The sequence below is a fragment of the Gossypium arboreum genome, chromosome 12, assembly GCF_025698485.1.
Source record: "Gossypium arboreum isolate Shixiya-1 chromosome 12, ASM2569848v2, whole genome shotgun sequence".
NCBI classification, from domain to species: Eukaryota; Viridiplantae; Streptophyta; class Magnoliopsida; order Malvales; family Malvaceae; genus Gossypium; species Gossypium arboreum.
The window spans coordinates 96,328,848-96,390,645 of NC_069081.1; the positions used below are offsets into that span (position 1 = coordinate 96,328,848).

Below are 61,798 nucleotides of genomic sequence, written 5' to 3' on the forward strand. Positions count from 1 at the left end.
CCATTAATGTCTTTGTAATTTAAGTACTATCACATATATGTGTGTATATATATTCTTCCAGACTTTTGAGTCTTTGAAGCAAACTGTCTTGGTGATTTAAGTGATTAATGCATAGAAGGTGGGAATGGAGTTGGGATTAGAGAGCCGAGAATCTCTAGGTCGTCATCTAATATATGTTCTTTGAATGGGTGTATTATCATTTTTTTCCTGTTTCTTAAATATAACAAATGAGGTTCTTTTATTTGTTTTTTTTTAATGTTCATGGTTTCTGAAGTGCTTTTGTTGTTATGGCTTTTCAATATGTTTATATGCAAGCGTACTCTGAGCAATATTAATATGAGTTCTATTTTGCAGCCTCTCCCTTTGAAGCGTCTTACTGAGGGTCTTAAAGCAACCAAGAGATCTACTGATGATGAAATATATAAGCTCTTTACTAATGTTTTGTGTATTCATCCTCCTAAGGTAACTCCTAGGGAAAATAGGAGGTTTAAGACTAGTCTTAATTGTCCAAATGTTTCTGTCTCTCTCTTTTAATCTTTTTCTACTCTTCCCAGGAGGAAGATCTCCTTAGAATATTTAATAAACAACTTGATGAGGATCGGAGAATCGTGATATCAAGAAGCAATCTAAATGAATTACATAAGGTATGCAGTAAATTTCGATTTGATTATTTCACAGCTTTTGTGTTCAATTTTTATGTTTAAAGGGATAGAATGTGGTTTAAGTAGTGGAGTGCAAATGCAACTGAGGCCTACTGTTAATATCATTGTAACATTTGTTTGTTATGGAAATATTATTGCTGAAACAATTGCCTTGCAGGTTCTTGAGGAGAATGAGCTGTCATGTTTGGACCTATTACAAACAAATACTGATGGTGTGATACTGACTAAACGGAGTAAGGATTCATATACGTGTAATTTCAACAATTTTTACTTGAATAAAATAGTCTTCCTGTATGTCAAAGTTACTTGTCAAGAAGTGACATAATCTTGGTGAAATAGGAATGAGTTAATTTGACCACTAAAGCAAAATCAATTTCATTTTAACTCTTTTTAGAGGTGAATCACGTGATGTCATTGGTATTGCCAATCTTTTGCTTGTGATTACAATAAGAAGTGCTATCAACCATACTAGTTATGACCATGTTAAGTTTAGTAGCTGAAAACTTCACAATATGCTGGTTCTGTTAACTTGGATCTCTGGGAATACCACTTTTGCTGTCTACAGGGAATGAGATTGATTAATTGTTCTTGTATCGTAAAATAATTTGGTACTAAGCTACCTCTTAATTGTGTTGGCAGAAGCTGAAAAGGTTGTTGGTTGGGCTAAAAACCATTACTTATCATCTTGCACGCTTCCTTCCATAAAAGGCGAAAGATTATGTCTGCCTCGTGAAAGGTATGCCTCCCTAAGTTGATAAGTATTTGCAGGCATGTTAATGACCATATGTATGCCCTATATATGCATAACAATATCAAGGATTCCACCACTTGTTTTTTACTTTTTCTTCATTTCATGTGAAGCCTTGAAATTGCAGTTATGAGATTGAAGGAGGAAGAAACATTATCTCGGAAACCTGCACAAAACCTGAAGGCATGAATTGCGTTCCCATTATTATAAAAGAATCAAAACTTGAATGTGACATCAATACTGATTTACTTGATGTAAATCTTGCAGAACCTTGCAAAGGATGAGTATGAAAGCAACTTTGTTTCAGCTGTGGTAGCACCTGGTGAAATTGGTGTCAAATTTGATGATATTGGTGCTCTTGAAGATGTGAAGAAAGCATTGAATGAACTTGTCATTCTTCCAATGCGAAGACCTGAACTTTTCTCTCATGGAAATCTATTGCGGGTATTTGACCTTATATTTCTGTGGATGCTAATGGAAATTGGGTAAGATTTCTGTATGTAACTGTGTGAACCTCTTTTCAGCCTTGCAAAGGAATATTACTTTTTGGTCCTCCTGGAACCGGGAAAACCCTTCTTGCTAAGGCACTGGCAACAGAAGCGGGAGCCAACTTTATCAGCATAACTGGTTCTGCTCTTACATCGAAGGTATGCAAAAATTAATGTCGATCCAATGAGATTATAGTACTTGTTTCATTTCACAGACCCTGTATTTGTTGCGTAGCACTCACCTCTTTTTATGGTAATTCCATTTCTCTGTCGATAACAGTTTTATGATCGAGGAAAATCCGACCTCGGCCTGAATTAACTAACTGATGTAATTACTAGAGTATTTATCTACTTACTATCTCGGCAGATTTCTTGTTTTCCATCATGGGTGGTGCAATTTTGTTTGCAAAGGCATTAGTGCTGCCTTGTCTAGGTGTCTCTGTTTTGTTTGTACTGTATTTCTTATTAGGTATCATTTTCTTTCTTTCATTTTTGATGTCGAAATAAGTTTATGTTAGATTGAAAGTTTAGCAGCAACTGAAGATGGGCTGGTGTTTAGAATAATGATACTACCTATGGTGGCATGCGAATTGACAAACTATATTATGCATAATGGCCAAAAAGAATAAAAGGGAAGGAAAATTGAGGACTGTAAAGATAGAAAAAGAAGAAAATTCTTGCTGATGTACTGTTGAGTTCTTGTTTCCGTTTCACCCTGAAAACACTTGCAATTCTGATATTACTTTTATCTGCTTCACAGTGGTTTGGAGACGCTGAAAAGCTCACCAAGGCCCTTTTCTCTTTTGCTAGCAAGCTGGCACCAGTCATTATTTTTGTTGACGAGGTGAGTTCTTATTTGGGTGGGGGGAAAACTGTTTTCTATTAAGCTGCTGGACAATTTTTTATCATTACACCATATCCAGAAAGACTTGAGGATTGAATGAGCCAAATCTTAGGTGAAGATTATCTTTCTATAATATGCAAGTTCTCTTTTCTAAAGAGAGGAAAGTGTTCTATCTTTTCAGAAATGCAACAATTCCTATGAGGTCCTCTATCCTATAAGGTAAACCTCAGAAAAAAAGAAAATAAATGAAGAAAATACACACGACATAAGTGAAAGAGGCTTGCTTCATGAGCCCCGTCTAAAATTTTAGGTGAAAACTGGTTTCATTTGATTTCTTGCAATATGTAATACTATGCAAGTTCACATGAACAAATTACCTCTTTCTGGATGTATACACTCATGAATATTAGTTAGTGCTCCCAAGGGGGTTGTTTTCAATTATATTATATATATTGGATTTTGAGTAATTTTTCTTGATGCTTGGGATTAAATTTTGGGAATTGAATTTTGTATCATAGGTTGATAGTTTGCTGGGTGCTCGTGGTGGTGGTTTTGAGCATGAGGCAACTAGGAGAATGAGAAACGAGTTCATGGCAGCTTGGGATGGATTAAGGTCAAAAGATAGCCAAAGAATCCTCATCCTTGGTGCCACAAATAGGCCCTTTGATCTTGATGATGCTGTTATTCGTCGCTTACCAAGAAGGTAAATCTGACACTCATGAGGTTCTGCAAGCAAGTTCCTTGTGCATATTTGGTAACAGTTATGGTAGTAATCAGTATTGCTTATGAATTATGCTGGGTGGCCATTTAGGATATATGTTGACTTACCAGATGCTGGAAACCGCATGAAGATACTGAAAATATTTCTTGCACAAGAGAATATAGGATGTAATTTTTCATTTGAAGAACTTGCAAATGCAACTGAGGGGTATTCTGGCAGTGATTTGAAGGTAAAGTACTGATTTTAGTACACGCTAGTTGAAGTGTTGAATTGTCCACAGCTTATATTTCTCCATAATTTTCTGTGCAGAACCTCTGTATAGCTGCAGCGTACAGGCCTGTGCAAGAACTTCTAGAAGAAGAAAACAAGGTACTTTCTTGTGCACTTAAATGATGTATCGATATGATTGCATTTCTAGCTAATAGTATGATCTTTCACTTCAATTCTTATGCACCTTCTGCATATTCTTCCTGCATCCTTTATACCATTTTGCAAGGAAGTATTCTGCACTATGTTTAAGGAGAGATCCTAAGTAATCTGTTGGTACATTTAGATTCTGACATTCCACACATTCGAAAAACGAACAGCGTAAAAAGACAAGTATACAGTTTAAATATGGTGTTAACGTTTTCCACTTGACTGTCTAGGGTGGCAAAAATGATGCAGCTGGTGTACTAAGGCCTCTTAATTTGGATGACTTTATTCAATCAAAAGCCAAGGTAAGACTACCCTTGTTTTAAGAGTATGAAACCAATCAGAGTAACATTGAATATCCTCATGCTGCTAACATATCTGTATTTAACACACACAATCAGAGTAACATTGAATATGATTCTCAGTTGAGTTAATGTGATGATATTGTGTTTATGTAAAAAAAAAAAAAAAAACAGGTGGGTCCATCCGTTGCTTATGATGCTGCAAGCATGAATGAGCTGAGGAAATGGAACGAGCAGTATGGAGAAGGTGGTAGCAGAAGGAAGTCACCTTTTGGTTTCTAATACAAAAAATTTTGCTCCATTCTTTTAAAAAATTTTATTTTTCATCCAGTTTGTACGGATGAGAGAAGGCAACGCGTAGCGTGGTGTAACTTGTTAGGTGTTTGAATGATCTTCATTGTCCTATGCTAGGTGGGTGGGGAATAGGAAAGAAAGGATCCTCCCAAGTATAAAATGCAGTATGTAGTCTGACTTTCTTTTTGAAGTATTTAAGTTTATATTTGTATTTGTTAGTCATTAGATACATAAATAGATATGACCATCCGAATATGCAGAAAAAAGTTTAAAAGAAATTTAATATATCTTTTTAACTGATGTTCATTCTGTTAGAATAATACAGGTAATATTCCAATGTTATAGATATGGTTATTGCTATTCTATTAAGGTTGAGAAATCGGATTGATGATCAAATGGGTGAGAATTTTTCCATTGTTTGGATCGGTTAATTTCCTTAAATGAGATCTTAAATGTCTCGAATTTTATTTCATGTTGAAATTTAATCTTTGTAGGCTTGTTTTCATAAATTTAATCTCTATCCTTTAGATTTTAAAATCATTAATATTTTTTCGTTAAATTTTATGGGATAGCTTTTGTTTTGTTTTGTTTTGGTAATCATGTAATTAAAAACAATAATGATATAATAAATTTAAATTTAATAAAATAATAATGTTAAAAATTAAACTTGAATTTTAATAAAAGTATTAAGGATTAAATTTTAAATTAATAGAGGTTACAAGGATTTATAGCAATTATTAAATTTTATTTTGTTGGTGAATTTAGATAAAATCTATCGAAATTAAAATATTTTAGTTAATACATAGATTTTCATGCAAAATCATGAAATTAAATGTTCAAATTTTATTAATTATAAGCATAATATATCAATTTGATTTTTATTAAGGTTTTTTATCGATTAAATTGAGTTTTTGCTTAATGATATATTTTATGTCGAATCTTAGATCAAATTATTTATTAAATTTCAATTGAGTCCATCAATCTAGTTGAATTTTTTTCCCATAACCATTCGATGGATGAATCTAGTTCAGGTTTTAATAACAATTCAATCTAGTTTTCTATTAACAATGACATTATAGAGCTATAAGACTACAGTTTCATTAGTTCTTGCAATTATTGTTTTCCTTTTATTCAGTTTTTCTATTCTTTACTTGGGTAACTATCATTTCCTTTTTCCTGGTATTTATTTCCCACTATCTTCTTAGAAAACTAAATTTACTAATAATTTAATTTCATTTTGTTAGCTCAAAATTCTGAAATAATCAAATTTGAGCTAACAATTTACACATGTTGGACCTCATTTGTCAATATATTATATATCACCAAGTTTGAGTTAACAAAATTGAATAAATTACATTCAAACTATCAATTTTCTTATATGAAAAATTATTAGATTTTAATTTCATAATATTAAAATTATAAAATTTAAAATGAATATATACAATAAATTCATGCATTGTGCACATCGCGTGGATAAAAGAACTAGTATTACTTATATTATGGTTACCAAAATTATTATCAAAGAGGTGAAGTCTCTAAAAGTCAATGCCTTAGTCCTAAAAGTTTTGAAATTTTTTCTAATATATTTATATGTATTCATATATTAAATGAAAACAGTTCAGTTCATTAAAATAAATTTTATCCTTTTTATTTTAAATTTTTTTATCCTTCATGTTCGTTTAATGGTTCATAATTAAATTTTTCATAAATCTATTTTACAGCTCATAATTATTTAAGTCTTGAGGATATAACGCGTTTAAGCGCATTTGAATCCACGTCCTCCTATATTGATAACAATATCGATACCAATCAAGTTAAAGCATAATAAACCTCATAGTTATTTTTTTAATATAATAAAAATATTTTAAATATATATTTTTTTATCCACAAAAAGTGGCGTGATTAATTACATTGGTAAGTGGTGACGCTTATTACAATAAAAGGTTGTTGGAACTACAATAATGAGCTAATTAAAAGACCAATTTGATCATTTAGTTTAGTTAATTCAATCAATTCAATCCTACAGTATGATTGTTAATTTTTTCTTTTTTTTTTTTAGGGTAAATTACACCAACAGCTACTCAACTTTGGGGTAGCTGACAAAACAGTTACATAGGTTTCATTTCAGTCACTCAAATTTAGAAAAATAATAAAACAATCACTAACGTTATCAAAAAGTGACAAATCAGTCACTTATTAACATTTTTCGTTACTGTCTTAATGGGACCATTAATGTGGCAAGTTAACTAACTGATGTAGTCAGTTAACTTGCCACGTTGGAAACTCAATTAACCTAAATAGCTGACATGGCAGATTGACATGGAATTAACCCAAAATTTACCTAAAACTAGTGCTCAGAATGGAAAAAAAAATTTTGGCAGACGAAACATGGAAAAGCTCTTGGCAACCATGAAGCTTGATTTTTTTCCACGGTAGTGAAAATTGAAAATCGGCGACGAAAAGTTGAGGTTGGCATCAAAACGATTGCTTAGGCTAACGTCAAGGGAGATCCCATCACAGCCCATTCATTAGCATCGGTTTGGTCAAAACTCTTGCTTGTGGCGATGTTATGAAGCTTCAAATCAAAATTGACGACAAAATAACAAAAATCAGCAAAAACAAAAATACCAAATAGCAATCATCCAAATCAAATCAGCAAAAAAAGAACAAGATCCCAAATTGGCCTGCATCAAAAGAGAGAAGTTAAAAAAAAACTAAAAAAGAAGAGAATCAAAAGAGAAGAAACTCACACCCATTTCGGGTTTTGTGGGTTGGAGAACTCAAGCCACCAGTTTGATGATCCGAGTGGTCAAGAGTCATGGTTGATCGAAGAAAAGCTGTGGCCAGAATATGGTGGTGATTAGATAGTGGATGGAGAAGATTTGTTGAATCCTTGTTCGAAGCTTTAAGGTTTTAATCTTGAGATTTTGAAGGCCTATTGGGAAATCTGAAATGAAATATGAGAAGAGGCAAAGAGGAGCCATTTGGTGATGACAGTTGGCCAGAGAATGCCATGAACGATGGTGACTAGAATTAAGAAAAAAGAAAAAGAGAAGAGAAGAAGAGAAGAAAAAAATGGACAGAGATTCAACAGATAGCAACGAACGAAGTAGTGGCTCCACATTGGAGGAACAAAATCGTCGTAGCTAGGGTATGTCAATTCCTTCTTCTTCTTCTTCTCCTCTCCTTTTTTTTGTCTTTTCTTATTTTCTGCTGCCCAACTAGGGCTATGGGACTGTTTAAATGACAGCTAACCCTCCGTTAAATGATATGTCACTTTTCCATTATATCTATAACAGAAAATGGTTAAAATGATTGTTTTGTTATTTTTCTAAAGTTGAGTGATTAAAATAAAACTTAGGTGACTGTTTTGTCAGCTACTCCAAAGTGGAGTGACTGTTGGTGTAATTTACCTTTTTTTTATTGTAAAGACTTTATTATTTGTATTTGTAAATTTTCTCTAGTCGTGTCTAGAGGTGTTTATGGGTAGGGTTGGGTCAAGTTCAGGCTAGGTTTAAGCATGATATTAATATATTTTATGCTTGCCCAAGCCCGACCCGAAATATAGGACTTAAAATTTTTCTAAGCTCAGCTATATTTGCAAAAGACTAACCCAAGCTCATTTTGAGCCCGCCCATATTATTTTTTAATTTTTTAAAATTATTTATATTATATTAATATAACATTTAATGTTTTAATAATTTTATATATTAAATTTTTATATAATCATCTTAACATTATTTTAATGTTTATATTAGAGTAGTATTATATATTTACTATAGATTTATTTTTTCATATGTTTAAATTACATTAATATATAAAATAACATAATATAAAATATCATAAATTTAAAATGGGTTAGGCCCGGATTTTGAATATTTGAGCCCAACCTATACTGTAATGAACTCTAATATTTTTATCCAAACCCTCCCAATTTTGGACAAGCCTAGACAAGTTACCTAGCCTATTAACAAATCTAGTCATGCTGCTAGATATTCACTTTGTTCAAGTTTTTTATAATAGTATATCCAATCCTCAAGGCATTTTCTCTTGCCCAAAAACAAGTAACTTTGAGCCAGTTTTATCGTTGAGGTTAAAAACTATATTTAAAAAGTATTTTTGAAAAGTTTGACAATGTTTATCATTATTGTAAAAAAATTACTTTTTGAAAAAAATAAAATATTTATTTTAATCATGATGTTGTAATGTAAAAGGTACATTGAACTCCTTTAATAATGATAATAAACTAATTTCAACTAAAAGCACTTTTACAAAAGCCAAAAGTTATAAATGATTTGGTTTGAAAAACATCTTGTTTATCATTGCTTTTGGCATAAAATCATGATTTGAGGTGAAAAATAATTTCCAATCTCAATGGTAAATGGAGAACTAGTAGCTTTATTTATCCTCTATCCTTCAATACTAACAAGTTGTTGTTTTTGTTCCACTGAAAACAATTTTCGAAAATATTTTTCGTTACTTGACAAATTGTCTTGAAATAATTTTTGAAATTAATTTTAGTAAAACAAACACAACATAAATATATTTGTTACAACATATTATAAAACCATTTTCCTTTAACAATTACATTTTATTTTATTTTATAATAAATAATATCTTATATAGACTTAATAATAATCAATATCTAATTAAAACTTAATTTGAAGTTACTTATAGTATATATAATAGCAGTTTAGATATAAATTGGAGCTAAAAGAGATAAATAAAATTAAATAGGATTTAAATAAATAGTCATATTTGTATTATTAAAATATTTATATTTTATAGTATAAAATATTTATAAATTGTAATATATATTTATAATAAAAATATTACTATAATTTTTTCAATAAAATATTAAGATTAAAATTTAAAATTATTTTTAGTGTTAAAATTTATCATTAAAATAAAATTATAATATTAAACAATCTTGTTAAAATAATAAATTGTATTAATAATTCATTATATGATTTGATAGAGAGTAGAAAATGGATTGATATCAAATTGGTCGAAATGTTTAGAATCAATTTAAAAATTAAACAAACAAATTATTAAAAAGAATGAAAATAAAACAGATTTGAAAAGAAGGACATTGAAAGAAAAGGAGATAGATTTAACCAATGTTTAATTAATTTTTTAGGAAGAAAAGTCAAAATCTTGTTTTTCAAAAAGATGAGGTCAAATCTAAAATTAAAAGATAAGAACAAATAAAGAGAGATGGAGATGGAAGGGTGATAAAAATGATGATTGCGAGATGAGAAAAAAAAATCCAATGAAATCATATGAAGAACAAGCTTTAATAAACTCCAGTAATGGTTTCAATCGACCTTCCAAGTTAGATAACTTGGCAAACTAAAGGGTAAATAACTCCCACCAACAATCTCGAAGAAGATTGAGTTGAAAACTCTTCTAAAAGAAACAATAAAGATTTCTTGTAAATGAGAATAACTCAAAGAGTATTTTTATTCAAATCAAAGTTGGATGCCCTTTATAGGGGTGACTACCCCTTTTGATACAAGAAGAAGCTGAAAAAAAAAAAATTCCTATAAACTAGCCTAAAAAATATTAATGGCTAAAATAAAAAAAAAACAAATCCCTAAAATGTAGCCTAAAAATGTGGACAACTATAAAAGGTAACTCTTACTTTTTAATAAACTTAGGGTGTGTTTGGATGGGCGATTGGGTGAGGTACGATGCGTTTAGCTTACTTTTTGTCTCATGCCACAGTATCGCTACAGTATCTAATCTCACCACCATTGCTATTTTATACTAACCACCCATCCAAACCCATCGAAAATACAAGACTAATGAATTTGACCATCTTTATGGTTGTTGTGCATTGACCAAGTTTACAAGAAAACAAATTAACTTGGTTTTAAAAATAATCTTCTTAATTAGACTATTGAAAAATTAGACCAAAAAAATAAAATAGAATAAAGCAACTAAGTTTTCAAGTGATCCAAATAAGCTTCAAATAGTGTGGTATTCAAAGGAGTGTATATTTGGGCTACTCACTTTAATACTTTAACATTTCCAAGCTTAAAAACATCTTTCAATCAAATTCAATTTTGAGTTTGCATCAATGGGCCAAATCTGCCTCAAAATGGAGTTTTGAATGTTTAAGCTCTCAAAATCACTTTCTTGAAATCCTCTTGTTATGAACATTTGGACCAATACATTCAATTGGGCTCTAAATTATTTGCACTTAGAGGAAGTAATTGGGTGTTGAGGAAAGCCTAACTCATCACGTTCATGTGTCTGAAATTGGAGGTTGATGCTCGCATCATGATTGAATATAAATATATATGTTTAGTAATATTGAAAATTATAGAATTTCGATTAATATTTTAAAATTTTAAATATTCTTAAAAATAAACATAAAATATTATTATTATTTTTTGGTACATAAGGACTAAATTATAAGACATAAGGATTAAAACCTTAATTCACCCTTCCCACAAACATCAATTGGCAGTAAGGGAATTAAACTATGGGGGGTCATTGAAAAGAAAGAACTCAATCTCGAGATGTTGTTCAAGAGTATCTAAGTGATTGGCACATTTATTGCCTTCTCGAAAAATATGGCACACTTTTGACACTAAACCTTCATTAATCCAATTCTAGTAGTTAATTAAATGTGTGTATAAAGGATGAGAAAAAATATAAAAATGCTGAAGAAATTTCACCACTATCATTACGTCCAATTCAATAATTAGACATTGAATGTCTAACCCTCTTGCAATTCACATTCCCTCATGAACATCCCAAAGTTTTGCTTGTAAGCTATCTGTCACGCCAATATTCATTGTAAAGCCTCACACCCAGTCCCTATTTTCATCCTTGATTACCTCTTGCCGAAGCAAATCTTAATCTTATCGCCTTGTTCATATTTAGAGTGAAAGAACCTATAGGGGTTTAGACCAATGCACCCATCTTGGTCCTTTAACAATTCTAGCAGCTTCACTAAAATTAACCTTGTCGATATTGTTTGCAAATCTCTTGGCATAATACAAAACATCTGTAATACCCTATTACCCGACCTGATCGTCGGATCTAAATAACAGGATATCACATTTGTCGTCGGAGCAACTATCGTCAATTAATTCGTACTTATATTCAAAACATACAATTATAAATACACATTCATTCCAAATCCAGTAAATTGAACATACAAGGGCCTAATTGTGAAGTCCGAGCATGAAATAAGACTGAATTGTAAAATCTCAAATTTTTAGAGTTGGTATCATACTTAATTACTTAGTACCAATACTGTATCGATACATTATTTGGTATCGATACCAAAATGTGAACCTATTTGTTTTACAAAACAAAGGTATCGATATTTAATTTCTTGGTATCTATACTTTTTGTAAATTATTGATACATAATTAAATTTCGATACCGTTTTAACATTCTGTTTGTTTTAGAAAACTGTTCATATGGTCAAGTATCAATACCTAGTGCCAATGTATCAATACTTTTGTGCAGAAATTGTCAATATCACCTTTTAAAGTTTCCATTTCATGCTTATATACAAAACATTTTCCAATGATAATATTAAACACCTCAAACCTACCATATAAATCTATATTCAAGCATATAACATAACATCACAATTCACAATTACAAATCCATCAACTCACAACCAAACTAAAAGATTAACTTGATCAAAATCTTAATATGTCTCCAAATTTACCTCAAACATCATGGCATATTAGGTATAATTCTCTTCCCTTTTTCCATCAACTATACATATGCTAGTAACTAGACTCTGATTACCAATTCCACACATTTTCATTTGTAACATTCTTGTAACACCCCTAACCTATATCTGTTGCCAGAATAGGGTTACAGAGCATTACCGAAATTTACAAATCAAATACAAATATTTCATAATATTTAACATTCATGTAAAAAATTATTCATGAGCCCTCAAAGCCCAGAACATACATTAGAATCAAGTAGGGACTAAACCAAGTACTTAGAAAACTTTTCACAAAATCTCAAAATTTTATCAAGGTGCAGGGGAGACAGGCTCGTGTCTCTATCCGTGTGGACAAAATAAGACCATTTCCAAGCCTTATTTCTCACCCAATTTGTATTCCATCTACATAAACACTTCAACACTTTCACAAACCAATATATAAAACAACCATACATACATATGGGCATATTTTACCAAATTTATACTATCACAAACCAATCATCAACATGCCTATACAATTTCCATCATTTATCCATTTCAAACACACATCAACATATTAAGACCACTTTTTACATATCAAAACATACCAATTACAAGCCATACCAAATGACTAATTTCAACCAAACACATACATACCATCCATGACCACTTTTAGCCTATACATGCCATTATAACCAAAATGTAATTACTATATATACCGAAATGAGCTGATGGATAGTGTAATGATATCTTTGCCAAGCCTCTAACCTAACGAGCTTCTGAATTACTATAAAATAGAGGAAATAAAATAGAGTAAGCATTTAATGCTTAGTAAGTTCGTATAACATGAAATTTTACTTACTATTATTTCACACATAAGGTAAGCATACAAATATTTATCCAAAGAAATTTGACAATTTGTCTAAACACATATAATCTCAAGAAACATGTTAGTCATGTACTTCATATGGATATCAAGAAACAAGGATGAGCTCATCACTTAACAATTTCATATACATATGTTTTCCACATCATATGTTCATATAACATATACATTCCATCTCAAGTTCAGATTATTCCATGTCAGAACTTTGCTCATGGAATTTATTTGAAATATCGATGAATACACAGGTAGTACACTTGAAGTGTACAAAACTGTAATCCGTCAATTCATATTCGGGAATGCTCATACGAGTAGTTAAACGGGAAGCTCTCTCTTAAGCCATATAACGGGAAGCTCATGTGAGCCATGTAACGGGAAGCTTATCCGAGCTATGTAATAAGAAGCTCATGTGAGCCAATAACGAGTAGCTTCGAAGAGCCATTAATCAAGAAACTCCAGATAGTTATATATCGGGAAGTTCAAGTGAGCTATATTGGGAAGCTCCAAGAGCCATTAATTAGGAAGCCTATAAAGAGCCTTTAATAAATCATAATTTCATCAAAATTCCCTTTATAAAAGTTATTTATCCATCAACAACCTTTCATTTTCTACCACAAAACTTCATAATTCAACTATATTCATCAATGGCAAAACCCTAAATGTAACACCCCTCACCTGCATCCAACGTCGGGACATGATTCGAGACGTTACCAGACTTAAACATTCACAACATGCAAAACTGGGCCACAAAATTTCACCAAAAATTAAAACATCTCGAACACATGCATATCGTCCCTTATATAGGTCTTCGAAACCTATAACATACATTGGGGTGGTTCGGGACTAAACCAAGAACTTTGAAAATCTTTGGGCAACTTAACTAATTTTCTTGCTTCGGAGAGTTACACACCCGTGTGGATTGGGCCGTGTGGTCAATTTCAAGGCTATTTTCCAAGCCAATTGTCACCTTTAATTACCTACATACACTTATACATTTTCATAGCAATTGACATGGCATATTTGAGTAATTATATACTCACAATCAAGACACAAGCATGGCATTCTTACAACAACACATAACATATTACCAACCATGCATGGCAAACAAGCATATGCACATCACCAATATCAGACATAACAGAATCATTAGCTCACTAAAGACTAATATATTTGACCAAATTATAATAACACATGTTATAAAACTAGGTCCCTTTACATGCCACTCACTTGATAATTCTAGCATATGTGTTTATACTGTCAAGGTGTTGGCTTTATAGTGTGATGCTGCCTCCGACGATCTCCAACCCCGAGTTAACCTGACAACACTAAAAGAAATAGAAAGGAGGGGGTAAGCTTTACGCTTAGTAAGCTCGCATGAAAATAATAAGCAATTTACTAACATCCTTTCCATAGTAAAACTATCCCAATTGTACATTTACACATGTTCTGGTTAAGCTATTTTCTTGAGTCACAGTCACTAAATCATTTATATCTGGAGCTACAAAACTCCAAATTAATATCCGTAAATTTTATGAAAAACTAGACTCATATATATTTCTACCATAAAATTTTTCAGAATTTTTGGTCCAGCCAATAAGTACAATTTATTATTTAAATTCTCCCCTGTTTTGCTGTTTGACAGCTTCGACCACTCTTCACTAAAATTTAATTATCTTTAGCTACCAAATTTAAATGAGGTTCTCGTTTCTTTCTTCTGAAAATAAATTTAATAATAAATCCAACCATATAAATTATGTTCCTTAAATAGTTTTTTAAAATTTTTAATGTTTTTTACAATTCAGAATATGGGATCACGAAATCAGTCTGAACCAGTCTTACAAAAATATAAATATCTCAAAATACAGAATTCCTTTGTTTGCTCTGTTTCTTTTATATGAAAATAGATTCAATAAGATTTAATTCTATATCTCATTCCCCTTCTAGTTCAACTTTTACTATTTTTGGTGATTTTTCAAAGTCACTCCCCTGCTGCTATTTTAGACTGTTTATCCCAAATTTCATTCCTTCACTAAAATTTCTTATTATCAACTTTCAAGATAATACTTATCCATATTCATCTTATCAAAAATTCAATCACATATCTAACTCATAATTTAAAACTCATATATTCATATTTCGGTATTATCCCACATTTTTTTTTTTCACGTTAAATTTCATTTAGCAAACTTGTTTCTCCCGGTGAACACTTCGGAAAGTAATAATATCCGGTGGTTTTAGCACATAGATCCACACTATTGGGCTAACATGTAATTGTGGCATACGCACTTAGCACCACTTTTCAAATTAACATGTATAACCATGGCATATCCACTTAGCACCACGTTACATGTTTAACCGTGGTATATCCACTTAGCACCACATTAATGAATCAATATATGTAACCGTGGCATATCCACTTAGCACCACGTTAATGAATCAATATATGTAACCGTGGCATATTCACTTAGCATCACGTTACATGTTTAACCATGGTATATCCTCTTAGCACCACGTTAATGACTCAATATATGTAACCGTGGCATATCCACTTAGCACCACATTACATGTATCAATATGTGTAATCGTGGTATATCCACTTAGCACCACGTTTTTTCATTCCGAAGTTTCAACCGAGAGTTCCTCATTTAATCTCAATTCATCAACCACAAATCACCGTTTGTGTCCATTAATTGAACAATACTAAAACTTATTTCATTTGCACTCTCTTCACAAGTCCATTTCATTTCACATGTTAAACATGTACTCATGAGTTTCAAGTACGTACCTGTGCTATCTCTTAGCACAACCACTCATGCAAACAGGACAATCATATGCAAGATCTCATATTCTCGGTAATCACCTATTTCTTTTAAATATCATATTCCATCAAATTTCTATTAACATCAAATTCAATACAATTATAACAAATTATATTTCATGTATATCAATAATAACATGAATAATAGGCTTATTAAATCACGCGAACTTACCTTGGATTCAGAAATGGCAATTTACCACTCTAGTCCATAACCTTGTATTTTCCTGATTTAAACCCAAATCTTGATTTCCTTGATCTATAATATCAAATTTAGCCTAATAATTAGTCACTCTATTCATATGGGTCTAAAAATCATATTTTTACAAATTTTCATTTTGACCCCTAAACTTTTGCGTATTTGCACTTTTGCCCTAAGGTTCGGAAATTAAACTTCTTCTTATTTTCTTATGTTTTATGACATTCTGATCATTTTTCCCTTCTATATCAACATCAAATTCTCACTCTAACATGTACTTATGAACATTAGGTATTTTTACCGATTATGTCGTTTTACTCGTTTTCACTTAAAATCGCTTAGCAAAAGTTGTTTAACACAATTTCAAGCTTCATATTCTACCATTAAACATCAAAATACATGCATATCATTCATGGGTAAATTTTTAAACATAAATCCTAGCTCAAAATAATGGTAGAAATGAGCAGATCATGTTACCGGGATTTCAAAAATACATAGAACATTAAAAACGGAGCTTGGAATCACTTACTATTAAGCTAGCTTGAAAGCCTGGCCAAACGCTAAACATGGCTGCTCTTGGTACATTCTGCTGTAGCAAGAAGAAAGGGACACATTTGGGATTTAAAATTTGTCTTTTAATTCATTTTACCCCTAAATGACCAAAATGCTATTTTTACTATTATTTCAAAATTTACCCAACCAAGGCCATTTTTGTCCAACAAGTTATACAATGGTTTAATTATCACTTAAGGACCTCCCATTTAAAATTTCATGACAATTAGACACCTCTAATATGTAAAACTCAACTTTTTCACTTTTTACAATTTAGTCCTTTTTACTAAATTGAGTGACCAAACGTCGAAATTTTCAAACGAAATTTTCACGAAATCATTCCGTGAAATCGTAGACCATAAAAATATAATAAAAATGAAAATTTCCTTATTGGATTTGTGGTCCCGAAACCACTGTTTCGACTAAGCCCAAAATCGGGATGTTACGCTAGTACTTTGATAACTTTGCAAATTAATCCCCAAGATAGCTAAATTAAGCTATTACGATCTCAGAAACATAAAAATTACTAAAACGGGACTTGAATACTCACCTAATTGAGCCAAAGTAAGCTTTTCTGTCTTCAAGCTCTAAACTAGGGTTTCCATGTCTTTTGATTTTAGGAAATATGATAAATGATGATATTTTATTTTATTTTTAATTATTTTTCATCTTTTCAATTTTATCCTTTTCTTTATTTAATTTTCCATAGATGGATCATCATACTTATCTTACTAACTCCTCTTAATGGTCTATTTACCATAAAAGGACCTCTAATTTTGAATTCCATAGCTATTTGATACTTAGAGCTACTAGAACTAAACATTTACATTTCATGCAATTTGGTCCTTTTATCAATGAAACATGTAATCGGTAAAATTTTCTTAACGAAATATTCATACAACATTCCTATTATAATGCAGACCATGCAATATTATTAAAATAATTTTCCTTCTGAACTCGGATTAGTGGTCTCGAAACCACTGTTCCGATTTTACTGAAAACGGGCTATCACAATTCTATACAAATTTGGGTCAAATTTACCACCTACATCCCATTTCAACATTCAAGCTCAATCAAACTATTTCATTCTACTACATCTTAAGCTTAACTCAAATACAAAGCATATAACAATTTAAAGTTTTGGTAATCCTCAATTCTTCCAACTATCAAGATAAATTCGTGCCTTAATACTTCAATAGATTTACCTAAAATAGGTCATTCCACATTTCTAAACTATCCATTAAAACTTAAAAGCATACCACTTACCAAATCCACATACCAAGAACATCATTAAGCATGCACATAATTCAATCCATCACCAAGATTTTTACCAACATTAACATATATACAATCCACATCAAAATACCAAATCATTTTTAAATCTTAGCAAAACATGAATAATAGACTCCTTTAGGTACATGCCATTAAACTAATAAGAACATCACCACTTGTTGAGTTTGGGATTTACTGTTGGATGCTGATAGCAATAAGCGTACTCAATCAAAACCTAACCTGCGCACGAAAAACAAAATTGCACGTTAAGTATGAACTCAGTGGTATTTCTATAATCTGAATATTAAATCATAATTAAAACATACAAAACAATGATATGAAGAACATAAGGTGCATATATCCTTTAAATATCATTATATTAATACATTTTATTTTGTAATCGATATTTCAATAATATAATGCCATATTTCTCAATTCATTTCTGAGCTTTCAATATCAAATAACACAATTGATTTTCATACAAATTCTTTTCATAATTCATTATCTCGATCCACATTTTTAACTCCCTATTAACTTGACTCAGACTCGGACAGTTATGCAAATCCAACCATCATACCAGTTTGGCACCCAGTGCCTATCGAATAAATCCGTAGTAAGATGTGCCCAGCGTTGGTCGATATAACCAAGAAATAGTTGTGCCTCGCATTGGTTGATATAATCGAAAAATGGACATGTCAAACACTCCTCGACATGTAGTCGTATAACCCTGAACACTTTTTATCCTCTGGCATGCCAATTATACCCGACCTTGCTTGAACCATTTCTCAATTTCATTTTGTAAGCCAAATTCTCAATTTCTTATCGTAGTCTCATTAACCGATCATTGTTCACGCAACAACATAATTAACCAAAATATAGACTTCATCTCACATTTCTAACAATATTTGATATTTCAAAACTATTCAATTTAGTCCCAATCATAAACAATTAATCAATATCAAGTCAATCCAATTCATTTTTATCATTTTCAGCTCACCTTATGATCTTACCATACAATGCAGTTTATGAATGCAACAATTGAGATGGTTTCGATTATAGAAATACAAATCGTAAACTCCGAGTTATTCATCAATGACTTTATCTTTTCTTTTCTTTTTCAATGAATACAGGTCAACGTTGTCTACGAATTAACATAAACACATCAAATCATCAATTTACAAACAAACTCATACTCAATTGCAAATTTAAGTAACATTTACAATTTATTCAATTTACTCCTTAAAACTAGGACTAACATAACTTTCAATCTAGAACTCATATTTTCAATTCATTTCCACTATAATCCTTTTAGGACCTCTCATTTCTCATTTCTACCACAAATTTCAAAATTTGTGCATTTTAGTCCCTATTGAACAAAACTATCAATTAACTTCTCAATTTAATCATTTTTCTCTTTTACACTTAAAATCTGTTTGTAATAGGCCAATTTTGGCCTGGGCCCGAAAAAATAATAACCAAAGCCAAATGATGCAATCAGTCGAAAACAAGCCAAAAAGGGCCAAATTGAAAGACAATCATTAAATTGTGGCCAAATAAAAAAGATGGAGAAAGCCAAGGGGTTATCAAATTTTGTTGACTTGGTAAAAGGCTAAAAATAGGAAGATATTATTTTTATTTTTATTTGTTTTTATTTATTTATTTTATTTTTTATTAAATTAGTTAGGCTATTTTTAGTAAACCCCATATATATAAATAGGGGTCTTTTGTTCTTTGAGAGGGGATCGATTACTTTTGGTATTCCTACTTCAGTTTGGAATTGGATTATTCTCTCTTTTCGTATTTCCATTGGAATTGAATTATTTTCTTTTCGCTTTCAATTAAGTGAGAATTTTGTCCATTTCATTTCAATTTCTTTGTTTTTTCTAAATTCGTCCAATTGCTTTTAGCCCTTTCGTTTTTTATTGTTTTGCAATTAAGTTTTCATTATTCTTAATTTTGGCCCTAAAATTTGTTTTGACTACATTTTGGTCTTCCTTGAAGCTGTGTGTTTTGGAGGGTGGGGATTATTTCCCTTTTGGTCCTTCCTTATTATTCGCACGTTCGGTCCATTTCCTTTTATTTATTTTTGATTTGTCCCAAAATTTTGCTTTAAGGTTCGATTTAATCCTTTTTTTATTTTCGCTATTTTATTATCAAATTAACTAATTTAATATATTATTGCTATTATTATTATGTTTCTATTTATATTTATTTTGTTATTCTAATACTATTATTATTTATCTAATTTTTATTTATCTATTTATATTTCTACTATTATTATATTTCTATTTATTATATTTTTATTTCTATTTATATACTAATATTATTTTCATTATTATTTTTCTTATATACGTTTTACTCTTGTTATTAACATTCTATTTATTTATTTATTTTACATTTTTTGTTATTATCTATTTTAACTTTTTATATAGCGCTCATTTCAAATTTTTATACATTATTTACTTTAATATTTTCATATATTATGTATTCCAAACTTTTTTTACACATTATATATTTTGAGTTGTTTATATATTATTTTTAAAGAGTTTTATATATTATTTTATCTTGAATGGATACTCATTTAAAAAAACTATTTTATATACTTTAGATCGCTTTTATAACATCCATTTTAAATCTTTTTATGTATTATTTGCTTAGAATTGTTTTATATTTTATTTTAGATTTTCTTACTTTGTATTTATTTGTTATTTGCGATTCATTATTATAACATTTTGTTTATGAATTATTACTTTGTGTTGTACATTATTATTCCATCACATTTTATTTGCTTAAAAGGTCGTCTTTTAATATTGTTTAAGTTTTAAAATCATTTTATTCAAAAGTTTTCAAAATAAGGCAATACTCGGTATTTGACATCTTCGAGAAGATTGTGCCCTAACTTACTAGGTTCCAATTTTCCTCGTTGAATCTAAGTAACCGGGTACCCTTTTTCAATCAAAACGTATAAGTTTCAAATAAAAGCTTATTCTCAGGAATTCGAGGTGTTGTGTCCTAACTCACTGGATATGACATTTTGTATTTCGAGATAAGGATTTTTAAAAAATAAAGGCAATGTTCTATGTTTGGGAATCTGATAAATCGTTCCCTAACGTGTTGGGTTCCGATTTTTCGTTGGACCAAATAATCGAATATCCTTTTCTAATTTTCAAATGTATGAGCTTTTGAAAATCAAGAATTGATCGTGGTTTTGAAAGTTTAAAGAATCATGTCCTAACGTGCTGGATGTGATATTATATTCCTTCGAAACAAGAGAATTTTAATGTTCAATTTGAGTTATTCAAGTGTTTTAAAAAAATTGTATTTCAAAATATATTTTTTTTAATTTTAGGCATAAGGACATTGTTTAATCAATTTGGTACCAATTCTGGGCATAACGAGGGTGCTAACCATTCCTCATATGTAACCGACTCCCGAACCCGTTTTCCCAAATTTCGTAGGCCAAAATCGATATTTTGATCAAATAAAATGTTTTATTAGGTGACTCGATCACACCTAAACAAAAAGGATTGGTGGTGACTCCATATCTCGTTTTAAAGTCAATCCCCGTTTTTCAAAATAAAAATGGTTTCGACACTATCATTTTAGTACCTAAAACTTCAAGAATCCATCACTGACATTTTTCCAAATCTTTAACAATTTTAAAAATTAACACATGGGTCAGTTAGATTAAGCTCCCTAGATTTCAAAAACATAAAAATTATAAGAAAATGACTAAAATAAACTAACCAAATTTGAAATTAAAATTGAAAACCCTAAGAGTTGAACATTCTTGGTGCTTTTTCTCCACATTTGATTATGGTTTTAGAAGAAAGAAAGAAAGAAATCTCTTTTTTTTTCCATTTAATATTTTTGTTTTATTTACTATTAATTTAATTATAAAATTTTTATAATATAATCATTGTGTTTCTTTGTTCTTACCACCCACTATACATTTAATAAGGTATAATTACTTTCTTAATCCCCACTCCTTGCTTCTAATTAAAATTTTCCAACAATTGAACTTTTATCAATTTTACAATTTAGCCGTCGTACCTTAATTAAACACTGATTCAATAAAATTACTTATTCCAAATTTAATTCACTTCTAATATAACTCCAATGACTTTCGGATAAGTAAGTCACTTCTAATATAACTCCACTTCCAAAATTAGATAAAATGGTGACCAAAAGGTAAAATTGGACCAATTAGGAATTTGAATAATTTAGATCCCTAATTTAAGAATTAACTAGCAACATGGAAGTCAACTTACCACTTTAGTCCATTGAATTGATATTTGTGCACTTTTCTCTATTTTGCAATTTAGTCCTCCTAGGTGTAAGTTAGTGTAATTAATCTATGATAATGGTTTTCCATACTATATTACTTAATGAGTAGTTAGCTAGACTTCGTAATTGCATATATTTTCATTGTTAGTCATTTTATCACCCGATCTCTTTTAGGTTCGATCTTTGAAATAGTTTGTATTTAGTTGTAACACAAAAATATTGAGTTCAATTCTTGAAATAGTTTGTATTCAGTTGTAACACTTGCAGTTAAGCCGCTTTAATTTTTGACAATTTTGTGTTAATTTTTTGTTCGGCGTTCGTATCTTGTAGCGCGATCAATACCGCTTCCTTTAATGGCTTCATGTATTTTCCTATCCACCACGTCCTTCAATTCCATCATGCTTAACACATAAATTAATAGAAGCACAGAAATCAAAATCACAAACTTTGATAGGAATTTCAATAGTTCAACGGTCAATCCCAACGGTGAAGAGGCAAAGGAGGAAGAGAGGGACAACATAAAAGAAATCCAAATCGATACAATCATATAGATAAAGGATTAGATGAGAGAAAAATTAGGTTTCAAGATTCAATTTGAGCATTTGGACTTAATTTTCGAGGAATCCAAACATACAAAGGTAAAGAGAAGGCTTTGTGTTGTCATTTGAAGGTGCCCAATGTCAGAAACGATGCTAGAATAACAAAGACGCGAAGGCCAGGGTTCCATTAAAGGATTGATTGAGAGAAAAAAAGAAATTTATCAATTTTTAGAATGAGTAATTAAATGAAAAGAATAATAAATTAAATGGGTTTGGTTTATTTAAATCAAAGTACATGAAAAATAAAATAAAATTCATTGCAGCTGGCTCATAACGCTCAGTCTCTTAATTGGGTTATTAAATGACTTGCTTTGCTGGGTAATTAAATGAAAACAAATGTTAAATTAAGAAAGGTATAATTGTTTGAAGGTTTCTCGTTTTGATGATTTACGTTTTTTCTAACATAGTGCTATGTGATAATCTTTAATTGATTTACGGATTAAATTATGTTCAGAATTAACACTGTTTGAAAGAGATATCAAATTGATAGATGAAATAAAATAATATATGTATTATATTGGACTACTGCATTGAAAAATTTATTAAAGAATAAGAGATTTTTGCTTATTCCTTTTGTTAAGAAGACAACAACTCAATTTTTTTAAATGTTAATTGTTAAATTCAATTATTTTAAAAATTTAAACATCAAATTTAATAAAAACTAAAATTAAAAATATAAATTTAAGAGTTACATTTTAAAATATACCATTTCTAAAAATTTTCATGCCAAAAATCCGGAAAATATAAATTGTAAAGATTAATTTTAAACCTGATAAAAACTTATTTATTTGTAAAAAAACCACTATTTTATTTGGAAAAACCATCCGTCTGGCTAAAATTACTAAAAATCCCTTTTTAAAAAAAAAATTGAATTAGGCCTTTTTTTTTAATTACAAGACTAGGTTAATATTAAAGTATTAATAGAGATAACATTAAACTCTAACAAAATAAAATATTATTAGACTTTCTTTAATATCTATATATAAAATATTATATGTTACTATATGTGTAAGTTTGATCTTATATTGATAGTTAAATGAGTAAGTACTTTTACCTTATCTAGTAATAAGCTGTAAATGAATTATGAATTTATTATATATACTCATATCTTACATTTTACATTCTACATCTTTTAAGAAAATAAGTAAACTAAGATTTAAAATTTGTATAAAGAACTATTTTATAAATTTTATTTTTAGCATAAAAAATAAAAAATAATGGCCTGAAAATGCTCCCCAATCGGAAGCATTAGGCATTTTTTAATAATTTAGTCTCCACCCTATTCACTTAAAAAAGTTACCATTTTTTTAAATTTAGAAAAAAATACTAATATTTATCAGAAAAAAAAAATTGAACAAAATTTCACCACAGTGCGTCAGATTTGGTATTAATGAATGATGATATACATTCAGATATTATTATAAATTAAACAATTTTTATTAAAAAATAAAATAAAATAAAGAATTCATCCTTCAATACGACAGCACGTCAGTAGCCGTAGTTTCGCCCGTTTTCTCATTTTCTGCCTCCTCCTGTTTATTTCATATTTTTGGGTACCACTCAGGAGCTGAGGCCTCCTCGCTGGATTCCTGCGTTTCTAAACCCTAATCTTTTGGTCTCCAAAAGATGGACCATTTCTTCTTCTTCTTCTTATAGGATTTTTTTTTTAAAATTTTTTGGAAAGAGCCACCCATTGCTTTCCTCCGTATTTCTGAAAGAAAAGCAAAGAAGAGGGTGGAGGAAGAAGAAGAATCCTGACACAAAGCAATGTCTCGCCAAGCTACTTCCTCCGCTTTCCACAAATCTAAAACTCTCGGCAACAAATACGTTAGTCAATTTCCATAGTTCGATCTGTTTTTCTATTCCCCATTGCCTTCCTTTTCGTTTTCATTTATCAATCTCTTTCTTCTACTGTTAATGACGGTGTGGTCGGTTATAAAAATTGTGGAATGTAAGTAAATAATGGAAATGAAAAAGGAAAATGTGAAGGCTTTATTCGTCAAAGGTTCCTCTCAATTCTCATTTTACAGAAAAGAATGAAAAAAAAAGGCTGGCTTAATTTGTATTTTTGAATTTCTCTGATTGGATTAGTGGTTGCAAATTTCATTTCAATTAGTTGACGACAAATCGGAGGGCAAAAAGAACGAGGTGGAAGAAAGAATTACGCACTTCCAATTTTCCTTTTCCTTTCTCTTTTTCTTTTTCCTCGTTCAAATCTTTTTGGTGATTAATGTTAAGTTTCTTATGGACCATTTATTTACCTTTCTATCCTGCTAATGACTTGCTGAATAATTATAGCACAAACCCTGAGAAAATTGAAAGATGACGTTTATATATTTTCTGCTCTTTTTTTGTGCAGATGCTTGGAGATGAAATTGGAAAAGGTGCATATGCACGTGTTTATAAAGGTTTGGATTTGGAGAATGGAGACTTTGTTGCAATTAAGCAAGTATCTTTGGAGAATATAGCCCAGGAAGATCTCAATATTATAATGGTTCGATTTTATATTCTCTTTTTGCTCTAGAGTTTATAAATGTGCACGTGTTTAATTTGATATTGGGTCTCATTATGATGGCCTATTTGAAAGGGTTTAGCTCTGTTGGCCATTTCATTAGTGTTTATATTCCATGTCCTTAAAACAACAGTTGGGTTCAGTCATTTTAGAACTGTTTTTATTGTTTTAGATTGTACTATGTTTCCAGGGCATTATGATTGATGAAAGATTGTTTAAGCCAGGGTGCTTTTTTGACGGTTGGCATGTTTCTTAGGGTGTTTATTTTTTTGGAAGTATACTAAATTCTTTTCTCATCAGTAATTTTATCTTCTTGACGTGTAATAGTTGACTTATATTTATAAGCATCATGTTTTGATCAAAGCTGCTTAAGATTTGCAATATTGAAGTTTTATTTGTTTTTACTGCTTCCAAGGACATGCATTTGTAACATCTTTTGGAAACTTATCAGTTTTATTGCAGAAACTCTCGTCTGCAAAAAATAGGGAGACTGGATCTTAGTCTTCGAACATCTTTTGGAAACTTACCAGTTTTTCTGGAGAATATGTATGTTTTGTGGGTTTTGATAAAAAAAACTGTATTGTTCCAATGAAATCTGCTGCAATTTTATTCCTAGGAATTTATCATTGTAGCCCTAAATTGTAGCGTATTTAACATATGTCCAACATTTTAAAATTTTTGGTGATAAACATGTAAAATGAAAATGGATAGCTGTATATTTATATTTGCTCCATATGATTGTTATCTTTAAATCATGCATTTATCATTTCCAGTTTTTGTTGTGTTAGCTTGTCTGACAAGTTGCTTTTTCTTTTGAATATGCTTGGTTGGTGGAATGAATCATTGCAGCAAGAGATTGATTTACTGAAGGTAACTCCCTCCTTTAAGCCTTAACTGCATTTTAGTGCTTTTTAACATTTTGCTTGTTATAATGCTACATCAGTATTCTCCCTTGTATGTTTGATGCTCATGAGTTCTGCAAATGTGCACTGAAGAAGTCTTACTGCTGGTTGGCTATGTTGCAACTATCAATCCCTTTTAATTTTCCTGTTAATTTTTTGCTTTTCACTGGCCATCTTCATGGTAGTTAGTTACTGCTGCTGGTCTCATTACTGATGGTAACAAGTTGGGTTTTGGTATCTTATTTGAATTATTTGTAGAATTTGAATCATAAAAACATTGTCAAGTATCTTGGATCATTGAAGACAACAACTCACCTGCATATAATTCTTGAGTAAGAAACCTTACATTGTGACTGTAGTGTACTCTGAGCTGTTTGAAACTTGTACTTATTGCTTTACATGTTTGAAGGTATGTGGAGAATGGTTCGCTTGCAAACATTATCAAGCCAAATAAATTTGGGCCTTTTCCTGAATCATTGGTGGCTGTTTATATTGCCCAGGTTTGTTTCTACTGCAAATTATTGCTTCATTTCCCTATTAAAGTATCATTTGGATATGCCAATTACTTGTTGAACAGGTTTTGGAAGGTTTGGTTTATCTACATGAACAGGGTGTTATCCATCGGGATATCAAGGGTGCAAATATTTTGACAACTAAAGAGGTAACCTACCAACTAGTTCTCTTTTCTCTTATTTCTTGTCCTTCAGGAGTTGTATTACTATTTCTGGATCAGCTTTTTTTAGTGATTTTCTTGCTATAAATTTGATTGTGGCGGCAGAGATCTGATAGAGAACAATACCATTTGACCTCCTTATTTTTGGGGCACTTGGAGACTGGTTGAATTTGGTTCACTTCATTCATATGTTTCATTGTACTTCAGCTGCTTATGTTGTGAGAAATCTGTTAAGATAAAATAATAAATGAAGTTGAAGTGCTGAAGTTTCCTAGAGTGGAAAACATATGAGCTGCTGAATTTTGGGCTATATTTCCTCTAACCTTGTGCGCTTGCTTGTTTGTGCAGATTCATTGTAGTTGCCATGGTCTGTTTTTTCCATGTCCAAGTTAGTTTGATGGTTGTGTCTTTAGGTTCTATGGATTCTCTTGGTTTATTCCTGACTTATCCTTGACTTAATTTCTCTTTCCAGGGTCTTGTGAAACTCGCTGATTTTGGTGTTGCAACCAAACTAACCGAGGCTGATGTTAACACACATTCTGTTGTTGGAACACCATATTGGATGGCCCCAGAGGTACTTAATTGATCCCATTCAATCATTGGAGTGAAGCTATTGATTGTTAGACTTGTTTTTCATAGTTTTCTTTTTTGTCTTATTTGAGGTAATATCGGATCCTAACTTGGAGTTTAAAATATTTCAGGTGATCGAGATGTCTGGGGTTTCTGCTGCTTCTGACATTTGGAGTGTTGGATGTACTGTGGTCGAACTACTAACGTGTGTGCCACCTTACTATGAACTGCAGCCTATGCCAGCACTCTTTCGGATTGTGCAGGTATGTCTGATATATATATCTGCAATTCTTGTAGTAAGTTGATAAGAATACGAGTGGATTCTTCCTGTTTGAGTTTTTGCATTTCCGTCTAGCTTTTATCTGCCATTTATATTGATTAATCAATCATTTCATATTGTCATGTTATTTTACTGCTGAAAAATGCTTTAACAAGTGCATTTTTTTTTTCACGTATTAAAATTCCTTATCTTTTTCTATTTTTTAACTTCCTTTCAGGATGAGAATCCACCGATACCTGATAGTCTATCTCCAGACATTACTGACTTTCTGCGCCAGTGCTTTAAGAAGGTAAGGTGGAAGATAAAGTGAAGTCCTAATTTGTGTTTTGATTATTTCTCAGCTTATCAAAAGTTTATTATCCATAAATCATTTTTGGTTTGAACTTACAGAATAGTCTCAATTATTAGCAAGGAAAGATCTTTATCTATGTGAATGAGATGAATGTTGATCTTATAACATATGAAGATCGAAAGGGAACCAGATATTCATCTTTGCCCTCCTTAACAGTGATTCAAATGATTCTGTTGTGCAATCTCTCTTTTCCTTTTTGTTGCACTTTCTAAGAAACAAATAGAATAAGAAACAAGAAAGCTGCTTTCATTAAGTTCTAGAATAAGCGAACATAATTGTAGCCATGAAATCTTTAGGTAGAAGCCACCCTTAACATGAAATGAAGTAACAAAGCTGAGAATGTGTAAAATCATGATAAATTTGATAGATTAATTGGACCATGGGGCTGAAAGAATATATGGCCTTTGATCTTAGTTGTTAGTTTATACGATAACTACATCTGTTAAAATAATTGTCCACAAATATGATGATGTTTGCTAAGTTCAAACAGTGGTATCAGACTGAGGACTAATCCTCCGTTGACCCCTTTTAAGTCATTGGTAATTTGTTACTTTGTTTGATGATACTTCATTGACCTTTCAGGATGCTAGACAGAGGCCCGATGCAAAAACACTGCTTTCTCATCCTTGGATACGAAACTGCAAACGTGCCTTGCAGTCTTCTCTGCGCCATAGTGGAACCATTAGGTAGATAGTATATTATATTGTCATTAATGTTCTTTGGTAGTTGTCTTGTTGGGTTTTGGTAGTGTTTTTGAACTATATGGTCCTGCTTATCACACAGACAGCTACAATAACTGATCTGTCAAGTGATAAGAGTTTTGATTGATTTTCGTCTGCATTATTTCGCAACTATTTGTTTGCTTAGGATTTTGTTTTAAGAGAAACCTACAGCTCCTTCTAATCATGAAAATAATATATTGATCATCCATTATATTATACACACAAGATATATCCGCTCCATTTTGAGCCATACACCTTGTTTTACATCTGTACTCCTGTCTTAGATAATTGATTTATGTTGCCATATTTTGTTCTGACAGTCTGAATGTGAGACTACAATTTTTCAAGTTGGAACATATTAGGTTCTTGATCCTTTTCTAAGATTTTACAGATCTTGCTCCAACTTCATTCCAACTACCTCCATGCATTATGTACACTTCAAAAATTGAAACCAGAAAGACCAAAAGAAAACTAAAAATTAAAAATAAAATAGATTGAAAATTTCTGAGTTTTTATCTAATTATTTGAAAATTGTGCATCTTTCATCTCATTTGTTGAGATAGTTCACTTCTGTATTTTAGCTAGAAGCTGCCAAAAAAAAAAAAAAAACTCCTTAGTTGAACTGACAACTAAATAATGCTATTTAGCCATTTTGATCTTGTTATATTTACTTTTACATTATCTCATGATGGCTTGCACCCCAATTGTTTTGCTATTCCTTTGGCAGAAACTTATCAGAAACTGTTGCAGCAGATGGAGAAAGCTCTACTGGTGATAATCAAAGTGCTGGAAAGACTCTTCCTGTGTACAAAGCGGAGGCATCTGAAACAGTGAGAACTTTCTCAACCTGAACCGCTTTTGCTAGGAAGCCTTGGATAAAGTTGAAAGCTTCAAGATCAATAAATAGAAATTAGTTTAAGTTGTTTGAAGAACAATTATTAGTTTTTCCATTTGGCTGAAGTGAGACAGATTTTATCACGTTAATGACTTTCAATCTTTTGATTGTCAGAGCTCCAGGAAAGAGCTATTATCAGCAGAGGGCACCAATGAAGGCAAATATGATCATGATCATTCTGCAGATAGTAATCTTCGTGAAGAAAGAATAAATAATTTAGATGATGATCTACTATCAGACGAAGTTCCAACCTTGTCCATTCATGAGAAATCTTCGTTAAGAAGTAGTTCTGGTAGACTGTCTGTTAAGAATGTAGTGGCTACCCCTGGTCCTGCTCAGCTTCATGAGATATCACAGCAAGATGATGATGTTGGATCTCCTAAATCAAGCCAGAAACATATGGAAAAAAGACTTGTAGGTGAAGAGACTTCTGTTGATATTGGGAATAAATCATTTTGTTTTGGACCTACTCAGGATGCCAGCCTGCAAAAGGTAATACTACCTGAAATGTCTTACTGAAAAAGTAAATGTTAGGTTAATAAAGTTTAGATTTATTTACCTTCAAAGTTTCTTTTTGGTGTATTCTATGACTTTACCATGTATGTTTACATGTGGGTGCTAGATGTGTCCATGGTCCAGGCCGGGCCGTGGCCTGATTATAAAATTTTCCAAGCCCGTGCTTGGCCCGGCCTGACCCATCCAAAATGCCCATATTATTGCTTAAAAAATAATAAAATATATTTTATATTAATATTTATATATATTTATAATTAAATTAAAGAAATCATTTTATCTACATTCAGGCTGGACTGGGCTGGCCCGTGGACAAAGCTTCTTTGTCCAAGCCCAGCCCAAGTCAGCCCAGACTGACTGGGCCACCTGGCCCATGGACAGCTCTAGTGGGTGCTTAGGTGTGTGCTTGTGTACATTTTACCTGCATTGTTTGAAAGACTTAATCTTGGTTTCTATGACATCATTATCCGGTTATCTTGATGAAACATATTCTTCACTCATATGGTTTGGTTAAGAACAAATAAGCTATTCTTTTAGATTTTAAAGATGTTCAGGAAACCAACCAGCATATGCATTCATTATCTGTTCCTGTGTTTATGTGTTTTTCAGATCAAATTTACAGCAATGGTTATAATATTGGGTATTCTGCTGTGTCCTGGTCCTCTGTTTTTCCTTCAAAGAATTTTTGTTACTGGTTCACAGATTTCTGGATTGTGATATTAGTTACCTATGATTTTCTTTTGTAAACGCTCAGTCTATGCACACTGCTGATTAACATTTTAGCATTCATCTTTCTCACCTTCCTTTTTAGTTCCCTGCTGAAAGTAGGAGTGGATTCTGACAATTTTATTCCAATTTTGAAGGCTACAAAAGCATCGGTGACCTCACCTGGGAATGAGTTAAGTAGGTTTAGTGATCCTCCTGGAGATGCTTCCTTGGATGACTTATTTCATCCATTGGATAAAAGCTTGGAGGAAAAGGTAGCTGATGCTTCAACATCTGCATCTGCATCTGCATCTGCATCGAATGTGAACCAAGCTACTGTACCTGATGCTGGCAAAAATGATCTAGCTAAGAAATTAAGGGATACAATTGCTAAGAAACAAATGGAAGAAGAAATGGGACAGTCAAATGGTGGTGGTGACATACTTCGCTTAATGATGGGTGTTTTGAAGGATGATGTTATTGACATTGATAATTTGGTATGTTAAAATTATCCATCTGGTTTGCTATGTTTGGAGTACTATGCATATTTGCTGTGCTAGACATGAAACTAATGACATTGTCTCTTGTTTATGATATTCATGTGGACAGGTTTTTGAAGAGAAGTTACCCTCTGAGAATATATTTCCCCTACAGGTTCCTCACTACTTTCAAAAAGTGGCCTTGATTTATTTAGTGCTGTGGAACCTCTTATAAACTTTCTTTTGCTTGAGCAATGCTCTTGCTTTGAGTATATTGAGGTTTTTTTACCTATGGTCATTTTAATTGCATATCAGTTCGTTAACCTAATTTATATGTGGTTTAAAGTGACTTTTATACCATTGAGCATGGGCAGCAACTTACTAGAATTTTTTACAATTTTATCTGTATTGATAGTTGAAGGTTCAAAATTTCTGACAACAACAGAATTTATGTTCAGCCTTGTAGATTGCTATAATGATGCATGTGTTCAAGTTTATCCATCTGAACCTACTGTCAGGTTCCTTCTCCTAAGTACTAAGTGTTATATTTTTACTTATATTATTAAGTGATAGTTTAGTTGTTTTAGTCTTAAATTTCCTTCTGGTTGATTTAGCCATCTTGTGTTTCACCTGCATTTCTTGCTGTTAAGTTCAGTCAAGCAAATCCCTTTTTGTGCAGTTCAATCTATTCTAATTTTAAGATCTTTGTATTTGAAAATTCAAATTATACTGCCACACCTTTTTATGGATTCTGGGTTTTCCACTTTTTTCTTCTTAGCTATGACAATTTTCTTTAATTGTCTGTCTCAAATAGGGCAGGTATCTCAAGTAGTGGGAGTCTTAGGTTGGTTTTGCATCTCATTAGTCCTATTATAAGTAGACTGTGTGAATACTAGGGAGATTATTTTAGGAGTTTTTTTCCTTAAGACCTATGATTGAATGTATATCTCAATATCACAAGGACAAAAACATGGTCTTCTAAGTAATTAAAATTATTTTTTATCTTTTCTATACTTATTATCCTTGTTGCCATTCCATACTGTATGTTTTGAATTACCTTTTACTAATAGTGTCATTTTGAATCTTCCTTATGTTACTGTTGTTTCTGGAAGTGGAGAGACCTAAAAGCTTATTTTGCTTTGCACTATAGGCAGTTGAGTTTAGTCGATTGGTTAGCTCACTAAGACCAGAAGAATCAGAGGATGCTGTTATGACTGCCTGTCAGAAACTCATAGCAATCTTCCACCAGCGACCTGAACAGAAAATTGTTTTTGTCTCCCAGCATGGTTTGCTGCCTTTAATGGAATTGCTTGATATCCCAAGAACTCGTGTATGTCAATCATGAGGCTCTCTTTCACTCCACCCCCCCCCCAACCAAACACTTCCTATGATGAACAAAGGAGAGGGGGGTAGGGGAGTTAAAGAGAGAGTTTTTAGACTGTTTTCAGCTCGGTTATGAGCTCCATGAAGACGAACTGACAATGTTAATATTTACTGTTATCTCAGGTTATATGTTCTGTGCTTCAACTTATTAACGAGCTTGTAAAAGACAACACTGATTTCCAGGAGAATGCTTGTCTTGTTGGCTTGGTAAGTGCTATTGTCAAAGTTTTATTTATTCACAAAAAGAACTGTGAAGCCTTCTTGTTAATTCCCAGGCTTGTGAAGCCTTCTTGTTCCACACTAATGAGCTCTTACCTTGAGAGTTCTTTAGGAGGTGGGAGGTGAAAGTAAACTAAAGAGATTTCTTAATGAGGCAACACCTTGGTTTTTAGAACCTTTAGATTATCCTTTGGTTGTTGTTGTTCCTGTGAATGAAGGTTTTGAGTCATATATATGTTTGTCTTTGTGTGTTTGCTTTTAACTTCCTAGATTGATGTTTTCCACTGCAATGAGAAGGGGGAGGGAGAGAGTGATGTTATTGTAGTATTTATGCAGTTTTGTTCACTTCAAGTTATATTATAGATCCCTTTAGTAATGAGTTTTGCGGGGCCTGATCGTCCTCGGGAAGTTCGGATGGAAGCAGCTTGGTTCTTGCAGCAGCTTTGTCTGTCAAGGTGTTGAGTACTCACCTCTCATTATTTCAATTGCTTTTAATTGATGGAAAAGAGTTGTACTGAACATGCTGGTTCCTTCTTTATAGCTCCTTGACTTTGCAGATGTTCATAGCTTGCCGTGGAATCCCTGTTTTAGTTGGTTTTTTAGAGGCTGATTATGCAAAGTACAGGTCTGTATGTATATGTGATTGTAGTTCATATGCTTTTTAATGCAAGACAGATAACAGTATACCGTTCTGTAATTATTATAAAATTTATCCATTCAGAATCTCCTTTGTTACTCTTCTACCCTTTTCCTTTTTGTAGCATTTACATTTTAAATACTCCAGTGTACTTCTCTGCTTGAAAAATGCTCAGTATCCTCTTCTTTCACAGGGAAATGGTGCACCTAGCAATTGATGGCATGTGGCAGGTTTTCAAGCTTCAACGATCAACCCCAAGGAATGATTTCTGTCAGATAGCTGCAAAAAATGGGATATTACTGAGGCTTATTAATACTCTGTATAGTTTAAATGAGGCAACTCGACTTGCTGCTAAATCTGTTGGGGGTCGATTCTCATCAGATGGTTCAGCTCAACAGCAACGTTCTGGTCCTTTAGATTCCAGTCATCGTCTGTTTTCTCAGAACGAAATTCCACTCTCTCCAACTGATCATTTGTTAGAGAGACATGGAATGACTGAGCATTCGTTTCCAACTGTAACTCAAGAATCTTCACGGGCTTCAACTTCACATTCTCAGAGGTCAGATATCAATCTGCCAGATCCTCGTTATCTTTCTATTGACGGTGACAGACCTCGGTCTAGCAATGGGGCATCAGATATTTCAGTTGGTTCTAAATTGGCAGACTTTACTTCCATGGAAAAAGTTGAAAATATAGGCACCAAAGAATCCTCTACTACTTCCATAGGGCGAGAAAACATGGATCGGTGGAAAATTGATCCTGCTGACCTCAGACAGCCAAAGGCAAGTAACTCTATAAACAGGACATCTACTGACAGACTTCCCAAATTGATAGAAGCTATGTCAAATGGATTTCCCACTTCAAGAACTACTCAGGCAGAACAAGTTCGCCCTCTGCTTAGCTTATTGGAGAAGGAACCTCCTTCTAGACGTTTCTCCTGTCAATTGGAGTATGTACGCCACCTGCCAGGATTAGAGAAACATGAAAGTGTACTGCCTCTACTACATGCTAATGACAGGAAAACCAATGGTGAACTAGATTACTTGATGGCTGACTTTGCAGGTATATACTCGCAATTGACCTAGTGTTCAGTGCTTTATGCAAAAGTTGAAATCTGTAAACTTTGACCTTATCCTTCCCATACTCGTATCATCATTGGGAATTGGTGAATCCTTGAAAGATGCTTATGCTTGAACTTCCTAAGTCAACATCATATGTTTTAACTTTACCTTTAAATGAGTCTTATGACATTTTCACTGGGCTGCTTATTAATTAAGACACAGTTACGACTTTTATTCAAGGCTGGGAGATTTTTTTTATGATTTCAGAGGTCTCTGGCCGTGGAAGAGAAAATGGAATTGTGGATTCTACACCTAGAATTTTGCATAAAACAGCGAGTAAGAAAGTTGGACAACTGGCATTCTATGAAGGAGCAGCATCCAGATCCGGTATAGCTTCTCAGACGACATCAGGTGTATTATCTGGCTCAGGTGTTCTAAATGCTAGACCAGGAAGCACAACCTCATCAGGGTTACTGTCGAACATGGTATCAACAATGAATGTGGATGTTTCCGGGGAGTATCTGGAAAAGGTGGCAGACCTTCTTCTTGAATTTGCCCAAGCAGATACTACCGTTAAGTCCTACATGTGTAGCCAAAGCTTGCTTAGCCGTCTTTTCCAGATGTTCGATCGCATTGACCCACCTATTCTTTTAAAGGTGAAAATATTTTGGCTTTCAGTTTCATGTTTCACGTTGTTTATTCTTGTATGCTTTGTGCTCATTGTTCATTATCTTTTTCTTAGATTCTGAAGTGTATCAATTATTTGTCCACTGATCCAAACTGCTTAGAGAATCTTCAGCGAGCAGATGCAATTAAGTATTTGATCCCCAATCTAGAGCTCAAAGATGGACCTCTTGTATCCCAAATGCAGCACGAGGTTTGTGTGCTTAGTTTTTATTATTATGCCTAAAGTTGCGTTGTAGTCTGCTTAAGGGTTACCAACTGTGATTTTCTGAGACTTCACATTTATTCTGTGTTGTGGTTCACCTGGTTTTTATCTAAGTCTTGCCGGTCTCATACTTCATCTATGTTACTTCAGTCTATATTTTTGGTAGTTATTCCCTGGATTTAATTCCATTGTTGACTGAATTCCTTAGATTATACGATGGCACCCACATGGTTTTTGAAAAATCTTGGGAACTCGTGATATCTTATCTTCTTACCTTGGATCATATCTAGAGCTCATAACAATGCGAAAATTAAAGTTGCTATGCTAAATAAATACATAATTTCTCTATGCTTTTGAAGAACTAGTTTTTTGTTACTCTGCAATTTTTTTTCCCTTTTTCTTTACTCATGGATCACAGATTTTTCTACCCCTGCTGTCTTCTTGCAACCCAAACATCCACATCTATGCCCTTTTTGTTGTTATTTATACTATTGATTCTTCTTTCGTACATTTATACTTTTTGGAAGACCTAAATTTTCCTTTCAATATGTGGGTAAAATATTGTAAATTAGCTTTAGAGAGCTGAGCATTGAGCCTTGAGGGCACTGAACACTATGCCATAAGTTCAGCTTTTTGTTTTGACTATCCTATTAATTATATGAGTTACTCCGTTAATTTCTCATGATAGTTATTGCAAGTTCAACTTTAAATCTCAAACCAAATTTTATCTAAAGTTCTCTTATCTAATTATGGTTCTCATTAAATTGGCTTTAGTTCTTTCTCTTTGCCAACATGCCTTTGTATTGTTCTTTTAATTTTCCATCACGTTTTCTTTTCTGAAGGTTCTCAATGCCCTGTTCAACTTGTGCAAGATAAATAAGAAGAGACAGGAACAAGCAGCAGAAAATGGAATCGTTCCACACTTGATGAGTTTCATCATATCAGATTCTCCCTTGAAGCAACATGCGTTGCCGCTACTGTGTGACATGGCTCATGCATCACATAATTCAAGGGAACAGTTGAGGGTCCATGGAGGATTGGATGTGTTCTTGAGCTTGCTTGATGATGAGCTGTGGTCTGTGACAGCATTAGATGCACTTGCTATTTGCTTGGCTAATGACAGTGACAACCGAAAGGTGGAACAAGCTTTGCTAAAGAAGGATGCAGTTCACAGATTGGTGAAGTTTTTCCAATGTTGTCCAGATCGGCATTTTGTCCACATACTGGAACCATTCTTGAAAATTATCACGTAGGAGATTCTACACCCTTGCTTTGGTTATTTCGTAGTTTTTAGAAATGGCAGTATCTGCGTGGATCAGATTACTGATGGTTAATGACCTAAAGGGAAACACCCTCAGCCATTCGTTGTTTAAATTGGTTTTATGCTTACATAGTTGCATGATCAGTTTGGTCACGCTTAACTTTTTAAAAGTACCTATCCTCGTTCTTTATAATTAAATAAGACTAGTGTGTATAGAAATTCTGGTTCCTGGTTTTGGTTTTGCGGGATTGACGTTATTTATTATTGGAATGCAGGAAATCATCCCGAATAAACACAACATTAGCTGTTAATGGTTTGACGCCACTGCTGATTGCAAGGTTGGATCATCAGGATGCTATTGCCCGTCTTAATCTACTTAAATTAATTAAGGTCAGTATTACACTTTCCCCTGTCAGAATTGTGCGCCTTTTTTTTTTTTTTCTAAAAATCAATTTGCAGATTCCTGAAACTTGTTCAGTTAGGTCCATCAAGATTGTTCTTTTTCCTTGCCGTTTAACTTTTGCCACTTTTTAAGAAAACAAACATGTATTCCTGTGTCAGTCATATAAGGGAAGCTACTGTGCGATTGAAAATGTACATGATATATGTTAGTTCTCATTTCTCACAGGTGGTATAATTCACTGCATATATGAGAGGATTTACCAATAAATATATGGTTCCAGAAGTTGGAGAAATAGGGCTAGTTTTCTAAATGTAGAGAGAGGGGGAGAGTAGATTTATAACTCGAAGGTTTCAGTTGGTAGCTATTTTTAGCAGTTGCATATTAGAGTTCAGTTGGGTTCATATTTATGTTGGTCAATGACGGTTTAAGAGCGGTGTCTGAATAGGTGGTGATTGCAATTGTAAAATTTAATTGTTGGCAGGCTGTGTATGAGCGCCACCCACGGCCAAAACAATTAATCGTGGAGAATGATTTACCACAGAAGCTTCAGACTCTAATAGAGGAACGAAGGGATGGACAGCGATCCGGGGGCCAAGTGTTGGTGAAGCAAATGGCAACTTCCTTGCTCAAAGCCCTTCATATTAACACCGTCTTGTAAATTCATGTGTCTTAAACAAGTTTCCTCCTTCCCCGGATGTATGTATGCATGTATATTTTGATTGTTTTGGAAGGAATGATTTTCCCTTTTCTTCCCCACCAGTAGCTCCTTTTGGTTTTTCATCTCACAGCAATGATCTGGTGTCTCATTTGTGCTGCTTGTTGGGGGCTTTTATATATAATATATAATATAAATTGACAGAAGAGAAGTGTATCATTTTGTAGATGAGCATATAAATAATATTTGCATTTGCATAGATAATGGTACATGTACAGGGTAAAAGTTTGATCTTCATTTCTGTTCTGTTGGTCTCAAACATCATCATGCCAGTTAACTATTTCTTAAATTCTCGTATTTTCCAGCTAAATGATCATCATGTCACTTATTTTCACTATTTTTCCTTTTTCTTTTTTAAATTCTCATGTTCCATTTACATTTTTACTCGAAAATATCTCAATTATTTAAGTATAAAAGCACTTGTTTAATATCCTAAAATCCTGATTGTAAGATATAATTTTTCCATTCATGTAAACCATTTACTTCAAATTTCAACAAATCAATAATAACAAATTATGTAACAGCCATGCTATTGGAAAGAAGTATATATTAAATTAACATAGGTTGATTTAAAGTCACACCCAAATATTTACAATCCCACTTCAACTCATTCATTTTAAAGTTCGTTTTAAAAATTGTAATTTAAACTATTTAATGAAAAAAAAAGAACACTAATGAAAGATAAAAATTTTTAATTTGAACTTTTTAATCCTAAGTGCATACATTTTAAGAAACCATGATAAGAGTCCGCTGTAGAATTGTCAGATTTTAAGTAGTCGACAAATGATCGAGGTACACTTAACATATTTTGAAAAACAAAATCATCAAATTTACATGAATTATAAAATAAATCAGATTTTAACTTGGTACAAAAACACATAAAATGTGACGATAGACGAAAAGACATACACCCCAAAACCTTTCGAATATACTTGAAATTAAAATGGAGCAAATCCCAAATCAGCTACACAAAAAGCAAAAGTCAATCCTAATCTGATATGTGCCTTCAGTTTCCACGGTGTACAAACTACAAATCCCATCACTCTTAAAAGACGCTGCAAATAACACAAATGACATTCTTCTTCAACCATGCCATTCTTATATCAGATCCGCCACATTCATTGGCATTTCGTCTATCTGGGTACTATAATACTGCTCTATATCTCGCAGAATCTTGATGTCATCACTTTTTACAAAGTTAATGGCAACACCCTGCACACCACAACTACATTATAATCTTGTATATATACATATACATATATATAAAACAACCAGAGAATGACAATTTAAGCAGGGAGTAGATGACAGCAATGACAAATCAAGAATATACAAAATAACAGTTTCTTGTAAACATGAAACATTATATGCAATGGATATAAGAAACGGATAACCAAGTTAAAAACACTTTTCATCACAAATCGAACTAAATAACAAAAGAAATACCTTTCGTCCAAAGCGACCTGAACGACCAATCCTGTGGATGTAAAGCTCTCGATTATTTGGAAGGTCATAATTTATCACCAGGGACACCTGAAACCAGCAAGTAAACTTTAGCAAAATAGGTAAGGAAATTTATCACGACTTCTGAAAGTTCAAAAACCACAATGCTTTTCATTACAACACTTATTTCCCCCTTGGATTAAGGAAGCATGTCGATCAAGGAAACATGATACACACTTAATTCTAGCATAACCACGACCTCAAGGCATTTTGTGCACAAACCAACCAGGAAGTAGAACCATGCCTTGAGGTTCCACTACTACTACTATATATAAACCACACTCTGAAACCCCACTATACTTGCATCAAGCTACATTTTCTGTTCTGGAGAAAAAGAAATTTAACATTTACTCAACTAAAAAGCATGTAACTAGCAAAATACATGAAAAAAATGGCAGGCATATTAATCTCCCGAGACTTGCCTGTTGAACATCGAGCCCCCTGGCCCAAACATCTGTTGTGATAAGAACACGGGTTGCACCATCACGAAACTCAGCCATAATCACATCTCTTTCCTTCTGAGGCATATCTCCATGCATTGATGATACTGTGAAGTTATTGCTACGCATCTTCTCAGTTAGCCAATCAACCTATCACAAAAGCAAAAATCACACAGGCAGACCTCAATACAATAGCATGTACAAAAACTAGTATAATTAGGAACACGGTTAGAGAGGTTCCTGTTCCAATGTTGAAAAGCAAAGGCATTATGCATGTCTATAAGACTCGGAAGAGACCTTTCGTTTTGTATTGCAGAAAATCACAGCTTGGGTGATGGTCAATGTATCATAAAGATCACATAGTGTATCGAACTTCCACTCCTCTCTTTCAACTGCCACAAAAAATTGTTTAATACCCTGTAACAATGAAAAAAGAACAAAAGCTTGCATCAAATCCCAAAGTATTAGTTGCAGATATTCCGCTAGCATAATAGCTTTTGATTACCTCCAGAGTCAACTCATCACGCTTCACGAGGATCCTTATAGGATCAGTCATAAATTTACTCGTCATTTCCAAGATCTCATGAGGAAGTGTAGCAGATATTAAACAAACCTACAGTAATTCATTAATTTAAAGCCAATAACAAACTAGATAAGGAGAAACAATGCAACAGAATTGTGCCTGCCTATACTGCAAATGCCAGAATGTTGCAAGATAACAGCAGCAAGACAAATAAAAAAGGACCACGCCAACTCAAATTCAATTCAAGAATTTCAATATCAAGCATGAAACAGTAAGCAACAAAGACTTGTCGAACCAAGAACTCCACAACTGTTATAGGACTTTCCAGGTTTGGGATTCTCACTTTTTTGAAAGGATAGGAAGAGAACTCATAACAAAGAATAGAGCAAAGTTGGAGGAAAAGGCAAGATGAGAAAGTGACGGAAGAACCTGAAGCTCTGGCGGAAGATGCCTGTAGACATCATAAATTTGATCTTTGAACCCTCTGCTCAACATCTCGTCAGATTCATCAAGAATCAATAGTTTAATAGCCCTAGTACGTAGGGTTCTCCTCTTTATCATATCACAGACTCGCCCAGGTGTTCCCGACACAACATGAACTCCGTTTTCTAGCTTCCTTATATCTTCACCGACACTTTTACCTCCAATACACGCGTGTGCTTGTATGTTCATGAAATCACCAATTGTCCGTATCACTTTCTCTGTTTGTGATGCCAGTTCCCTTGTGGGTGACAAGATCAATGCTTGAACCCTGATATAACACCAGTTAACATTATAAACATTGAAGATTCCAACGACATAATAAATTGAAGACTAAGCCTTGAAAGATGGGAAATCCATCATGAGATTTGGAGCCTCAAAGACTAAACCCTAACTTACCATTAAGCAATTTATATTATTTCAAAATTAGGGTTTTAGCTATCAGGTATCTAAGAATTAGGGCTTTCAGGGAGCAAATGCACATCAACGTATAATGGAAATCACCACAAAAGAACTGATTTCAAATATATATATATATATATATATATAGAAGTAAAAGTAAAAACATACTCTCTGCTAGCGGTGTCGACCACTTGGCAAACGGTGAGGGCAATCATGGAGGTTTTGCCGGTACCAGACTGGGCTTGCGCAATGACATCACGGCCGTTAATTATGGGCATGACCGCTCTCTGTTGTATGGCAGATGGCTTTTCGAAGCCGTAATTATAGATTCCACGGAGGAGATCGTCCTTCAACCCCATCTGATCGAAACTCAGTATGGGCTCGATTCCTTCCGTCGTCTCGAAAACCAACTTATCATCGTCGGCACCCATACGCCGAGCCACACGGCTGGTTGTCGCCGCCGCAGCCATCCCCCTAGTTATTTTTGGCACTGGCTAAGCTTTCTCTCGAAGTCGAAGGTGAACCAAAAAGAAAATATTAATTAAAAAAAAAACTTTTTAAAAAAAGGTTTGGAAAAGAAGAGAGGGCGGGCTTCAAGGAAATTCAGAAGCTGAAAATTCCATTGGAAGTTGGGTTTTGATCAGCAGAGCATTTTAACTTGGCCATTTGGATGAAGCCACGTGTCGTATTAGTGACGTGGCTAATTTTTTCGTGCTGGTTTGCGTGGCTTTGAAGGCGGTGAATGATATCCCTCGTAGTTTACAAAATTTAAAGGCTCGGCTCACCTCTAACCCGGCTTCATCCAACCTACATACTTCTTTATTCAAGCCTGGCCCAAAGCGAGCTGCAATCAATTTTAAAGATTTCTTTTAAATATTTTAGTACGAGGTTTTGTAATTTGATATGATGGTCCTTCTCTCACCTTTACTACCCACTTTATAATATACATATTAATTCTTGAGAAATGTCCATAATAACATATTCTACCTATCCTCATTAGACCTTCTCACCTTTAAGCCTTAATGACTACTTAAGGATTACAGGCCTCTCCCCTATCAACTCTCATAGGATCTCTACCTCAATTCATTATATTCTAGAATGACACAAATTTATAATTGTGCTTGCTTTCAAAACTTTTTTCGGAATAACGCAAATTATGAAATTAAATATTTTGAGGCATTACAAATTTAATTGAAATCGTGTTAAAGTGACTTAAATTATTTAGCAAGTGAATGGTTATTTACATTATGGTATATATAATAGAGCTTTTAAAAAAAGTTATCAAAGCTAGTGCATTTATAAAACCTAAAAGAGTCGCAACTAGAGGTAAAAATAAAACATCAGTGCTTGCAACCTACTCGAGTTTTACTAGAACAAATTCAAACTTGATTCAGTAATTATTAAGTTGAGCTTGAGCTTGAGCAGCTTAAGTTATCAATTGAACCGAATTCGAGCTTAATGATGCTTGAGAACGGCTCACGAGCCTTTTAGAGTTTTTTCATATTTAAATTATATTATTACCCTTAATATATATTATTAGCCTTAAGTTTAATTATTAAGTCGAGCTCGAGTAGTTCGATTATTTACTGATCGAAAATCAAGCTTAAAAATAGATGTTTGATCAAGTTCAAACCAAATATCGAACTTTAAATTTTGAGTCGAATTCGAACTTAGTAATATTCGGACTTAGCTCAATTTGATTACGTCCATAATTACACGAGTGCCTTATGAGAATTACATGTATAACAATGTCAATAGACAAAGCTTTGCTTATCAGTGGTACGACCCCAAAGACACGAATTTTGTAATTGGCAGACATAAAGTTAAAACTTATTTACATGAATTATCACAACGTGACTTATATATGCTCATCTCGTCCCTTTACAAGTTCAATGTAACTCTTGACAATTACTTTAACACAAACACTTGCATTGAAGCATGAACAAGTTAACAAAAAGAAATAGATGACTGGATGTACACATTTAAATATATAGATGTTTTCTTAATTTAATGATTAATTTGATTTGGTATTGATTTAATCACTTTACATATTTATTTAATTGGATAAATATCTATTTTAAATTAAATAATGAATCTTTTAAACATAATTAAATTAAGATATCATATTTGTCACCTAAAAAAATAAGATATCTTATTATCTCATTATTTAGAACAAAATAAAATAAAATAAAATAAAATGGAAAGTCATCTTAACTTTAACAAAATTAAAATATCTCTAAAAAATTAAAACAGGTAATTAAAATTAACTAGGCATCTAAAATACTGATGTGGGTCAAATTTACCAAATAGAATACGTGGTTGGGCCCGACAATATGGGAAGCTCATTAGGGCTCATGGTTGGCGGCAATAAGAGTCCTTATTGGACTTAGGTTGCCGTCTATGATGTTGCATCTATGTTGGACTTTTCTTTTTTATTTTATTAATTTCAATTAATATTAGATCTAATCAATTCCCTATAAAGGTTGAATTGAAAATGTGGGTTGAAAATCTTTGAATCTTTAAGACAAATCTCTCTCTTAATTTTTCAATTGAACAATCAAAGTGAGGTAGAGGAGTTTACTGAAATTTTGGAATCTTTTGAGAACATGTCGAGCCAGAGTATCAACTTGGACAAATCTATGGTTTACTTCAGCCCCAACACCCCTGCTTCTCAACGCTCGACTTTGAGTGGTTTGCTAAAGATGAAGGTGGTGTCTAATTTGGATGGTTACCTTGGTCTGCCTATCCTGATTGGTAAGAAGAAGTTAGCAGCCTTCCAAGGCATCGTGGATCGTGTGGCTAAAAGGATGGATAGCTGGTCTAAAAGATTATTGTCCAACGATGGGAAGGAAATCTTCATTAAGTCTATCCTTCATTCTATTCCCACTTTGCGTTTTTGGTGTTTTATGCTCCTGATGGTGTCTTTGAGGAGATCCAGACTTTGATCAGGCGAGTATGGTGGAGGGTAAGGAGAGCAACAGGGGTTGGAACATGCTGGCATGGGACTGGTTGTGCTACCCTAAGGGAATGGGGGGACTTGGCTTTAGGGACCTTCAGCGGTTCAATGTGGCTCTCTTGGGCTGGCAAGTTTGGCGTCTTATAATTTGCAAAGAGACGCTTTACTACAAAGTGCTGAGTGCTAAGTATTTCCCTGACGGTGATGTCTTTAACCCTAGGAGCATGGACAAGCCCTCATTTATGTGGCAAAGTATTGCTAAGGCAGCTAGCATTTTGCATGCGGGTTTTGGTTGGAATGTTGGCAACGACAGGAATATTAAAATTTGGCATGACAACTGGGGCTTTGAAGGGCTGGCAGGTGATTCCATTTGTCTTAATAAGAGGTGGGTCTAGGAGAATATGGTTAGTGAGCTGTTGAATGATAGTAGGGACGGCTGGTATGAGAATAGGGTCAAGGAGCTTTATGGCGACTACTTAGGGGACCAAATTTGTAAAATTTCCGTTATTCATAATGGACCGAATGACAAACTTATTTGGTTCTCTAACTCTAATGGCTCTTTTACGACTAAATCTGGCTATTCGTGGTTGACCCTCAAGCACATCGGGTATGGTCCTCATCAGGTGTTCTGGCGGCTTACGTGGAAGCTTCAAACGCTCCCAAAGATCAGGATTTTCTGCTCGCGCCTGGGTCACGAGATCTTCCCTACGAACGAAAAGATAGCTAGTATTCAGAGTGGTTTTGATAGTTCTTGCCCGAGGTGTGGTTTGGAGAAGGAGACTTTGATTCATGCCTTAAAAAAATTCCCGATGGCTCGGGCGGTGTTAGTGCACAGAGGTCTTAACAATAACCTGTTTGAGGGTGATTATAATCGGTGTTGCGATGGGATTGAAGGAACAGTACAACTGCTAAATAAGAAGGCTCTGTCATATTTTATTACCGTTCTGTGGAATATTTGGAATGGTAGGAATAACCGTATTTTTCGTGGTGTGGAAGAGGAGGCCAAGACGACTTGGGAGAGACCTGCTTCGTTGAGCCACGATTTCCGTATCTTTAACCTGCTGGAAAATCCTATGTTGCCGCGAAAGTTAGAGGATAAAGCCTGAAATAAACCTGCTTAGGGATGGGTTAAAATCAATTTTGATGCCTCTGTTAATGAAAACAGAATGTATTTTGGGCTGGTGGCCAGGGATGCTGACGGTTTTGGGCGTGATGGATAAGGAGGTGCAAATTGATTGGACGGAAATGCTGGCGCTGGAAGAAAGTATCTATTTTGCTCAGTCGAAAGGGTGGAACAAGATGGAATTGGAGACCGATTGTGTCAACCTTGTTAACTGGTATAATAAAAGAGACTCTGATTTGACTACGTTTGGTCATCGCATGCGTGAAATCCATATGAAGTTGGATGCGTTTAATTATTTTATTTTTAAGTGGGCTCCGAGATGTTGTAATAAAATTGCGGATAAGCTTTATAAGTTGGCTATGACTAATATTTGTACTGTAAACTTTAGCATGGATTATCCGGCGGATATTCATGATTTAGTGTTAAATGATGCTATAAAATGAGTTTGACCTTTGGGTCATTTTCTTTCAAAAAAAAAAAAGAAAATGTGGGTTGAAATTAAGAAGAACCCTAGCCACCTATGTATGGATAGTATTTTGTTCTTGAAATTATTTCGTTACACTTCTTTAGAGAGTAATTGAGACTAAGGTACTCGCAGTATTTCTCAAGGTGCAACTTTGACTAATTTTTAGAGCCTTTTTAGGCTGATTTAGGAAAAGTGCAAAACTAGTAGTTTGTATATTATCCTTCCAATGCATTTTATGAAAGCGGTGTAAATCTTTATGGGCAGTTCAAGATAGATCATAAATCAAATTTTCTTACTAGCAATTGTTGGAAAATTTAGACATTACATATATAATAATGATAATTACATGTTATTATTTATTATCATGATAGGTTAGCCCAAATTAAAGGTGATCTAATTTGGTTAGAATTTTATTGGGCTTTTAATTATTAAATAAAGTATGGGTCAAATATGCGTAGATACTCTTCTAATCAAATTCTAATTAATGATAGGTTAATTAGAATTTAATTAGAACTAATATGCTAAGGTTATAAATATTAGGGTTATGGTCCCCAAATTATACACAATATATCTTTTCTAATCTCCCATCATTAGGAAAGAGAGAGCAGATATTCTCTGAATTTCTTGTGTGTTAATTTGGAAGATCAAATCCCTAAGATCTAGAAAGTTTCAAGGAATCCATGGATTCAGGTACGCTTCCGCATCTAGTTTTGTTCTTGATTTATTCTTAATGATTTGACATGACAGATCTTGGTTTATTAAGTTATATTATAGATTTATTTTATAAATCCCAACTAGTGGTATCAGAGCCTCATCATATTGAATCATTGAGAATTGATTCGGGTTCTTCATTTGAATAATTGATTCATGAAATATGTTATTTTTGAAGATTTATATTAAAGTTTTTTTATTATCTTAAATTCATATTAAAAAACATTGGGTGATTTTGAATTAATAGATTCAATTATAAAGTTTAAAATATTTGTGTAATATTATTTGATACCTATGCTTTTAAGCTTTATTTGAAAATATTGCGATTCAGTTCTGTAAGGCATGTGATTATTATTATTTTTAATCCTATATGACATTTAAATATATATATATATATATATATAAATGTATATATAGAAATTGATTCATATACATGTTTTGTATATATAAATAAATATATAATATATGCTTGCTTTGATTGGTTTAATGTATGTGGTTTTGGAAAATTATATAAATATATATATATGTTTATCTTTTAATTTGATTGAAAGATGAAATTAAGGTAAATATTTTGGAATAAATAAATTCAAGTTTTGGCTTTTAACTAAGGATGTCTAATATTTTAAATAAATTAGTTGAAACAAAATGCTGCCAAAGTGACCTCCTTTGTGTAGATTAGTTTATTTGAAATATTAAGATGGTTATATGTTTTTGTAATTCATGCGTTTATTGATTGACCCAAAGGTAAGTTAATATTTGGCAGAATTACAACGATATCTGTGGTGATAAATGTGTGACAATTATAAGGTATTTTATGTGAGCAATAAGTTAGTCCAAAGATTAATTCATTGCTTGACATAGTTTATTGTCAATGTTTGATTTTTATTGTCAATGTTTGATTGCTACAATAAGAGTGCCGCTTACTGTTAATATTACTGTCCAAATACTTGATATTAATGTAATGTTTGGTGTCTTGAGATGTGATTAGCCATTATCTTGAATTTATTGTTTACTTATGAATATTGATTTAAGCTTGTTTTTATTCTCTATTCAGCTAATTCATCTTCTGCTGCCACAATATTTGCTAATATAAATTCTACACCCATGCTTAATGGAACTAATTTTAAGGAATGGAAAAGGCACTTACTTATAGTGCTTGGTTGTATGGACATAAACCTTACACTAAGGGAAGAACAACTTGCACCTCTCACTGCGGAAAGCACCCCTGATATTAAGAGGGACTTTGAGAGGTGGGATCGTTCAAATCACACGAGTCTAATGATCATGAAACACAGCATTCCAGAAGCCTTTAGGAGCACAGAATCTGAAGAGATTACTCAGGCCAAAAGTTTCCTTGATGAAATTGAGAAACATTTTGCTAAAAACGATAAGGTTGAGATGACATCACTTCTGACTTCTTTGGTGTCTATGAAGTATAAAGGTCAAGGAAACGTAAGAGAGTACATTAAGACACTTAAGATCAAGCTTTCTGAGGAATTTCTTGTTCTTATGGTTTTGGTATCGCTTCCTGCACAGTTTAACCAATTTAAAATTAGTTATAACTGTCAAAAGGAGAAATGGACCCTAAATGAGCTTATTCTCATTGTGTGCAAGAAAAAGAAAGGTTGAAACGTGATAAGTCTGAAAGTGCTCATTTGACCAATGCCCCTAAGGACAAGGGCAAGAAAAGAAAATATCAGAATGAAGCTGTTAAGGGTCCAGCTCAAAAGAAACAACAACAAGCTACAGAGAGTTGTTTCTTTTATAATAAGTCTGGACACGTGAAGAAAGACTGTACCAAATATCGTGCTTGGCGTGTAAAGAAATGTATAATTCTTAATTTGGCCTGTTCTGAGATTAATTTAGCTTCAGTACCTAGAAACACTTGATGGATAGATTCTAGTGCTACTACTCACATAAGTGTTTCTATGCAGGGTTGCCTGAGTTATCGAAAGCCAAGTGATGGTGAAAGACACATCTTTGTGAGCGATGGAAAATCGGTAGAAGTGGAAGCAATTGGGCATTTTAGGTTGTTATTAGGAATTGGTTTTTATTTGGATTTAAAAGACACTTATGTTGTATCGTCATTTAGACGGAATTTAGTTTATGTTTCTTCGTTGGAAAAATTTAGATATTATTTTTCATTCGGAAACAATCAATTTAATTTGTCTTTAAATTCAAATGTTATTAAAACTGGATATTTAAATACCTATGACAACCTTTAGTTGCTAGAAATAGTTGCATCCTATAATGAAACCTTGCATGTGGAATCACGTGGTATTAAACACAAATTAAATAAGAAAAATTCAGCATCATTATGGCATAGGTGCTTGGGTCATATCTCAAAAGTTAGAGTTGAATGCCTTGTGTCTGATGGTATTTTAGAGTCCCTTGACTTCACAGACTTTGATGTTTGTGTCGATTGCATTAAAGGAAAATAGACCAAAACTAAGAGATTGGGTGCAAATAGATCTTCAGACGTCTTAGAATTAATTCATACAGATATCTGTGGGTCATTCCCTACGGCATCCTGGAATGGTCAACAATATTTTATAACATTCATAGACGATTACTCACATTACGGGTACCTATATCTTATTCATGAGAAATCTCAGTCTTTGGACGTGTTCAAAACTTATAAAGCTGAAGTTGAGAATCAACTCAACAAAAGGATTAAAAACGTCATATCTGATCGTGGTGGTGAGTACTTCGGTAGATATGATGGCTCAGGTGAACAATGTCCAGGACCATTTGCGAAATTCCTAGAGGAATGCGGTATTGTCCCATAGTACACCATGCCAGGATCACCTAGTATGAATGGTGTAGCTGAAAGACGAAATAGAACTCTTAAAGATATGGTAAGGAGCATAATTGCTCATTTCACCTTACCTGAATCCCTTTGAGGAGAAACATTAAAGAGAGCAACTTACATTCTGAACAGAGTACCCAATAAAGCAGTTGCAAAAATACCTTATGAGTTTTGGACAGGTAAAAAACCTAGTTTAAAACACTTTCACATTTGGCGATGTCCAACTGAGACCAGGCCTTATAGGCTACATGAAAAGAAATTGGACTCCAAAATAGAAAGCAACTACTTTATTGGTTATTCTGACTGATCTAGGGGCTATAAATTTTATGATCCCATAATAAGGAATATTTTTTAGACGAGAACTGCAACATATTTTTAGGATGTTGAGTTTGGAGGGAGAAATAAAGTTAGAGACATTGCTTTTGAGGAGGAATTAGATTCTAACTCAATTCCTACTATCACTTTTGACGATGTTTAGGTTCTTATACCTATCATTGATCAAGAAGTGAATCCAGAACCTCTGCAAGACAATGTTGAACAACTTCTCATTCAAAATGAGGTAATTGTTCCAGAAGAACAAACTCAACAACAACAAGAACAAGTGTCATTAATGAGGTCCACAAGAGAAAGAAGAAATGCTATTCCAGATAATTATATTGTATTTCTCCAAGAACATGAGGATGATAATGGAATGATGGAAGATGATCCAATCAACTTCCATGAAGCGATGAAAAGTTTCAATTCTCAAAAATGGATTGATGCCATGAAAGATGAGTATAAATCTATACAAGATAGTAAAGTTTGAGAATTTGTCTCATTACCTGAAAGTGCAAAACCAATTGGTTGTAAATGGATATTTAAAACCAAGAGGGATGCAAATGGTGATGTGGAGAGGTATAAGGCACACGTCTTGTAGCTAAAGGATATACTCAGAAAGAAGGTATTGATTTTATAGAGACTTTCTCTCCAGTTTCATCGAAAGACTCCTTCAGGATAATCATGGCACTTGTTGTTCATTTTGATCTTGAATTACATCAGATGGATGTTAAGACTGCATTTCTTAATGGTGACAGTGAAGAAACAATTTATATGGTGCAACCGAAAAATTTTGAGTCGAAAGACTCAAAGAATATGGTTTGCAAATTGACAAAATCCATCAATGGACTCAAACAAGCTTCCCGTCAATGGTACCACAAGTTTCATCAAATAATTATTTCGTTTGGTTTTGAGATGAATATTGTTGATGATTGTGTGTATCACAAATTCAATAGGAGTAAGTACATATTTCTGGTTTTATATGTTGATGACATTTTGCTTGCCACTAATGATATAGGCTTATTGCACGAAACCAAGAGGTTTTTATCCAAGCATTTTGAAATGAAAGATCTTGGGGACGCCTCTTTTGTTTTAGGAATTCAGATACATTAAGATCGATCTCGAGGTATTCTTGGATTATCACAAAAGAGCTATATCGATAAAGTACTCAAAAGGTTTGGCATGCAAAGTTGTAGACCAGGTGACACCCCTGTTGCTAAAGGGGACAAATTTAGTTTTACTCAATGCCCTAAAAGTAACCTTGAAATTCAAGAAATACAAAAGATTCCCTATGCATCAGCTGTTGGGAGTTTAATATATGCTCAAGTATGCACGCGTCCGGACATTGCGCACATTGTTGGGATGTTAGGCAGATATTTAAACAACCCTGGTATAGACCATTGGATAGCAGCCAACAGGGTTATGAGATATCTTTAGAGAAAAAAAGATTACATGCTTACTTGTAAGAGATCAGATCTTTTAGAGGTCGTAGGGTATTCTGATTCTGATTTCGTTGGATGCCAAGATAGTAGGAAATCTACATCAGGCTATATTTACCTCTTAGCCGGAGGAGTTAATCTTGAAAAAGTGTCAAACAGACACTTGTAGCTTCATCCACTATGGCAACAGAGTTTGTAGCATGCTATGAGGTATCAAACCATGGAATATGGTTGCGGAACTTTGTCATGGGGCTGCGTATTTTAGAGAATGTAGAAAGGCTACTCAAATTATTTTGTGACAATAAATCAGCAGTGCTGTATTCCAATAACAACAGGAGTTCATCTAAGTCAAAGCATATTGACATAAAGTTCCTAGTTGTAAAAGAAAGAGTGCAAAATGGTAAAATATCCATAGAGCACATTGGGACAAACTCCATGATAGCGGATCCACTCACAAAAGGTTTACTAGCTAAGGTCTTTCATAAGCACACTACTCACATGGGTGTTACATTATTTGAGGATATCATGATTTAGTGGGAGTTTATATTTCAGGCATTTATGTATTTGGTTATTTTTTTATCAGAAATGAAGTATTCAGTTTATTCACTCTGTTTATTATTTTGAAATTGACCTCACTTAAGTTTAAAGAGGACTAGTTGGAAATAGACATGTTTAGATCATATTGCATGTAATTTTCATGCTACACATCCATACTTGATCTATGCCACTTGGTTGTGTTAATATACGTGATCATGGATGGATTTAGTTACGATATATGTAATGAAAGTCGCCTTAGTTCTATGTTAACATAATTAATGGACGAGATTGTTCGGAATACCTTTTGGATATGAAAGTAAAATTGAGCTCATAAGGTTATATAATGACATGTAATTATAAAGTAATTAGTATATATATAAGGTCCAAGTAGGAGATTGTTAGAAAATTTAGACATCTCATATATAATAAGGATAATTACATGTTATTATTTACTATCATGATAGGTTAGCCCAAATTAAAAGTGATCTAATTTGGTTAGAATTTTATTGGGCTTTTAATTATTAAATAAAGTATGGGTCAAATATGTGTAGGTATTCTTCTAATCAAATTCTAATTAATGATGGGCTAATTAGAATTTGATTAGAACTAATATGCTAAGGTTATAAATATTAAGGTTATGGTCCCCAAATTATACACAAGATATCTTTTCTAATATCCTATCATTAGGAAAGAGAGAGCAAATATTCTCTGAATTTCTTGTGTGCTAATTTGGAAGATCAAATCCCCAAGATCCAGAAAGTTTCAAGGAATCCATGGATTCAGATATGCTTCCGCATCTAGTTTTGTTCTTAATTTATTCTTGATGATCTGACATGATAGATCCTGGTCTATTAAGTTATATTATAGATTTATTTTATAAATTCTAACTGCAATTTCGTATTCAAACATATTTAGGTACTATATGTAGAGGATTTATTTTAAATTTAATAAAACAAAATTAATATTTTCGTCAACTATGACTCTCTGTCCACATGTTTCGATGTTGCTCACCAAATATATTAGAATCTGATGGGTTTGCTAGGGTAAGCATTAGAGGCGAAGTTAGAGGCAAGTAAGAGACTTGACCCTTTTTTAAATAGGCATCTTTCATTTTGAATCTCTCTAATAACTCAATTTAACCTTTTAATCTTTAGGATAAATGGATAAATGAAAATTTTGTACTAATAACTTTTTTAAAAATTAATTATTTAATTTAATTTTTTTAAAATAAAATTTTAATGTTGGACTCCTCAAAATTTTATAATTTTATTTGGTCCCTAAAAAAAAGCTTGACTTGTTCCCTGGTGAGCATGGTTTGTGTTGATGTTGGCAAAATGCATGATACGGTGGTGGTTAACACCTAATGACATGGGCTTTGATTATTTTGATGATGCTCATATTTGATGTTAGAGGGCTTCAACCTTTGTTCTTAAAAGATCTGGAGCAAGTGTGGTGTGTGGTGTGTTTCATGTGATTTTTTGACTGTGTAGATCAGAAATATTCATGAGTCGAATTAGATTAAGGTTTAATTTCAAAATACTTTTTAAGCTCAAACTTAATTTTAAGTTACCCAAAAAATTCGTTTAATTATTTAAAAATAATAAAATATTATAACTATATTTTTAATTTTTATTTTATAATTAAATTTTAATTTAAAAATATTTTTTATTTAAATTGAATTTAAACTGAGTCTACTAAACTTGAAGTAAAAAGTCTTTATTGAAGCCCGATCCAAATTGAGTCAGGCCTATTAGGCCGGGCAAACTACCAAGTCCTTACACAGGTTTAGTGTAGGCTTATATTATTATTATTTTTAACCAACAACAGTAACTAATTTTTTTGCCATAGTATTTTTTTAGGAAATAAACGTACATTCTATTTTCATAAATATATGTTAAACTTCCAATCACATAACTAAAAAAAATGAAGTCAAAAACAACCACCGCACTACTAACGCTTCTAGTCTTTTGTGCCTTCTGATTTGCCTTGTTTGCTTTGAATTAATTGTTAAAAAAATAAAAAAGAAAAGTAAATGAAGATATCAAATCAAACATACCAACAGTCCCATCATTTCCAATCCGTTGTATGAGTGGTGTTGTGAAAACAAAAAAACATAAACTGACAATTCTACCCTTTCTCAAATCTCATCACTCCCTCCTTTTACTCCTGCAAACCAATACGACGCAACTTTGTTACCTCCATCCTACACTACTTACCTTTTTTAACTTTTTTCTTCTTTGAACAAAACCTTTTAACATTTGGGAAATTTCATATTATTCACATTATAATTTAGCTGTTTCGACCTACGCCATCCTCCATTTTTAATTATAATATAAAAATTTCAAACATATTTCAAGTTTTTATATTAAGATTTATTCTTTTTATTTTTAAAAATAATTTTTTATCTTTTCTATTTTAAAATTTAGATTAATTGTTAATTTTTAAATATTAGCTACTGTAATATTTTAAAATTTATTAAATTAGTAGTCATATAATGAAAAATATAATAAAATTGAATTTAATAATGATTTTAACAAGATTAACAATTGAACTTACGTTCTTAAACGTGAAAAAGTAAATGGACTAAATTACTTCAAATAAAAATAAAAGCTTCACTTAATAGGTGGAAAGAAATTTTAAAATATGAAAAATAGAAATGATAAAAAAAATAGAAAGATGAAAGGTATAAATTTTCTTTTCATAGATGCGTTTGGTAAAGATGAAAAATGGAAAGAAAAATAATTTTCTTTTCATCTATTACTTAGTAGAGTTGAAAAATAAAAAGAAATAAAATAAAAGATTTGAAAAATACAAAAATACATAATTTTGAACTAACATGCACATCTCTGTCATTTTCTTTCCCTTCATCATTTCAATTTGGAAGGATCAATTTTATGTATTAGGATAGAAAATGATAATCTTGTTCTCTTTCCCCTCACTTTTCTTTCCTACCAAAAACATTTTAAATTTATTTTCTTCCCTCTTTTTCATTATTGAATACCAATGGATTCGCTGTTTGCTTACTAGCTTGATATAATTCGGAAAACACTAGTTTTCTCAAAGCTTCTTGTTTATATCTCTCATCAAATGGTGTTATTCAGTAATGTCTATCTAGTGGACTCCACGCTAACCCAAGCGAGCATTCATATAATTGTCCTAATGAGTTGAATACCATATCAACAGGTCTTCCGTATTGCAAATAAAACATATCCTGTCTAGGTAAAATTTTTGAAATAATCCCTTTATTTTCATGCCTTCCGATTACTTTATCGTCTATTTTGATTTCTCGTTTTTGTGAAATATATACACGAATCGTTTTCGAATTATAACTAGAGCCCCTGTTTTCAGGACCTATCTCACATCGATGACTCGACCCCTCCAACATACACGAAAGAGCTAAATTTCAAATATACAAATAATACAATATATTTCAACTAATGTGAATATATATATATATATATATATATATTCTTTTAAAGTATAACTAATAGGTTTTCTAAATTTATATCTAATTTAATATGGACACGTGTCAAAATTACTTAGTAAAACATATTTATGTGCCAACATATATATATATATATATATATATATATATATATATATATATATATTGTTAAGGAGATCCAACAATACTTACATACATGTATATATATTTTAGATTTTAATGTCACATTACATGATTTTATATATTTAATATTTAATTTATTTTTTAATTACATTAATTAGCATAAAATAATATTTTGTATTTAAATTATTAAATTTAATTAAAATATATTAATTTATTGATTAAGTATTATAATAAAAATTTTAAATAATAATTAAAATATTTTTAACTATATTCAATATATAACATATTCAAATAATAACTGGAGTTAGAATTGTTGGCAGACAGGTTGTATTGTCATTATCTCTAACCTTTTGGTCACTTCCCCTTTTATGGGATTTAATAAAAATTTATTTTGGCTAAGAAAAAATATAATGTAGTTTTATTTATATAATTAATTCAAAGTAATATTATTTAAAATGGTAATTAATTAATATAAATAAATCTAATATTAATTAAGTGATAATTAATATGTTTAAAATTTTATTCAAGTAATAACTCTATTTTAGATTAATAAAATTAACACAATTTTTGTTTAAGTGAAATTTTTTAACTAATAATTGTAAATTATAATTATAAATATAATGATCATAATTTTTCCTATATTTTATGTTTAGAGTTCTATTCAAGTGATAACTTTATTTTAAAATTAGCACAACATTTTTAACTAATAATTGTAATTATATTTAAATGTGTAATTATTATAACTTCTATTAAATTATTATTATTATTATTAGGCATAATGACTTATTTGGCTCTCCAACTTTATAAAAAGAAGTCATTTTAGCCTATATTTAAAATTTTTTGCCTCTTTTAGCCTTTTAACTTGTATTATTTGTCAAATTATCTCTAAAATGGATGAAAAAGTTAACGTTTATTAACCTCGTTGACATGGCACGTGGATTGCCACATGTAGCAATTAATTATTTTTAAAATTAAAAAAGATCATACCTTTTAAATAATTTTTAATTTTAAAATAATCTTTATAATGTTTTAATTTAAAAAATTAATTAATTGCTAACATGACATCCATATGTAAGTTATGTCAACAAAGTTAAAAAATGTTAACTTTATTTATTTATTTTGGGAAGATTTAACAAACAACGCAATTTTAAGAATCGCAAAAGGTGAAAAATTAAATGGATGGCTAAAATAATTTTTTTGTAAAGTTGGAGGGTTAAATAAGTCATTATGTCTTATTTTAAATGTAAAATTATAACAACTTCTATTTTATTTTAACCTTTTAACTAATAATTCTAAATTAAATGTTATAATTATTTTTATATTTAGTAATATAATAGAAAATAAAGTGTATCTTCATCCGTCCAAAAATTTTTCCAAATTTATGTTTTTATGCTTATTATAGATAAAGTAATAATAAAAGTGTTACAAAAGATTTATAAAATATCTGTTGTTTAATTTTAATTACAAAATACATTTAAAATAATATTAAATTTTATCTAATATCTTATAGATTAGATTGAACATCGGACAAATCTATATATTTACTATCTAAGGCCTAAGCTTGATTGGATTTGAAAAATAATTTGAGAATGGAAATATTAAATTTAAATATTATATATTTGTTATTAATATTGCAAACATATAAAAATTCTAATAATGAAATATTTTTTAATTTATTAATATCATAATAAAGTTGTATATGTCGAATTTTTGTACGAATTAAAGTTTTATTGTTAAAAAGTTTGTAGTGATAAGTAAGATAATTAAAATATGCATAGAATTTTATATTACAAAATAGAAAAAAAAATTTTATTTAATTAATTGAAAATGTAATAGTATTTATTGAATTAATTGGAGGCTGTATTGTTTTATTAATAAAAACCTCTATATATAAAAATAAGAATAGCGATAAATTGTTACATTTAAAATAAATTAAGTTAATTGAGATTTAACTCGATTTACATTGACATTGTTGTTAGTAAAGGAGAACATAAGTTCGAGTACTTTGAAGCGAGGTTAGAGAGAAATTATAAGTAGTTCTAGGCATTGTATCTAAAAAAGAAATAAATATGCTAAAAACATATAATGAAATTAAGTTTCAAAAAATAAATTAAAAAAAAAAGAAGATAAAATAATAGTTCAAAACTTAAATAAAGAGAATTTTCTCAGATTTTAAAATTTAGCTCCAATGGTTAACATAATTATTATTAATTATTAAATTTATTGATGTGATATTTTAAAATAAAAAAATATTTATTATTAATCATGCAACTAAAAAAGAACTTGTAAGGAAACAAAATTTAATAAGACAAATTTAATAGAATTAACTCTAAACTCTAAAATTTGAAAATTGAAATGTAAGAGGACTTAATTCTTGAAAATAAAAGAAAGGTTACATTCTAAATTTGTGAAAAGTAAAAAAACTGATGCAATTTTATCATATTGTTTTAGATGTTTAGTGTGGAAATTAAGAAAATTCAAAGGTTGAGTTTTTGGCGACTCCCTACCGTGGCCCCTAAAATGAAGAATGTAATGTTTATATCACTTTTTTGCATATCTTAACAATCAGATCCAATCAAAAGATGTGATATGAGAAAGAAAATGTAATCAAAATGTAAACTTGGGGTGAAAATACAACCTGAAGTATGCATATAGAGCAGTGAAGTGAAATAATAAGTAGAAATTACATAGAAGCATACCTTGTAGAAGCCCAAAAGCCGAGAAACAAAGAAGCAAAAGAAAAAATAAAAATAAAAATGGGGCGTCCATGATTTCCCACAGCTTTCTTGAGCTTCATATCCACTGACTGAGGATTAATGCTTCCAGTAGGAATAGAGAAGAGAAGGCATGCAGAGCCAGAGAGAGTAGCCAAGTTCAAGAAAGCTGTGGAAAAGCATGCAACCAAACCCCAATTCTTCACTCAAATTACCATTACTCTCTCCCCTGACCTGAATGAACCAGAATTGTTTGTAACAAACAAAGAAAGCCAAGATAGATAAAATGGTTATGGGATTGGAAGGCAGAAAATAATAAGCAGTGTGTGAGTGGGCACGGATTCTGAGTCCTTCGCCTACAACCTACCACCAATGATATGTCGACACGTTTCAGACAAAAAGGGCTATACAATCAGTGGGCCCGTCGCCCTACGCTACGCTGCCACTCCCGTTCATCTTTAATTTCTTCGCACATCTTTGGGTAGGTTTTCTTGAGCGAAAATACCAAAAATATATTTATATTATTATTTTAGCTTTTTATTTGAATTGGTGTTATGGAATATTAATTTAATTTTAAAAAATTATATTATATTATTTGGTAATATTTTTAAAGTAATTTATATGTGGTGGAATTTAGATCTTGTTAATATATTATTTTTAAATTGATAATTATATTTCAAGAACATAGTTTCTATATATAGATAAAAATTTTAGCATATATATTTATGAGAATAAGTAAATTAATAAAAAAGAAAAGGTAAAGAAAAACACCCTAATATATTCTGCAACGTCACTTCTTTGCTTGGTTGATAAACCTTATTGAAAGTATTTTTTAGTCAAATCAGTCTGAAAAAATAGTAACGTCTTCTGTTTTTACTATACCCTTATAAGAATTCTATTTGTTGAGTTTAACAACTATATTACTAGTATATTAAATATTTTTATAATAAAATTATTTGATATATTGTCGATGTAGTTTTTAGACTGTACAAATAGTGTCAAAAGATTGACTAGTGTTTAATAGTTGGATGATAAAATATTAAAAAGTAGATATTTTAAAAATGACTCATGTAAAATTTTAAAGTTATTTGTAGAATAAAAATATTAACTGTCAATGTAACAAATATTCACTCTAAATACAATAATAATATTATTAATATATCATTTTAAAGATAAACTATACAAATAGTTATCCAATTATATTCGTGTTCTTATTTTTGTTTTCCAACTTTAAAAGAAAATTAATTTAGGCATTAACATTTTTATTTGTTCCTATTTGGTCACTTGCCATTAAATTGACAATGGAAGTGATGACGTGACTTTTTTTTAATTGGTATAATAACATATTTAATTCTCAACACTTACACATTCCAACAAATTGATCTTAATTCTAAAAAATTCAATAAATTTAATTTTATTCATTTGATTATAAAATCATATTCATGGAAAAGTAAAATATAAAAAGAATCATTACTTTCTCACTTTTTCACATAAACCCAAAAAACAAAAATGGCAAAGATTGTTTTGGTCTCAATGATCATGGTTGTTTCAATCCATTCCGTCATGGGCGACGCCACAACGTCAACTGCACCGTCAATGGAATCAGACGCTGCAGAAGCCTACGCGCCAAGTCCTGACGAACAAGATAATTGCAAGGAGTCATGGATTGATTGGGCCAAGGACAAGATCAGCAGTATTGGGGGCATGTTCTCTTAATATTCACCATCGTCTTCACTAGCATCGGGACCAGCATTAGCACCAGTTAGCTCACCGGCGGCAGCCCCTGAATTCAAAGTTTGAGCCGCACCTGTCGCTGTAGGCTTTGTTTAGGACGGGATATAGCATCTATGCAACTAAATATCAAAGCAAAGTTGAGTATATTTTGACTAATTCACTTGCTTCTTGTCCTATAATACCGAGTTTGAACCGGAGAATCACTATTCTTTTTCAATTAAGAATTTTTGTTTCTTCAGACTTTTTATGCGGTTCAAATTAATTATTAATAAAATGTTATAATATTGGAAAAAATGTTGATATTATAATCTCTCGTAAAAAAAAAACCCTAAGATCACCTTATTTTAAAGTAGTAGTATATATATATATTTAGTAGACTGTCGGTGAAGTTTTTAGACTTCACAAGCAGGTTAAGGGGTTGACAAATATCTTATAGGGAAATAGTAAAATATTTTTAAAAAAATACATGACAATTTTTTTTAAAGTTACTTGTGAAATAAAAAAAAATATCTACCATTCTACCAAATACTAACCTCAGAAAAAAAAATCTTTGCCATTCTTATTTTTTGAATTTATGTAAAAGAGTTAGGAGAAAGTAATGAATTATATACTTATTATTTTTATGAATATGAATTTATGACTAAATTGATAGAACTTGTAAATATGAAAGGTTAAATTTATTGAATTGTATAGAATTAGAACCAATTTGTTAGAATGCGTAAGTATTAAGGACTAAATATGTTATTATACCAATTAAAAAAAGGTCACAACATCACTGTCATTATTAATTTAACGGTGGGTGACCAAAGCAAGAACGAATACAAACGTTAGTGCTTAAATTGAAAATTTTTAAAATTAAGTGACCAAAGTAGAAACACGGGCATAATTGAGTGACCATTTATATACTTTACCCTTCTTTAATTGCAACAACTAAATTTATATATTTATTTAGATTCAAGTGCAAAACTGATTTGCAAGTCATTGTGCACTTATAATTTTTAGACATAATGACTTATTTGACCGTTCAACTTTATAAAAATATCATTTTAACAATTTATTTAATTTTTCGTCTTTTTAGCCATTAAACTTATATTGTTTGTCAAATCACTCTAAAATGGATAGAAAGATTAATGTTAGTTAATTTTCTTTGTAACAATTTATTAAAAAATTTAAATTATTTTATATTTTTAAATAATTTTAATAATTTTAATTTATTTAAATAATTTTTATAATTTTTAGAAATTTTAATTTTAAAAAATTAATTAATTGTTAACATCAACAAAGTAAATATCGTTAATTTTTCATTCATTTTAGGTGATTTGACAAATAATACAAGTTTAAGGGTTAAACGAGAAAGAAATTAAATAAAAAATAAAATGATTTTTATTTTTATTTTTATAGTCAACAATGTATTGATAATCATTCCACACCATGCACCAATTGATTAAAGTATGAAAATAAGATAGAATGTAAATACTAAAATTCCAATATGACACTCAATTTATCTTCATCGTAATCTAAACCCGGCCCATCATAAGAAAGAAATTTGATCATTTACGCTGCCTGCCTACCATAGCTTTGATTTGAAGGGAGACATACTTTTCCTTTTGCTCGAAAGACGTAAATTGAAGTTATTGTTATTTTGCATTTTTAAGGATATCCCAATTTAATTTTGTTTTGTTGGTTTCTTGGCTTTGTATGTGCTTGAAATTGGATATGTCATGCCTGCTTAAATATGTGGTTCAAATATCAATGTTGTATTGTGAAAGGGGACCGCATACTATTCTGATTTTTTAATATTTATTATTGCCTTTTTCAAAATTTTGTTTCAATTTTTTTTCAAAATTAACATTATTTAGTTTGAACTTTTCTTAAAATTGGGATTTTATAATAAAAATTTAAAATTTAAAGATATCTATAATTTCATTAGTTTTTATAAATTTTTAAGATTTGTTTAAAAATTTGAAAGTTTTATCGAAATTTTTATTTTTAATATTATAATTTTCAAAATTTTAAAATTCAACCAATCACAAAAGAAAATGGAAATATTCTCTTTTTCGAGAGGGATCAAATTGTACACTTTTGAACAAAGTAAAGAATATTTAGGTCCATATGGTTCAAACATCACTCTTTTTGAGCCATAATT

The 61,798-nt window shown here is 31.8% G+C and overlaps 5 protein-coding genes and 1 long non-coding RNA gene across 7 annotated transcripts in view; 4 read left to right on the forward strand and 2 right to left on the reverse strand.

The window, feature by feature from the left end:
* The window catches only part of LOC108479305 (uncharacterized), a 13,737-nt gene extending 8,944 nt beyond the window's left edge, over positions 1-4,793 (forward strand). For both annotated transcript variants that reach the window (XM_017781825.2, XM_017781824.2), the window contains 13 exons: positions 355-462; positions 555-644; positions 820-895; positions 1,302-1,398; positions 1,524-1,593; positions 1,678-1,854; positions 1,935-2,057; positions 2,659-2,742; positions 3,261-3,445; positions 3,554-3,692; positions 3,773-3,832; positions 4,111-4,182; positions 4,354-4,793. In XM_017781825.2, coding sequence (XP_017637314.1) covers positions 355-462; positions 555-644; positions 820-895; positions 1,302-1,398; positions 1,524-1,593; positions 1,678-1,854; positions 1,935-2,057; positions 2,659-2,742; positions 3,261-3,445; positions 3,554-3,692; positions 3,773-3,832; positions 4,111-4,182; positions 4,354-4,461 — 1,389 coding nt within the window. In that variant the 3' untranslated portion in view covers positions 4,462-4,793. The remainder of the gene's footprint in view (positions 1-354; positions 463-554; positions 645-819; positions 896-1,301; positions 1,399-1,523; positions 1,594-1,677; positions 1,855-1,934; positions 2,058-2,658; positions 2,743-3,260; positions 3,446-3,553; positions 3,693-3,772; positions 3,833-4,110; positions 4,183-4,353) is intronic.
* Positions 4,794-24,212: 19,419 nt separating this feature from the next.
* On the forward strand, positions 24,213-38,139 carry LOC108479721 (MAP3K epsilon protein kinase 1-like). The gene is made up of 24 exons (XM_017782469.2): positions 24,213-24,591; positions 25,124-25,258; positions 26,126-26,146; positions 26,437-26,510; positions 26,588-26,678; positions 26,756-26,839; positions 27,324-27,425; positions 27,553-27,684; positions 27,919-27,990; positions 28,636-28,739; positions 29,503-29,605; positions 29,785-30,162; positions 31,047-31,385; positions 31,498-31,542; positions 32,518-32,697; positions 32,874-32,957; positions 33,333-33,424; positions 33,511-33,594; positions 33,800-34,668; positions 34,935-35,323; positions 35,410-35,544; positions 36,399-36,805; positions 37,093-37,207; positions 37,702-38,139. The coding sequence occupies exons 1-24, from the start codon at positions 24,532-24,534 to the stop codon at positions 37,876-37,878; spliced, it is 4,272 nt and encodes a 1,423-aa protein (XP_017637958.1). The 5' UTR covers positions 24,213-24,531; the 3' UTR covers positions 37,879-38,139.
* A 602-nt stretch (positions 38,140-38,741) lies between these two features.
* On the reverse strand, positions 38,742-42,015 carry LOC108476621 (eukaryotic initiation factor 4A-3). Its single transcript, XM_017778889.2, has 7 exons — positions 41,449-42,015; positions 40,828-41,149; positions 40,381-40,488; positions 40,173-40,292; positions 39,858-40,025; positions 39,379-39,465; positions 38,742-39,147 (listed from the first exon to the last, which is right to left on the reverse strand). The coding sequence occupies exons 1-7, from the start codon at positions 41,748-41,750 to the stop codon at positions 39,034-39,036; spliced, it is 1,221 nt and encodes a 406-aa protein (XP_017634378.1). The 5' UTR covers positions 41,751-42,015; the 3' UTR covers positions 38,742-39,033.
* A 1,871-nt stretch (positions 42,016-43,886) lies between these two features.
* LOC108478074 (uncharacterized) lies at positions 43,887-44,631 on the forward strand. The gene is made up of 2 exons (XM_017780506.1): positions 43,887-44,172; positions 44,219-44,631. Exons 1-2 carry the CDS (start codon positions 43,887-43,889, stop codon positions 44,629-44,631), a joined length of 699 nt encoding a protein of 232 aa, XP_017635995.1.
* A 6-nt stretch (positions 44,632-44,637) lies between these two features.
* Positions 44,638-45,342, forward strand: LOC108478073 (uncharacterized). The gene has a single exon (XM_017780505.1). It carries the CDS (start codon positions 44,638-44,640, stop codon positions 45,340-45,342), a length of 705 nt encoding a protein of 234 aa, XP_017635994.1.
* An 8,120-nt stretch (positions 45,343-53,462) lies between these two features.
* LOC128285637 (uncharacterized) lies at positions 53,463-58,283 on the reverse strand. The gene is made up of 2 exons (XR_008276154.1): positions 57,904-58,283; positions 53,463-53,802 (listed from the first exon to the last, which is right to left on the reverse strand). It is a non-coding gene; the product is annotated as an uncharacterized LOC128285637 (long non-coding RNA).
* Between the last annotated feature and the right edge of the window lie 3,515 nt (positions 58,284-61,798).

What these genes read in the sequence shown, in the direction of transcription:
- LOC108476621 (XM_017778889.2), bottom strand. Translation starts at nt 41,750, where the DNA reads ATGGCTGCGGCGGCGACAACCAGCCGTGTGGCTCGGCGTATGGGTGCC. An exon ending in GTCGACACCGCTAGCAGAGA is followed by an intron (nt 41,150 to 41,448) that starts GTATGTTTTTAC and finishes GTGTTATATCAG; the next exon opens with GGTTCAAGCATTGATCTTGT. An exon ending in TCTGCAATACAAAACGAAAG is followed by an intron (nt 40,026 to 40,172) that starts GTCTCTTCCGAG and finishes CTTTTGTGATAG; the next exon opens with GTTGATTGGCTAACTGAGAA.
- LOC108478073 (XM_017780505.1), top strand. Translation starts at nt 44,638, where the DNA reads ATGGTTAGTGAGCTGTTGAATGATAGTAGGGACGGCTGGTATGAGAAT.
- LOC108479721 (XM_017782469.2), top strand. Translation starts at nt 24,532, where the DNA reads ATGTCTCGCCAAGCTACTTCCTCCGCTTTCCACAAATCTAAAACTCTC. An exon ending in CACTCTTTCGGATTGTGCAG is followed by an intron (nt 27,685 to 27,918) that starts GTATGTCTGATA and finishes ACTTCCTTTCAG; the next exon opens with GATGAGAATCCACCGATACC. An exon ending in TATCCCAAATGCAGCACGAG is followed by an intron (nt 35,545 to 36,398) that starts GTTTGTGTGCTT and finishes TCTTTTCTGAAG; the next exon opens with GTTCTCAATGCCCTGTTCAA.
- LOC108478074 (XM_017780506.1), top strand. Translation starts at nt 43,887, where the DNA reads ATGTCGAGCCAGAGTATCAACTTGGACAAATCTATGGTTTACTTCAGC. An exon ending in TCATTCTATTCCCACTTTGC is followed by an intron (nt 44,173 to 44,218) that starts GTTTTTGGTGTT and finishes GAGGAGATCCAG; the next exon opens with ACTTTGATCAGGCGAGTATG.